The 72,089-nt window shown below is 38.5% G+C and overlaps 4 protein-coding genes, 3 non-coding genes and 2 pseudogenes across 9 annotated transcripts in view; 5 read left to right on the top strand and 4 right to left on the bottom strand.

The window, feature by feature from the left end:
* Positions 1–992, bottom strand: part of LOC110929680 (probable tetraacyldisaccharide 4'-kinase, mitochondrial) — a 3,979-nt gene extending 2,987 nt beyond the window's left edge. The window contains exons 1-2 of one of the 2 annotated variants that reach the window (XM_022172853.2): positions 628–992; positions 378–504 (exon numbers count right to left, since the gene is read on the bottom strand). In XM_022172853.2, coding sequence (XP_022028545.1) covers positions 378–504; positions 628–809 — 309 coding nt within the window. In that variant the 5' untranslated portion in view covers positions 810–992. Of the gene's footprint in view, positions 1–377; positions 534–627 lie in introns of both variants that reach the window. The other variant, XM_022172854.2, reaches the window with a different exon arrangement.
* Positions 993–26,174: 25,182 nt separating this feature from the next.
* On the bottom strand, positions 26,175–28,157 carry LOC110932048. The gene has a single exon (XM_022175409.1). It carries the CDS (start codon positions 28,155–28,157, stop codon positions 26,175–26,177), a length of 1,983 nt encoding a protein of 660 aa, XP_022031101.1.
* A 6,946-nt stretch (positions 28,158–35,103) lies between these two features.
* On the top strand, positions 35,104–35,299 carry LOC118490749. The gene has a single exon (XR_004889999.1). It is a non-coding gene; the product is annotated as a U2 spliceosomal RNA (small nuclear RNA).
* A 684-nt stretch (positions 35,300–35,983) lies between these two features.
* LOC118490777 lies at positions 35,984–36,165 on the top strand (annotated as a pseudogene).
* Positions 36,166–36,635: 470 nt separating this feature from the next.
* On the top strand, positions 36,636–37,429 carry LOC110927988 (annotated as a pseudogene).
* Positions 37,430–38,117: 688 nt separating this feature from the next.
* LOC110929681 (ribosomal protein S1, mitochondrial-like) lies at positions 38,118–39,077 on the bottom strand. The gene has a single exon (XM_022172855.2). It carries the CDS (start codon positions 38,972–38,974, stop codon positions 38,372–38,374), a length of 603 nt encoding a protein of 200 aa, XP_022028547.1. The 5' UTR covers positions 38,975–39,077; the 3' UTR covers positions 38,118–38,371.
* A 1,714-nt stretch (positions 39,078–40,791) lies between these two features.
* LOC118490774 lies at positions 40,792–40,983 on the top strand. The gene has a single exon (XR_004890012.1). It is a non-coding gene; the product is annotated as a U2 spliceosomal RNA (small nuclear RNA).
* A 1,006-nt stretch (positions 40,984–41,989) lies between these two features.
* On the top strand, positions 41,990–42,185 carry LOC118490745. Its single transcript, XR_004889995.1, has one exon. It is a non-coding gene; the product is annotated as a U2 spliceosomal RNA (small nuclear RNA).
* A 703-nt stretch (positions 42,186–42,888) lies between these two features.
* On the bottom strand, positions 42,889–47,219 carry LOC110929682 (probable beta-1,3-galactosyltransferase 2). Of its 2 annotated transcripts, none has more exons than XM_022172856.2 (10): positions 46,848–47,219; positions 45,899–45,992; positions 45,730–45,794; positions 45,442–45,653; positions 44,469–44,532; positions 44,176–44,369; positions 43,996–44,083; positions 43,533–43,658; positions 43,357–43,466; positions 42,889–43,260 (listed from the first exon to the last, which is right to left on the bottom strand). In XM_022172856.2, the coding sequence occupies exons 1-10, from the start codon at positions 46,961–46,963 to the stop codon at positions 43,112–43,114; spliced, it is 1,218 nt and encodes a 405-aa protein (XP_022028548.1). In that variant the 5' UTR covers positions 46,964–47,219; the 3' UTR covers positions 42,889–43,111. The 2 variants fall into 2 exon arrangements, with proteins under 2 accessions (XP_022028548.1, XP_022028549.1); XM_022172857.2 differs by having other exon boundaries at positions 45,730–45,791.
* Between the last annotated feature and the right edge of the window lie 24,870 nt (positions 47,220–72,089).

The following is a 72,089-nucleotide window of genomic DNA, read 5'->3' as shown; positions in this document are numbered from 1 at the left end:
TCATTTGGAAAACAAAGTGATAAAAACGAGTACAAATTTGATTAATTACTTCACTTATCATCCGTGGTCATAATTAGCTTAAACCTCATTTTAGCTTTTAGTTTTACCAGTCACAAAGACAAATTGTCATTATCTATGTGAGCCGACCCGACCTAACTTAAACCGAAATTTGCGCTTAGAGACATCTGAGCACCCAAAAAACCGCCCCTACATAAAATCCCGGGTCCGCCACCGAATACAAAGTGCTGAAATACATCAATTATGATGATGCATATTTCTGCAGCAAAATCTCATCAATTATGCACATACAATTACAAATTAATATATTCGACCACAAAACACAAAAGTCAAAGTGATGAAATGGTCAAACAACCTACCCTGGTTAGAATAAGAGGTGAAACCCCAACATCATTAACAAACCAATTTGCAACAAACTCAACCATCGGAGTCTTCCCATTACCACCCCACGTCAAATTTCCGACGCTGATCACCGGCACCGGTAACCTTCAACAGCCATGAAAACGCATCAAACCCTACACAGATGCAGATTAAATCAAGAAAACAAAAAATACCCTTTTGCGGTTACAGTTAAAGGGATATGAATTTTATGGGGGTTGGTGAATGTACCTGTGTTTACGGAGGAATTTGAAGTGGTAGAGAGTGTGACGGAAGGAGATGAGGGTTTTGTAGAGAGATGATGATAGGAAGAGGAGAGGGATGAGAGAGAGATGAAGAGGAGAGAGAGTGGAGAGTGCTTGAGATTTGGGGGCGTATGCTATTTGGTTTACGATTCTTCGTAGTTTCTCCATTGATGCTTCTGGTTCAATTTTGAATGTTGAAGAGGGAGGGTTTAAGCCTGTTGCAATGTTCTTTTTCTTCTAGGGATAAAATTGTACCATACCGAAACCAAACCGATACCTATTGCGAAATAATACTGAAATTAGAGATGAGCATTTTGGTACTGGTATAAAAAAATACCGGTATAGTACTGATCAAATTTCGATACCAATTCAGTACCCACTTTTGACGTTTTCTAGCTCGTTACTTTTGGTTTGATACCGTTTCGGTACCGTACCTGTATTTTACAGATTTCTATCTTCAAATACCTTACCGTACATGTACCAGTATCGTACCGTACTAAGCATTTTCAGTACCGGTACCACTACCCGACACCGAGTTCATCCCTATTGGTTATGGCAGTACAGTACTAGTCTGGCATCCATAGTGCAAAAGTACCGAAAACTACCTAAATCGTTTGGTATCGAAATCGAAAACCATAAAAATAATTATCGGTACCACTACCAATGTTGTTCAATCAATACAGATTCAATACTATGGTATTTGTACTTTGTAAAAAATGTTTGTCTTTAATTTTAACTATCACAAAACTTAAATTATTAACCTTATGGAGATAGACACCTTTCTATTCTATCACACCTTGCATGTATGTTGAGTTTTGTAACATCCTATTTTGGTTGTGTAAGATTATTTTAGAATGTTTTAGTTAGAACAATGGATGGAAATTTCTTTTTACTTAAAAAAAAGTAGGGGTAGTATGCTTTATGTTGTTCTTGGCTATGACGTTTGATAGATATTGTGATGTAAAGGTTTATTAAATTCTATTAAATTCAAGTTTTTGAGGCTAAACCTTGGAAGAAACTAAATTGATGGACTATTTGACATTTGTGTAGCTTTAGTCATATATTAATGGTAGAGAATTTAAAGTTGGCTTAGTCTAACAAAGGTCCAAATTTCACTCTTGTTTGATATTGGTCCCGGAGAAACTTCTAAAGATAGCTTGGTCCTAGATAGAAAAGGTGAAGATTGTGAAGTTTCTATGAAGACTAGCTCGTTTCCAACTTCAATTATTATTAGAGACTGATCATCACATTTGGTAGACAAAAAATCTCATATCTCATAGTTCTTGAATTCTAAGTGAGATTTAGTACCTATCTAATGTAAATTGGGTTTTTGAACCATATTGTGATATCTATTAGCTTAGATACATTGTACTATAGTTTGATTTTGTATATGCATGGTGGAAGTGGGCTTGCATGTCAAAGATGTTCACAAAAAATGGGTTATCTTGAATTAGACCATGTGTAGTGGTAATGTGTTATAATGCCCCCACCATGGGGCATTATCCGACACGTGGCGTCCTAGTCAGCGATGGGGCATTATAACAAAAGTGGTGTAGTGGGAATAATGCCTAAAATCACGCCCCCTTCCAATCATTAAAAAAAAAAAGCAAATTGATGGAAAGTTGTCAGACTTTGGACACATGCAAAAAAAAGGCAAATGGTGATTGGGTAGTCAATCTTTCCACACATGCAAAGGTGGGGTTCTCAATACTTGTCAGAACATGCTCATCACTGATTGGTTTGGCAAATATCAACATAGCGTTTTAATTATAACGCGAAACCCATTTTTTTTCAAAAAACACGCCTTAAAACGCCCCATGTAATGGGGATGGGGGCGTTTTGGGGCGTTATTTTTCCATTTTTTTTTAAAATCACGCCCCACTACGGGTGGTCTTAGTAAGATTTTTTTTTTTTTTTGAAACATTTATTTTATTTTATTTTGTCTTGTGGAAAATGATGATTTAGCACTTGGTTGGTTAATTGACTAAGAATTAATCTTGAAGCCCCTAAATTTTAATTAATGATATTGATAAATAACCCTTGAATGGTGTTAAAATTATTCAGAGTCAAACTTAAGATTTATTTGAGATATGTATATGGTGTGTGAATGAGGAAGCTAAGGGTGATTGGCACGTGAGTCACGCAAGCACACCACGTTGGTCATCGGGTGTATGTGAGAGGTGGCGTGAGACGATCCACGTGAAGGAACTCACGCTCGTGAGTAATGCAATGGTGAGTGGCTGTTTTAAAATGTTATTTATTATTTGTATTAAAAAAATAGATGAAAGAGCGAGATGGTGAGTAAGACCACCCGTAGTCGGGGGATTTTTGGGCGTGGATTAGGTTAAAAACGCCATAAAACGTCCTGTGCACCGCCCCCATAGGCGTTTGATTGCATTTTTTTTGCTTGGGCATGTTTATTAAAACGCCGGATGAAAAATTGATGGACTAATAAGAAATTTCCAACTCATTTATAATAATATTATATGTTTTATTTTTCTAAAAAGCTAATAATTAGGTAATCATTATTAGGGCATTATACCACTACACTAATTTTAGAAAAAACGCCTCATAATGCCCCATTGCTAAATGAACCGACACATAACAAGATAATGCCCCATTGCTAAATGAACCGACACATAACAAGATAATGCCCCATTGCTAAATGAACCGACACATAACAAGATAATGCCCCATTGCTAAATGAACCGACACATAACAAGATATACCACTACACTAATTTTAGAAAAACGCCTCATAATGCCCCATTGCTAAATGAACCGATACATAACAAGATAATGCCCAAGGGTCTTCCTTTAACACTACACATGGTCTAAGGCCGTAACATAGGGTGAATGAGTGAAAAGGATGATGATGTGATGTTGATGTGACACAGTGAGACAACACATGGCCTTCAGCTATGAGCTCTCAGTTAATTTTTTTTTACCTTTAATGTGTGATGGTTTCTAAAGTTTTTATTACTACCCATTACCTATTAAAATAATGATATTTAAATAAAATAAATTGAAAAAATGAAAGAAAAATGAAGGATTTATTGGTTGAGAGACTTAGGACCCAACAAGCTTCCTCCTCCACCTGGGTTAGCTGCTCACGTTGCAAGATTTCATGCCCGGTAATGCATTAGATGTGCTGGTCTTTAACACCGTCAGTCGGATACACACGGCCTTTGGAAGATGTTCTACAAGAAAATATCACAGAATAGTAACCAAGTTTTAAAATTGTTCTAATTAGGTCACTCGTATCATTTTTGTCCCAATTAGATAACTTAACATTCAAATCAAGTCATGTCATTTTTTCCATGTGTCAAGAAAAAAATGGAGCATAAGATCCTAGGGTTAGATTATTTTAATATATGAAATTATGTATTCATTAAAAATTAAAACACTTTATATACATTAAAAATTAAAAAAAACAAGTTACAATCCACGTCATCACTCGACGTTAGCATCTAATAAAAAAGGGAAAAAAGAAACAGAAATCCACATTACCACGGTTATCTATCAAATGGATGAAAAAAACCTTAATTTTAATGGAAAATGAATGTTGAGTGACCTGATTGGAACACTTTTGAAACTTGAGTGACCTGATTGAAACACTTTTAAATCTTGGTTACTATTCTAGAAAGTTACCCAAGTGTAATTTATATACTATTAATTAGCAACATTTTCATACCTCTTTCTTTGAGGGTTTTTAGAAAAATGGTTTTATACTTTTAATCAAAACCTTTTATCTTTTGCAAATTTAAACTCACAATTTTTCTTTTTTACTTTAACCAAAAACTTTTCATTATTCGCAATTTAACGTCATAACTTTTTTTACTTTTAACTTTAGTTCCCTATACTTTTCATATTTCACAAATTTCCGTTTAATGTTTCGTTCTAATTTTGCGAGTTAACATGACACAACATACTTGTTAACAACACAACGTTTTTATGTTTCGTTCAGAATTTTGCATGTTAACACGGCACAACGTGCAAGTGTGGTTCAATGTTTTTACGTTCGTTTAACAGGTTTGTCGTGACGTGTGGGTCCTAAATCGACTTAGTTAATATTTTCTATATTTTACGTTTCGGTCTAATTTCTTCGCATTAACACGCCGCAACTTAATTATTGATGGTTGCTGGCGGTGGTGTAGCATCGGGTACTATTTGGCACGGTTTTACGCCTCCGCCGCAAAGTGTGTGAGGGTAGGGGAGTTAATTCTAGTTGTAGTAAATAATCATCAAATTATCAAAATGGTGTGTTAGGCTGAATTATGCAAAGGTTGCAAAAATGATGAATGTTTATTCCATTGAATCATACGCTTTTGTAGAAAGTCATGATTTTTTTAGATAAGAGATTTAAGTATTGATTTCATTACTAAAAAAAATTAGGTGAGTGCGGATTGTTTTAAATTGCATGGCAAAACCATAAATTATCTCTACATGATTTTTCAAGTGAGATGAATAGTACCAGGCCAGGCTGATGAATTGTGCCAGGCAGATCACTATGGCATCTCACGCTACTATGACATCTCATGCTTCACGCTTTCTATTTCCCTGCCACCTCCCGCTTCCATTGTGTTCTGCTTATTAGTTAACGCTAAATGAATCTCTCATCCAAAATGTTATCAAATCACACCCCACACGGTATATACTCACAATCAATTGTTATTTTCTTTTATGAACAACAATTCTTAGATTATTCAATACACCACAACCTTTGAATTTAAATTCTCAACCTTATGGTTGTGCACATCATTTTACCACCAAAATGTTATGTTCCCTTGAGGACACGACCAATTGCTACTTATTAACGTATGCTTTCAAAGTTGAGAAAAGGCATGAACAAAGCACAATCCCGGTTTGCATTTGTTGTTTAGCAGTTTTTGGACTTGTCATGTCAATTATACATTAATGTTGTAACCAACAAATTCTAAAACAATGATTAATTAATTAGGTTTACAAGTTTAACAATTCTTACAAATAAAGAAATTTTGATTTATATATGATTTTGAAGGAAATTATGATATAACTAGGGCTGCAAACGAACAGAACTTTCAGCGAACAATTTATGAACCGTTCGACGGGAAGTTCGTTTGTTTAATAAATAAATGAACACGAATATAAAACTTCGTTCATTTAGTTAAATGAAAGAACATGAACAGAGCTCGTTTTCGTTCATTTATGTTCATGAACGCCAACTTGTATTCGTGTGCGTGCATGAACGTTCGTTTTGTGTTCAGTACCTAAAAATTAACAAACGAACACGAACATATAATCTTGTCTGATAGGCGTTCGTGACACATGTATATACTTAACAAACAAACATGAACAAAGCCTTGTTCGGTTCGTTCGGTTCATTTGCAGCCCTGGATATAACTTTAAGAAATAATGAATTTTAATAATCCTAACTATTAGCCATTGGCCGGCAACAGTCCCAATTTCAAAAATAACCAGTGGTGGTCTCACATTTTTCATATATTGTAAACTAATGGAGTTTTGCTAAACAAAAAAGGATAATGAGATAAAAAGAAATTAAGGTTCTGTTAGTAAAGGTCTATCAGTTTACAATATGTGAAAATGTGAGATAACCACTAGTTATTTTTGAAGTTGAAACCGTTACCAACTAATGGCTAATAGTTTGGATTATTAAAATCCATTATTCCTTAACTTTAAAATCTTTGGAAAAAAGCGAGTGGTTCACTTTCACAAATAAATTCCATCTAAAATTCAAGAAAGCCATAACTTGAATTCACACATCTTATATACAAATACAATATTAATAACAAAGAAATCGAATTAGATTACTGGTAAACTATCGATCGAAGCACCTTCAATGGGATAATTCATAGACGATTGAAATACCTAATAATCTCTCTATATATACAAGCTTTCTCCATATCTATATATGAAAGAATATTTATAACAAATACAAAGAATCCATGACTAGTTATTATCCGTTTTTACAGATGATCTGCGAACAAACGGAATCCTAAAGCTTCCTTGTTTCTTCTTCGAACCACAGGCGCCAGCCGATCTATCTTTTCTCAAAACACACACATCGCCGTCACATACAAACTTTCCGGTGGGTGATGTCTCTGAAAAGCAGTTCCAGAAATTCAACATGGAGGCCATCTGTATGTATGGCTCGATTATCTTTGTGTTTGTATATTTGAATTGATGTATTTATGAATTTATGATCGATATAGATGTGTGTGGGTATATATATAGACACGCAACACACATAAAAAACACGTAGAAAAAAATGTATCAAAGTATTAATAAACCTCAACAACTACGTGTGAAGAATTCTGGTCAATGGAGATGTGCTAGCTTGCATGCGGAAATTCCAGTAGGATAAATTTATTTATTTATTTTATATGATTAATTATTTATAATTTTCAGGTTAGTCGGTGTTTTTCAAAAGATGAATTGGATTGGTATATATGGAACTTTACACGTTTTGTAAACATGTGCAATATAATATAATATAATACCAATAATAACAATAACAAATTAACAATAGTGTGTTGTAAGTTTTAGTTGGTGTGTTTCCAAAAGATGAATTGGATTGGTATATATGGAACTTTACACGTTTTGTAACCATGTGTAATTATCAGGGGCGGATCTAGGGGTGTTTTGGGGGTTCCCAGGAACCTCCTCGGTTCGGAAAATAATGGAAAAAGTTAGTGGAAACCTTGTATGATTTGGAAAAAATTAGTGAGAATCTATCAAAAGGAACCCGGTGAAAAAAAATGCTGGATCCGCCACTGGTAATTATTGACAACTAGATTTAAGCTTCTCGTGTTGCGCGGTTGCGGTGGGGACGTGAAACTATACCAAATAGCACTAATAGTAATGTCACACCACCGTCAGCGACTACCAACACTGAGTCGATAGAGGACCCGCACGTTGCGACGAACTTATCAAACGAAAAAAATTAATGTAAAACATTGAACCACACATGCATGTTGTGTCGTGTTAACTCGCATAATTTTGAACGAAACAAAAAAAAAAGTTAAACGACACACGCACGTCGCGCCGTCTTAACTCACAAAATTTAGAACGAAACGTAAAATGAAAATTTGCGAAAGATGAAAAGTAAGTTGAAGGTAAAAATATTGTGAGGTTAAATTGAAAATAATGAACTCAAAGTGAAAAAAAAACAACAATTTATGTGGGTGAAAATTGCAAAATATAAAAAAACTTTTGGTTTAAAGTTTAAAAAATCAACTTTTTTTTGAAAATCCCCCAAAAGTAGGGGTGCAAACGAGCCGAGCCCGAGCCCGAGCTCGACCAGGCTCGAGCTCGTTTAACATATGAAAGCTCGAGCTCGGCTCGGGCTCGACTCGTTTAGTATTTATTAATTAATTTATATTAATTATAATTATTATTATACATATAATTAAGTTATTTTTTATATATATATAAATGTAATTATTATTATATAAATATATGTTTAATATATTAATAAAAAGTATATAAACAGAAAGCTCGTTTAGGCTCGCGAGCCGGCGAGTTCGATAAGCGAAGCTCGGGCTCGTTTACTAAACAATCTTGTTTTTTAGGCTCGAGCTCGTTTAAGCTTGGCTCGTTCGAGCTTTTTTTCGAGCCGAGCTCGAGTAGCTCGCGAGTAGCTCGGCTCGTTTACACCCATACCCAACACCTTATGCACAAAATGTTCCTAATTTATGGAATGTAAATAATAACAAAAGTTTTAGTTAGTTTAAATAATAATTACAAAAATATACGGGTCACCCTTTATTATTCAAATCATCGATCTATATCACATAACACGATAAAGATTTGTAGTTCAATACATTTAAAAATAATAATTTTACTATGTTACACAACTAGCTTACAACCCCGTATATTACACGGGTTAAATGACAAAAAAATGTAAATTATAAACTTGTATATAATCCTTATTAATGAAATGACTTATTTAGATAAAATAGTAAAACAAAAGAACAATTATATTTTTGCTATTCAAAATAATTTTCTAAGTTTTCACTTCTCTTTTGAGATACTACAATCTATTTTATTATATGTCTTAAAAAGAAGTAACGCTAAAAAAATAATGATCATAAAATTGTAAGTATTTTTAAAATTAATTATAAGTTATGGTAAATGAATTGTAATTAAATTATACTATGTATATTACTGATATAAAAAATTCTTTGATATAAATACTATTTTTAGATATATGGATCATGAGACAAGATACGAATATCATCATTGTATAGAAAATATTACATTTAAAAAAATCATACTAAAAATAAAGTACACGTTTAAAAAATAGGACTGAATTTTTTTAAACTATAAATTTGAGCGTCTACAATAACTTTTTTAAATAGTAGTCGACATTTAAATATTCAAATTAAAATTTTTATAATATTATATAATGTCTTTGTTTAGCATGATGATAATGTTTTTAGTTGCGTAATATGATTGAAACTAAGTTTAATATTTAAAGCTCAATGTTGTTAGGAAGTTGGACCATTTTTTAAGATGAAAACATATTGATATTAACATAAATTTAAAATTGGAAGAAAATATTGAACACGTGTATTACACAGCTTAAGTAAATATAATGTTATATACTTAATAGCAAAAAAAAAAAAAAATATGCCTTTTAAAAACCATTTAGTGTTCGCTTTAAAGATAATTTGGTACTTTATTTAGATAACCCGCTTGCAATTTTAGTCTTCTAAGTTATATACAATAAGTACTTGTACATGTGATTTGATACTTTATTAGTAATTATTGTTTATATCCAAATAATATATTTTATCTTAACAAATATATATGGTTAGGGTAAAATGAAAATTTCTACAAGTTGTGAAAACTTAGAGAACTCGGCCTTAGGGGACTAGGGGTGGAATCACTAGTGATGGATTCCATCACTCCCACTATCCAATCAAGTAATGCCATGTCATCAGTCCAATTTCCATCACTAGTGATAGAAATGTAGGAGGGGTGGAATCACTAGTGATGGAATTCTATCACTCCCTCCCAATTTTTTAATTTTTTATTTTAAATTACAAATTAACAATAAAACACTAAAATTAAAAATTTCATTAATTTTAAAACATACTACTTCAATTTCACATACTAGAAACATACAATTTGTAAAAAAAAAAAAAAAAAAAAAAAAACCTACTCCTCGAATTTAACATACTAGGAACATACAATTTAAAAAAAAAAAAAAAAAAAACCTACTCCTCGTCCGAATCCGGAAACTCCAAACCTAGAGAACCTACTAGTTCGATTAAATCGTATCTCAACCGAAAGTGAGTTTCTTCGTTACGCAATTGTAAATTGATATCTTGTGGAACTTGAACTTGTGTAGGAGGATCCGGTACCCAATCCGGGGATATTGCACGTCCGTCGTGTTTGATCAACATATTGTGCAATATGATACACGCATACACTATGCTATGTATTGCTTTCTTGGTCATCGAACGAACCGGTCGGTGTAGTATACCCCATCTACCCTTTAAAACACCAAACGCCCTCTCAACATCTTTTCTTGCCGATTCTTGCAATTTTTTGAACGCCTTTTCTTTAGCCTCGACGGGAAATGAGGGAGCTTTCACAAAAACAGACCAAGACGGGTAGATACCATCCACAAGATAAAAGCCTCGTCTGTAATGTCGACCGTTAACATAGAAAGGAGAGGAAGGTGCGGTACCATCCGTTACGCTTTGGAACAACGGCGACGTGTGCAACACATTGATGTCGTTGTTTGAACCTGGGACACCGAAATACGAATGCCAAATCCATAAATCATTCGACGCCACCGCTTCTAGTATGATGGTTGGTCTTTTGATGTCTCCCCTCACATACGCCCCTCGCAACTCTCTTGGACAATTTTTCCACTCGATATGTGTACAATCGATGCTACCGAGCATCCCGGGAAAATGCCATCTAGCCTCGTGTGCGGCATAAATACGTGAGATGTCGTGGCTCGTCGGTTTACGTAAAAACTCGTTAGAATACAACTTAATGACCGCATTGCAAAAAAATTGCAAACATTCACGTGAAGTTCTTTCAGACATAGCTAGGTATTCATCATATTGATCGGGTGGGTTACCTGTCGCTAGTTGGCGAATGGCGGACGTGCATTTTTGAATCGGCGTGAAACTTGGTTTGCCCCTCGCATCGTAACCTTCTTGAAACCATCCCTCGCTTGCCTCGATGTCTCCAACAATCTTTAAAAATAATTCTTTGGGTAAACGAAAACGATCTCTAAACGTTTCGGCATTGTATAGCGGGCTTTCCACAAAATAATCGTTCATCAAAACTTCGTTGGCACGTATACGATCACGGCCGACCATCTTCTTCTTTGGGCGGGACGACTCGGCATCAAACTCGTTATACACCGACACAAAATAGTTTAGCGTGTCGTTGTCGGAAGACGACTCGGTATCGGTATCGCTAGACATCGGAAACGTCGAATCCGTAGGGAATTCCATTTGAGAAAGATATAAAAATTGTGTGAAATGGGTTTAAATTGGTTAAAAGATAGAGTTTGGTGTGTGAAAAAATGGTTAAAATGTGGATATATATATAAATAAAATGGATTATTATTATTTTTTTTTTATTAAAGTTACCGTTTTAAAACGGTCAAATTGTGCAACGGTCGAATTTCTTTAGTTTTCAACGCGTTATGTGCACCACGCGTTGATTATATCACGCGTTATATATTGAGCGGCGGCGGTGTGCCGTGTTTGTTTAACGCGTTATGGCAAGCCATAACGCACCCGCCCCGTCTCCTCTTACAAAAAGTTTTTTGAATTTTTTACAGGGGGTGTGAATGAGCAATTAGAGACTCAAGACGTTAAACTTTTTGATTTTGGATTCAAGTGGTTAAAACCACTAAAACATAGGGATTCAAAAAGTAATTTACTATTAATTAAATTTGAAATTATACGTTTCATCTCTAACTGTATTAAATAATATTATACTTATTATATTATTTGATACATTTATATTTGTTATAGATAATTATTAATTAAATTTGAATTTATACGTTTATCTCCAACTATATTAATTAATATTATATTATATTTTGTGTATAAAAATTAATATGTATAATATTATTATTAAAAGAGAGGAGGTATCAGAGAGTGACACGTGTACAAAAAGATTTTTGTTTATTAGTATAGAAAGAAGAAAGATTTATGTACGATACATATATAAGTTCAATAACTAGGTTACACAATTATGTACGATACATATATAGTTCGATATATTTTGATTCCCCGTTTTGAAAAAGAAAATTATTGAGATTTGAACTCAGAATAACATAATCTGTGATTTGATATAACTGCTTGAATATTAAAATCTAAAGTATATTTTGGAATTAAACTATTTTTCAAACACCTTTTATGACTAATAACAACTAGTAGTATAATATATTTGAATTAGGATTTTTTTAATATATTACAGCCTTAATTTGGTAAAAGTGTGAGACCAAAAATGCTGAAATTGAATGGACCTGTTTAACAAAGACGGCCTACTTTTGTGCTCCTAAATTGACGCAATGTAAATATCAGCATGATGCACCTAGGTGACACTAGGTTATGGCAAGAAGAAAAAAAAAAACATAAATCGTTTAACTTTTAATCAATTATTTAAGTTATGGCAAGAAGAAAAAAGTGTAAATCGTTTATCTTTTAATCAATTATTTATATATTTTTTATATATTATGCTTTATAATTATACGTATGTGTAGTCCCTTTATATGAACTTTTATCTTTATCTTTGTTTATTAAATGACTGACCTACTTAGGAGCTTACACACATATATCTGTACTATATATCATAACTAGGTTAGAACTCTGTGTATTACACGGGTAGAGCACTCAATGGGCTAGGGTGGCCCCATTTCGGATTTCGCCTTACCAACCCCTAAGGAAACTCCGAATACAGGCATTGATCGTTTGTACAGACATACCTTTTGGGTGCTAAGATCCAAACTCGAGAGGGAAACAACCCAAATCGTACACTAAGGTCCCTAAGCAATCACTTAGTGGAAAATGAAATGATCGGGCGATGTTAACTAGGAGGTGGGCTTGGAAGCAGCCATCCTTTGAAGAAAGCGTAATAGCTCACTGGTCTAGCTCCATGGCACCGAAAATGTATTAGGGCTCAAGCGATTCACCGAAGCGAGAAGGCCTTTTAGATTTTATATACTAAATGATAAAACAATGTATCTTTAAAACTCCCATCTATCACACAGGTTGAATAAATGCAATTTTATATATTAAATAATAAAAAAAGTTATATATTTAAGAACCACGTGTATTGTACGGGTTGAATAAATATAATTTTATATACCAAATAATCATCACCATCATACTTAGTAAATCTCACAAATAACAAAACTAAGGTAGGGTCTCAGGAGGGTAAGATGTAGATAACCTCATATCTACTCCGTAGGAATAGAGATGCTGCTTCCATTGAGACTCCCGACTCAATAGTAGTTTTGCATCAAGATTTGGAAATAAGGTATGTAACACTCAACAATTAAGACAAAGGCTGATTAGTGCATGTACATGCACCCCCTTGTCTTTATTGTATGCAAAATAATAAAAAAGTTATATCTTTAAAAATCTTATGTACTACAGGATTGAATAAATGCAATTTTATATTATAAGTAATAAAAAGTTGAATAAATTTCATTTTAGTCCCTGTGGTTTTGGGTCATTTTCTCAATTTAGTCCAAAGGTTTCATTTTTAGCCTGTGGGTCTAAAAAGGTTTCACAATTGCCATTTTAGTCCAATGGGTTAATAATGAAACACAGGTTAACGCTGAAGTTAATCTGTGGGGTTATTCCTTCTGTGGGTTCAATCTCCTTTCTTACTCACTGAAATGACCTAGATCCTGCAAAACAGCAACACTGTTAGTCTCGTTAAGAGGGGAATATGGGGGTTTCCCTCATAACCAGGCTCCGGCATGAGAATAAGTACTGTTCTGAGGGAGAATACACAGTGTGTGTTGAGTGTGAGAGTAATGAGAGCAAGATGATTCAACCTGAATGATGAAGGGTCCTATTTATAGCCGGAGGGTGAAGGAGGGAGGAGCAGCTGTGCCAGCTGTCCGACCAAGGGGAATATCCTCTTGGTCTCCTCTGCCATAGCCGATGTAGTGGTACACGTGGCGCGCTTACGTTTATCCATGCTGGAAACATCGTACTGGTGTTGTCAGTTCTGCCCCCTGATTTATCGCAGGCCTATGTGGCGCTCTGCGACTGGTGAGACGTGTTGTCCTTTTTGTCGGATGGAGCATCTTTGTTGCCACCTTGACATTTTCCAGAAGCTTCTAGAAGCTTATGGGTTACTTTGCTGATGTAGGCGCCATGTATGATCGAAAATGAGGTGTGGTCCCTGCCATGTAGGCAGGGAATTGGGACCATACCTCTTCAAGTCCCCCCTAGTCCAGTGTGCCTTCTACTTGAGTGGATCGTCTAGGAGGGATTCTGGACTTATAAGGTTAGTGTTTTTTGTGGCGCATGAGTTTTGGTAACTTATAAAAGGTGTGCCAAATGGATGCATGGCGCATGGGTTTTGGCAACTTATAAAAGGTGTGCCAAATGGATGCATGGCGCATGGGTTTTGGCTGTAACGCTCCGCATTTTCGAACCCTTCTTGTTTTAGCAAGTCATGTTGTACTTTCCATATTTAGACACTTGTACTCTCTTTGTAATCTACTTTCGTTTCATTAGTAATTCGAGACTATTATGAAAACGAAGCTATTTTATTCATGTTTGTGTTAGACTTATGTGCAATGTTCACGTTTGAACGATATATTATCATAGACTCCCGATTCGTTATTTCGCTTAATGCTCGTTAAACAAGTTGAAACTCGTAAAATAATGAAACTCGAAAGTTTCATGAAGTTAATCGTTAAAAATCTTTTATCCTTATAAATATGGTTATTTATAAATTGTTTAGTTAATTAAATTAATTAATTTTATAATTTAAAAAAAAGGTTTATTTTTATAATAATCTAGTTAGACTCGTTAGATTTTAAAGTTAGTAAACTAACCTAGTTAGTTTGTTTCATAAAGTTAGTTTTCTTACTAAACAAAATAACCCAACATTAGTTTTAATTAAAGTCTGGGGATTTTTTGAGTAATTAACCGAAACTTTAAACTACAGGGGTTGTTTATGTATTTCCTGAAAGTTTCATGTGGGAAACTAAAAGAAATTAATTCAAAAAAAATAGATGCAGACCCCAGGACTCGAACCCGGGTCTGTACCCTCACACACAAGCGCATTAACCAGCTGAGCTGGGACTCCTCATTGAACAATATCAGCCCAGTAAAATATATATCAACTCGTTAAAATGACCTGATTCACAGCCCAGCGCGGACAGACTCGTTTTGGGCGGGTTTTTGGTGAGTTTTTGAGTTTTAAATCATGTTTTAACATTAATTACTCAACCACAACCTAACCTAAACCTTCTCCTATAAATACCACACTAATCCAAGTCCTAAACACTTTACAAACACTCTCTAATCTCTCCAAAACACTCTCAAATTCAAGCTCAAAGCTGCATTTTCGGGCAGATTGATACTCTTGCACTAAAAGTGGTATAACTTGCTCATTTCTTAACGAAATAACTTGATTCTTTTTCCTACTTGCTTGGTTAATCATGTAGTTTGATTCCTTGACTTCTCCTTGGAGAAATCAGACCTGGAATTGCTCCGAAATTGACCAAAAACTTTCTGTTTTGTTTCAAACTTATGCAAACTTCATCCAACTTGTGTGAAACACATCTCAAACCAATGTCCTAGTGCTTACAACCTTTCTTATGGTTGGTTAGGCTTAAAAACATGGTTGAGACATCTAAATCAGAGGTTAAAACCTCATAAACTTTCTGTTTTTAATTAGGGTTTTACCCACAAGTAGTGTACAAGTGTGAAACTTGTTGAATGTGAGATGGTTGGATTAGCTTGGGCTATCCTTCATAAGAATCCACTCATTACTTGATGTTTTGATATAGATTAGTTGTTGTTAATACCTTGATACTTGTACGTTCATGACCCTCCTTGTTGTTTATAACAACAAGTGTAGTGGTGAACAATAGAGGTGCCTAAATGGAAGCTTGTTCTTCCTACCTCATGTATGTATTCTATGACACAAAGAGGTACCTAAATGGAGACATTAATCTCCTACCTCATGCTTGAATCATAAGACTTGTAAACTATATAATATCTAAGTTATTCTATATGTATACATCTAAGTAACCAAGACTTGATGATGACTTAATAGTTATTTGTTAAGTGGACGTTACATCATCTATGACCATGCCCTTGTTACGACTCTAATGGATCTTAGAATCCATGAAATCATACCAACTCTTTTGAGTTTCAATAGTGTCAAGAACAAGAGTTATGTGTACAAGATGATTATTTTCACCTATGTTACTTTCTATATATTTTAAAAACTCCGAATCTATAATCTTCCGTTATACGCCAAACTCACACACCTACGTTTCCTTGTGTAGAAGGACAAGGTGCTCCGAACTAATTCATCTACAAACTTGCTCTCGGAACTTCAAGTCACCACTTGTAAACCGTGAGTATACTCGAACCCATTTTTACTTTTAACACTTTGGGTGCAACATGTATTCTATATTAAACGCACATGACACTTGAAACTTATTTGAAACTTACTCTATCCATTTAAACATGAAACATGAAACTTGTGAATCTTGAGACTATTTTGTGCTATGTGAACGTTTAATTCTTGTGTGTAGTTCCGCCTTAACAATAGTAGCGCTATAGGAGTAATGCACCTCCTCGTTAGTCTTTGGGGTATTGTTAGGAGGAGACATATCAACCTCCCGTTAAACTTTGGGTTAGGTACTTTAACGCATTGGGAAACTTGGGCTATCACTTGGACTACGTAAACTAGCACGTTGAAACTATTTTATTATGTTCATGTTGGATATGAGTTTTATTCTATTATGCTATGTAAACAAACTTGTATACTCGCTCTTTGCTTTTGCATTGAAACTCTATTTTAATACATGTTGCAGGTTGATTATTGAAGTATGGATTATTCATGAAACAAGTTTAGGGTGGACTAGATACACGCCTAGAATATTCTATCTTTTGTTTGTTATGTTACTTGTTGAAACAATGTTGTTATTTCCTTTTTGAATCATGTATGACTTTTAGTTTTGAAATGAAATTCGAATTTAAATTAATTATTGTCACATAGTGTTATGACGTTTTGAGCAATCTACACACTTCGTCTCATCCCGATGTTTCCGCCATCGGTTGGGGTGTGACATTGGCAACTTATAAAAGGTGTGCCAAATGGATGCATGGCGCATGGGTTTTGGCAACTTATAAAAGGTGAGCCAAATGGACGCATGGCGCATGGGTTGTGGCACTTTGTAAAAATTGAGCCAGATGGACGCATGGCGCATGGGTTTTGGCACTTTGTAAAAAGTGAGCCAAAGAGACGCATGGCGCATGGGTTTTGGCACTTTGTAAAAAGTGAGCCAAACGGACGCATGGCGCATAGGTTTTGACACTTGTAAAAAGTGAGCCAAATGGACGCATGGTGTGACAACCGGTAATTTACGGATCTTAATTACGTGATTAACAGATAATTAACGCGATAATAAATAGTGTTTACAGCGCGAATTAACTTAATTAGGCATTTGGAGTGCCTAGGAACGTATGTCCAACTATACAGTGCGCGAACGGTGAATTGCGGAGAAACGTGCTAAACGGTAAGAGACAACGGATTGAAACCGAACAAGAATACTGACAACGCCGACAAATAGTAAATTTTTACGATATATTTTAGCTTCGTAATCAAATTTTAGTGACTACAGTCGGAATCGGTTCGAAAAACGGAGTAAAGACGGTGACGATATAACTTTACGCGCTTTTTACGCAACCGACAACTAAACGTACAAACAACGACTACTGACCATATTGTATGTATTTTAATACATAAATTTTATCCTTTAACGTTAAACGGAGTTCGGGTTTTGACAACGGGTCTCGTAGGAATTACGGGCCACTTACACACGAGATGGGCTTGTGGGCCCTGGGCCCAAGCCCAACACCCACAAGCCTAAACCTGCGCATATATACTAGATCTCGAAAGATCTCTACAAGATCTACTACAATCTTACAAAATCTATTAAAATCTTGTCAAAAATCCTAATGAATCTCTACAAATCTCTTCACAAGATTTTGGTTCAATGGGTCAAATGCATGACCTGAATATAATATAAATACACAAAGGAACTTTGATCCTCATATCTCTATAAAGAGATCCATATGCAGACATTTATACACACACAAAAAGAAAAATGCCAATTACTCTCTCTCTCCTACCCTATCTCTCACTCTCGATCTGCATATACACACACACAGACAACACAAATCATCTACTCCTCTCTCTCAATTACAATTGCAGACACCACCACAAGAACCAAACTCCACCTCCATCTCTCCCACCTTCTCGATCCGTACCCCCCCTTCTGGTGACGACCCGACGGCGGAGAACCGTCGGCATACGGCGACGGTGGCGATGGATCTTCACGACGGCAAACAACCCCCCCTTTTTCTCTCCCCTCCGCTGGTGTGCAACCGGGGACGATAACAACCACCACCACCGTCTGGTGGTGGTGCGACGGTGAAACAAGAGAGAGAGCTGAAGAGATGAGAGAGAAACGAGACGGAGGGAGAGAAATGTCGAAGAGAGAGAGACGGTGGCGCGTGGCGGCACGTGACGGCGTGGTGTGGCGGCAATCGGAGCTGCAGGACCAACGGGTTCTGGCCGGTAAACAGGCTTTAACCACCATTTTCTTTTGACCTGTTTCGGTTCAGTTTTAGTGATTCAAAGTTTGGTTCGGTCTATGTTTAACTCGGTTTTCAGGTTCGGGATTTAACGGATCAGATCTGTGCTCGACTCAGTTCGACTCGGTGAAATTTAGCGCGACTCAGTTCGACTCGGTGAAATTTAGCGCGACTCAGTTCGACTCGGTGCATTTCGACTCGACTCGGTTCAACTCGATTTGACTCGGTCAAACCGAGTCAACTCGGGTTCCGGGTCAGATCTAGTATGGTTTGGGTTCGGGTCGGCAGTTTTGGCGGGTCCGGTTTGGTCAGATTTGCCAGCTTCAGAAGCGGTTCGGGTTGACTCGGTCAACCCAGTGAGTCGACTCGGTCAACCCGGTCAACTCAGTCAACACAGCAAGTTGACTCGGTCAGCTCAGTTTTCGACACGAGAAGATGGTAAAGATTTCACGGCGCAATACATTTCGTTATTCTTATAATTTTATATATTCCGTGAACGAGCTCAACCGATAACTTTAGCGACTATTTACACTTTAATTTGGCATATTTGATATATATTGCGTGAATTGATTGAATTTTCATAAAATAACGACAACTGTGTTGTCAGGGCGTCCAAAAAACAGAGGAAACTCTGCCCGTTTTTTTCGAGAAAACCCGTAAAATAAAACGAGTTCATTATAAAAATGTGCTTTTCTTGTAACACGACAACTATTGTTATAAAGCAACTTTTACGAGATACAAATATAAAGTTCCTTCGACAACGACTTACAACTTACGAGACACAACGATACGGAAATTATTTTGACGACAAAAATAAATATAGTTATTATTATATTTATTTCAAATAAACTCGAATCCTTTATAAATAAATATAGCATATTTATTTCAAATATCACACGACACGATTTCGCCTTATAAAATAAATATAGTTCTTATATTTATTTCATATATCATACGACAAATAAAACGAGTTCTTTTATAAAAAAATAAATATAGTTACATATTTATTTCCAAATACAACTCGAGGATTCTTTTGTAGAATGAGTATAACTCTTTTATATTCATGTCAAACGCCTTAACGGCATATGTATATATTGATAAGTTTCAAAACGCGATATATAATACAAGTCTATTATATATTACTTTCATACGAATATTCCTATATATATCAACGTACGACTTCATAAAATGAAGCTAGACGAATATAACTCAATCATTTTCATTAAGTTAACAACTTACGTCAAATCGTTCAGTTAACGATTCGGTAGAGCTCGGTAACACGTGGTTACCGTTCTTGCTTAGAAACTTATTAGATATTCCATGTTAGGGATATTGTAGAATGCACGCTAGCAAGCCACGCCTTGGAAACGACATCATCGAAGTCGTAATTAGCTAGCTTTGCACAGGAATATTCAGGCGAGTTCATAACCCCCACATTTTACTGTTTTACATTTTTTTATAAATGTTTTCGGGGTGGAAAGACATGCACGATTTTCAGAAACATACAAAGTTTTGAACAAACGCAAAACTCGTATTTCTAAATCATATCACGAATGGATTTCGAGGAACTCAAACGATCTACGAAAGGTTTATACTAAACATAACGGTTTTTACAAAACAAATGCGTATTTTCGAAATGTGAATGATTTTTCGTAACTAGGGAGTCAGTCAGGGTGGCTGGGGAGGTTCAGCCAGGGTGGCTGGGGAGGTTCAGCCAGGGTGGCTGGGGAGGCTCAGCCAGGGTGGCTGGGGAGGCTCAGCCAGGGTGGCTGGGGAGGTTCAGCCAGGGTGGCTGGGGTGGAATATATGTTACAGTAATTACGAATAATTTTTACATGGTATGGTTAGCGTAAGGAGGTTTACTACTTAGATCATGTGAGTGGGTAGGCGGAAACTTGAGGCCATTAATCCTCATTGTAGGACGGAGGGACAGGAGCGGTAGATCTACTTGGGTGTAGCGAGCCCAGCCCCAGGTCCAACATAACGGACCTCGGGGTGACTTAGTGCCCGATGCATAAATCCGCTAGGTTTGAGTCTTCCTACTTGCACTTCACACATATCAATGGCCTTGCAAACCATTGTTGATCTCTTTTTCCTTATTTGCTACATACCAGGGATTTTATCATACACGCTTACAAAGCGCTTGATTCATATAAAATAAAAACCATGTTTTATACAAATTCAAAGTATCGGTTTATACGAACATAGAGTCAAAGTCAGGGTGGGCATTGACGGTTATACATACTTTACAAATACATGGTTTTACGATCATAGATCGTTAAAAATACAAAGTCCTCATATAACTGGACAAGAAAATGATTTTTAAATTCGTTTTCTCAATACCATTTCGAAAACCGGTTATTCCAAAGATTTATTTCAAATCTTTCACAACTCAAAAGATTTACTTCAAGTCTTTTACAAACAAACTATGAACTCGCTCAACTTTATGTTGACTTTTTTCGCATGTTCTTTCTCAGGTTGCATTCTAAGACAAGGCGCGGTTGGAATAGGAGGACCATGAAGAGTCGAGTACTTAGTGGGCGTTCAGTTTCTAGAAGTCTTAGCTTTATTTGCTTCCGCTGTGCAATGAAGATACCAGTCCAGTCACGCCAATGCTCTGATAATTTCGGGGTGTGACACATGGCGCATGGGTTTTTGGCACTTTGTAAAAAGTGAGCCAAATGAACGCATGGCGCATCGCGTATGGCACTTTATAAAAAGTGAGCCAAACGGACGCATGGCACATGGGTTTTGGCACTTTGTAAAAAGTGAGCCAAATGGACGTGTGGCGCATCGCGCATGGCACTTATTGTTTCCTTCTAATGGAAGTTTTGTTGTCTTGGGGAAGATATTGATGTGACTGTCTGATGTCCCTGTCTTATCGGAGGTGAACAGGCGCCTTTTCAGTTCCTGTCAGTTACTTTCTGTCACGTCGTCAGGCCCTGTTACCCATGCTCACGAAAAAAGAGGTGACGTCTTCTCTCTCTTCTGACGTGTCCTTCCCTCATTGCTTGCTTTTCCTGGACTCCGACGGCCCACTACCCATCGCATTAAATGCGATGGGTATAAATAGGAGGCGGTTTCTTCTTCTTCTTCCTCATTTTTTCAAATTTTTCAAGTTTGATTTTCTCCATCTCTTTCATATTTCCTTCTGTCTTTGTTTGAAGACTTTCGTTTAACCTCTCAGTATCCTCATTATGTCTGGTGCAAATCCTTCTCAGAGGAAGAGGAAACAAAAAGGGAAAGCTCCTCCTGGCCCTGACCAGGCAGTTATTGGGTGGAAAGAAGAAGAGTTCCACAACCTTGTTCAAGGGATGGGTTTTCGCCCTGAGTGGGGAGCCCAATATCCGACTGCTGGTTCCACCGCCGTGGATGCTCCTCCTGGTTACTTGACTCTATACGCTGCATTCTTTCGGGAGGGTAACTTTAGGCTTCCGATTACCAAGTTTACTGCTCTGTCTTGAGGAATTATGGGCTCCATATTTCTCAAATCAACGCGATTGGGCTTCCGCGTATTACTCATTTTGAGTTCGTTTGTAGATCCTACCGTATTGAACCGACGTTCGAGATGTTCAACGTCTTTTACAGTGTCACCTATGCCAATGGCTTTTATTCTTTCAACGCCCGGACGGGTGTCTCTCCGGTTTATTCCGTTCCCTTGAAGATCTTGCACGATTGGAAGCAAAAGTTCTTCTACATTCGTCGTGGTGTTATTCCCATTGATATGCATTACCGGTCGGTGAGTGAAGGGATCCCGAAGGTGGACGTTTTGGTGGGTTTTGCTGAAGAAGGTTGGTACAAGAAACTAACAGAGAAAGCAACTGCCATTTCTCAATTGGAGGAGATGGCTTTAGTCGGTGCCGGAATGAGTTTGTTGTGGGCACCGAAGAATCCCTTGGGTGTTCCGGTTTATGGCTACCAAGGCAAATGTATGTGATTTTCTTGAAATATTTTTGAACTATCTTATTTTTGTGCGTTCTTCCTTATTCTTTTGTTCTTTGTAGTTGGATATAGTCTTATAAACGTTCTGGACCCGAAGGCTGCGGGTGCCATGGTTGAGGCAATCCAAGAAGATGGGAAACCGACTTGGTTGAACCAGATTCGAGGGCGTTTTTTGCACCCAACTGATGAGAGTTTTACTAGATATGCTAATGTTGCCTTAGGTGAAGATGAAGATGACCCTATTGATCCTATTCGAAAGGAAGTTGTTGTTCTCTCGAGTGGAAGTTCCGATAGATCTTTAGAAGGTCTAATTTCGCGTTGCGCGCGTGCAAGTACCGCGCAGGCCGCTGGAGACGAGCCTGTTCATGAGGTTGCTGGTGATGATGTGAAGATTCCTGTTGCTCCTTCTGTTCAGGTGGAGACAAGGAAGAAGACAAAAGCTGATAAGCCTGAGAAGGGGGAGAAGGGGGTTGAGAACAAAACAACTGGTACTTTTCGTGAACGCCCATCTACTCTTCCTTTTCTAGATTATGTGGTCATATCTGATACGTTGTCTGGTTTAGGAGCTGGAGAGAAACCACGCGGGTCTGATCCAGATGACCGCGCTACCTTGTCGGAGCACATGAGGAAGAAAGCCCTTGAAGATAAAAAACGTAAACCTGACGAATAGGCCGCTGCTCTTCTTGCCTCGAAAAAAGCTAAACTCCATAAGGAAGCTCCTCCTGCTCCTTCTGAGTCTGAGATTGATATGGGTATTTTTAGTGGAGGCCGCGGGAATCTCTTGGAGGAGATATTTGCTGCCTCTGCCCCTACTGGTAATGGTTTTGTAGTTGTATACTTCTTGCATGTTTCTTTGAGTTATATTTGATTGTTGTGGTTGCTCCATAACAGGAATCAAGACTGGCAAGGGGCCTCGTAGAGTGGATGTTTCACAAATCACTCCTCCGCAGTCTCCTCCGTAAAGGACGATTGGCTTGACCCCTCCTCGTGATGATGCTGGGGAGAAGAAGAAAGAAGATGAAGTGGTTGCGGAGAATGTAGGTGAAGGTGGTGGCGATGTTGCAGGTGTTGCTGGTGCCGGTGGTAGCACAGGTAGTGTTGGTGATAGAGGTAAGGGTGTGGAGACCGAGGTGGAATCCAGTGAGGCCACCCCGCACCAGACTATCTATACCAAGCGCCCTCCAGGTGGTGATGGTGCTACTGCTGGTGTTGTTCGTAGTCCGCAGTTTACGAATGTCGGTTCTAATTCGTGGGATACTCACAACCCTGCTTGTGATGACTTGCCGCACGCGCCTCGCTGGAATCTTACTCAAGGTTCCCGGATGAATGATTTGGGTAACTGTCATGACTTCTTTTCTATGTCTCTTCCTCCCGCTGAAAGGATGCTCCAGAAGCGACGCAATCGCTTTGAGTTATTAGATGATCATGTTCGCGCCGGAGTTAACTTCTTTGCCTCCGCTCAAGAAATTGTTCGGGACTGGAAATCTATGGGGGAAGAGACAGCTGTGTTTGAGGATGCGAAGAGAGCGTTGGCTGAGGAAAGAGAGAAATTTAATGCTGAAAAGAAGGGTTTGCAATGGAGGGTCTCCGATGCCGAGCAGAAGCTTGAGGAACAGAAACAAATTAACCTTCAAAAGCAGAAAGACTGGGAGACTGCTTGTGAACGCACCAATGCTGAGATGCAATCTCAGCGCGATGCGATTGTTCGATTATCTGGTGAGAAGAAGGAGCTTGCTGATGAAGCGCATCAGGCGCGTGTTGCGTTTGAGAAGCGAGAGAAAGAATATGTTGCTCGCATCGACAAGCTGGAGCTCCTTGTTAAGCAAAAAGTTTCCGAGTGTGAAGCTACTGGAAAGCTTCTTGAGGAAAAGACTTATGAATGTGCGGCTTCTGATGGCCTTGTTGAGGAGGTATCTGCTGATTGTAGATGGTTGCTTTCGCGCGCGGTGCCTTTGGTAACTTTCTTCGCTCATTTTTGTTTCTTTTTTGGTATGTTTTGACGATTCCTCTTATGTTGTTGTTTGCTTATTTGCAGCTTGCTGACCGTATTGTGAATTCCCCCTGAGCTTGCCACGTATATGTTTGAATTGGGTCAGGCGGGATACGATAGTGGTCGGAAGTACGGCTACTCTGAGGGTAAAGCTGCGGCTATTAATAAGGAGAAGGACCACCATTTTGAGCTTTACGCGGATGATTGTGATGGTAGGTATGCTGCAAAACGCAAGGAGTTTTCCTCATTGGAATTTGCCATTGTTAAAGCTGCTGAGAAGCTAGCTAGGAAAATTGATGGTGTTGCCTTGTTGAAAAAGGCCCTTGGGGATGAAGCAGGCGCGGCGGGAGGCGCGGGTACTAGCCATCCTTAAGTGAAGTATTCTAGCCTGTGTGCCGTGTATGGCCTTTAACGGCCTTGTAATTTTTTGGTAACTTGTGAACAATTTTTATTTTTGGTTTACCTGTTTTGTGGACAACTGATCTTGACCTTTAGTATGTTAATATTTGCTTCGTTTTTATGCGAATTTTGTTATCGTCATAATATGTGCATGTGAAATTACTTTGATTAGGTGTCACGAATGAATGATGGCGCTGACATGTTATGTTGTGTTAGCTACAACGTTTATGCTGTCGTGTTTGCGCGCAAGTTGGTTCGTGACTACGAAGTGATCGAGTTGCAGGTTATTGTGTGAGCTCAGCTGTGTTCAGCTTTGGGAGCATTACAATGTTTATTTACCTTGCTATCGATGTTTTCGTGTTTGTGTGGGCACGAAGTTTTGTTTTGGCGTTTTGTAGGCTTTGGTTGTGTTTCTGACCCGGTTGTGCACTTGGTTGTGACGAGCCTTGGAGGTCTACAACGTTTCCTATGGTCGAGCCATTGGTGTTTTCGTGTACGCCCAAAGTCATATATGCAGTTGTGACAAGAAATTTGCATGAAAATAGAGATAGACAAACACTTTTTGTATTACGATAAATGTGTTGGCATTCGCCCAAAGTTACATGACTGTTTTACATATAACACTTTCTTAGCTGCTGAGCGTTCCAAGTTCGTGGAACCGCTTTGTTGTCAATGGTGCGCAGCTTGTAGGCACCCTTTCCGAGCACTGCGTCTATAATGTATGGGCCTTCCCATTTGGGAGCCAGTTTTCCAGGTTTCTCGGCGTTTGAAGCCTCGTTGTCTCTTAGGATGTACTCCCCTGGGTTGAAGGTGCAGACTCGGACTTTTGAGTTATAGTATTTCTCCAGCTTCGTTTTGTATTTCGCTTCATTGATTGCCGCCATCTCTCTCCTTTCCTCTAGGAGGTCGAGGTCGATCCTCCTTTCTTCTTCGTTGTCGATTAAGTTCATGGAGAGCATTCGTGGAGACGGCAATCCGATTTCTGCTGGTATTACTTCTTCAGACCCATAAACTAGACTGAACAGTGTTTCACCGTTGCTTGTCTTTGGCATTGTTCTGTGGGCCCACAGTATGCTTGGCAGCTCATCAACCCAGCCCCTTCTTTTCTCGCCTAACCTTGCTTTGATACCATCGACAATGCTTTTATTAACTGCCTCTACTTGACCGTCCCTTGCGGGTGCGCAACCGAAGAGAAGGTGTGTTCGATGTGCAATTCTTTGAACCATCGCTCGAGGTCGTCTGCGGCGAAGTTCGTTCCATTGTCAGTGATGATTCTGAGTGGTAGGCCGAAACGGCATATGATTTGTTCCCATATGAATCTCTTGACAACGTTTGACGTGGTTGATGCAAGTGCCTTCGCCTATACCCATTTGGTGAAATAGTCGACCGCTACTATTATGAATTTGACCGCTCCTGGGGCTTCTGGGAAAGGGCCGACCATGTCTATGCCCCATTGCTGGAAGGGCCATGCGGTTGTGACTGGTACCAATTCATTTTTAGGGCGCATCGTCTTGGGCGCATGTCTTTGGCATCCACTGCATTTCCTCAACTCTTTTACCGCGTCTAAATGCATTCCGGGCCAGTAGTACCCGGCGTTCATCACTTTTGCCACCACCATTCTTGGCCCGACATGTATACCACAGATTCCTTCATGGACTTCTCTGATCAAATAGTTTGCGTCCTCAGCGTCGACGCATCTCAACAGTGGACCAAGGTATGACTTTCGGTACAAAATTCCATCGGCCATCCGATAATGCTCGGCTTTGTACTGGATCTTCCTTGCCTCGGCCTTGTTCTCTGGGAGTATCCCGGATTGAAGATACATGATTATTGGAGTCATCCAAGACATCGTTCCTGTCTGGATGACGCTTACTTCTCTAAGTGGAACAGATGGGTTGCTCAGAACTTCTATGCGCACATCTTTCGCCAAATGTTGGAAGCTTGTAGATGCGAGTTTACTCAGTGCATCTGCTGGTTTGTACTCGCTTCTGTTTATGTGGCGCACCTTGTAAGAATAGAAGGTTTGTAGCAACGTCTTCGCTTGACTTAGATAGAGCTCCATTACATCTCCCTTGGCTTCGTATTGGCCGTTGATTTGTCCAGCTACTAACATGGAATCCACGTGCGCTTCGATGTGTTTGACTCCCATTTTGACTGCTAATCTTAAGCCCGCAAGAAAAGCTTCATATTCGGCTTCATTGTTCGTACTCCTGAAGTCTAGACGTATCGCATACGTGAACTCATGCTTGTCGGGGCTTACCAGCCGAAGCCCTGATCCTGCGCCGTCTTCGTTAGACGCGCCATCTGTGTATAACAACCACGGTTCTTCTACTTGTTGCTTTTCGGCCTTTTCCATTGCTTTGCATTCTCGATCCTTATCGTCAGGTACCTCTGTCATGAAATCTGCCAACACTTGGCCTTTGATGGCTGGTCTTGGTCTAAAGACCACGTTGTGGCCGCCAAGTTCTAGTGCCCATTTGGCTAGCCTTCCTGAGATTTCTGGCCTTGCCAAGATGTTGCCGATGTTGTAGTTTGTTAACACATGTATGACATGGTTAGCGAAATACCTTCGCAGCCGTCTTGATGCATGGATCAGCGCGAGGACTAGTTTCTCCATGATGGCGTACCGAGTTTCTGGGTCGGTCAAGGTTCGTGACACATAGTAGACTGGTGTTTGGATACCTTGACGATCGACAAGTAGCACTGCTCCAACTGCTCTATCAGAAGCTGACAAATATAGTACCAAGGGTTCTCCTTTGATTGGTGCGGTTAGAGTCGGCAGTTTAATGAGGCAATCTTTCATCTTGCGGAACGCACTCTCTGCTTCCGGAGTCCACTGAAACTGGCTTTTCTTCATACAGTTGCGCAATGTTTTGATGAACGGAAAAGACTTTGCGGCGTGATTAGCTAGGAAACGATTGAGCGCTGCTAACCGTCCTGCTAATTTTTGCATCTCTTTGATGTTTGATGGGGAAGGCATTCTTTCGATTGCTTGAACTTTTTCTGGATTTACCTTGAAGCCATCTTTTGTGACAATGAAACCAAAGAATTTCCCTTCTTCCATGCCAAATGAGCATTTTGCTGGATTTAGTTTAATACTTACGCTGCGCAGCGTGTTGAAAGTCTTTTGGATGTTTACCAGCATCATGCTTTCTTCCTTGCTCATAATCACCAAATCATCCATATATACTTCGATGTACTTGCTGATGGCGTCGCTGAACGTTTCGTTCATCAATCTCTGATAGGTCGCGCCCGCATTCTTTAGGCCGAAAGGCATCTTGGTGTAACAGTACAGCCCTGTCGGCGTGCGGATTGCGGTTTTGTCCTCATCTTGAACGACCATTTGGACCTGGTGGTACCCCTTGTAGCAGTCAAGGAAGCACTTCCACCTGAATGTTGCTAGAGAGTCGATCTTTTCGTCTATGTTTGGTAAGGCGTAACAGTCACGTGGGCACGCTTTGTTTAGATCTTTGTAATCTACTCACATTCTCCAGCTACCGTTTGGTTTCTTCACCATCACTGGGCTTGCCACCCATGTTTGGTATCTGACTTCTCTAATGATGCCCGCATTCAACAGCTCCATTACTTGTTCTTTCATGGCGTCGTGTTTTATATCTCCTAAGTGGCGCTTGGCATGTACCACTGGCTTCGCTTCCTCTGAGACATTTAACCGGTGTTCTGCTATGTGCCGTGGAACACCCACCATATCGGCTGGTGTCCAGGCAAACACATCCATATTTTCGTGCAACAACTTCTTGAGCGCCGCGCGCGTTAAATCGGACATCGCAGGTCCTAAGGTAACTGTCTGTTCTGGGTATGCACTGTTAAGTACCCATTTTTCTGCTTCTGCACGTGGTGCTGGTTTACTTGCCTTTGCAGGTCTAACCTCATCCGTTGCTAAGACCTTTTTGCTTGCGTATATTAATGCTATGCCTGTTTCTGTTGGGAATCCAACGGCTGAGTGTGGCGCAGAGCATATCATACTGAAGTCTCTCTGGGATTCTCTTCCCAAGAGAATGTCATGTCTTGAATGTGCTGGCAGCACCATGAATGTGACCTCTTCTGTTCTTGAGTTTCTTCCGTCTGAGAGCAGCACCGGGAATGATATTTGGCCAAGAGGGAAAACGGCTTCGTTGCAGAAACCAGTTAGTGGATAATCAACTGGTTCCAATCGCGCTTTATCTTCTTGGTCAAACTGGTTGAAACATTGTTCGTATATGATATCTGCGGTGCTCCCTGGGTCGATAAAAATGTAATCGGTCTGGTAGTGACCGATTACCCCGGAAATGACGATGGGTCTTTTTTCTCTCGGGCCACCTCTAGCAATTGGGAAAATAACTTGCTTCTCGCACCACGAGTCATCTTGTGCGCGCTTGTTGTAATTTTTCCTTGGCCTTCGTGGGCCTCCCTGAACCATGTGGGTTTCTAACTTGCGGTGTTTTTTGTTATCCGGCCCTTCTTCTCTTCTTTGCATTTGGCGGTATTCGCGCTTTCCGCCCTTTACCAAATGTGTGAGCTTTCCATCTCTTAAAGCCCTTTCTATTTCTTGTTTTAGACTGAAACAGTCATCCGTTAGGTGGCCTGTGTCTTTGTGGAATTCACAGAAGGGATTAGGATCTTGACCCCTCTTGTTGCGCATCTGTAGGGGTGGTTTGAACTGGTGATTTTCAGTGGCCAAGACTTCAGAAGGGGTTTTTGTCAGTGGTGTCCACTGTTTCTCCCTGTTTTCTCTTTTCACTTCTTTTCGGTGGGCTATATGATTGATTGTGTGGCGCGCATCTTCCCTTGCTGGGCTTCTCTCTCTGTGACCGGACGCCTTCCATGATTGGCTTCTGCCCTTTTTCTTCCGGTCGCCGTGGGTATATCCGCGCTGACGATGGTCATCACCGGTCAGCAGTTTGTCAGTTTGCGCAATGGTTTTTGCTGCCTCAATGAAGGTTTCCCAATCTTTGGGCCCTCCGTCTCTTCCTTTCACGCGCTTGATTAGATCATCGCATTTGAATGCCCTCATGAAATGTGCGCGCATCATCTTTTCACCCACGTCTCCGATTTCTAGACATTCTTTGTTATATCTTGTGATCAAATCTTCCACGCTTTCGTGGTCTCGGCGCCATATATTCAAACAATCAGCCAGGTCTCTGGTATGTCTTCGTTGTTGAGAGAAGTGTGCGAGGAACTTCTCTCGGAAGTCGACCCATGATTTAATTTTTCCCGCTGGCAAACTGTCAAACCAGACGCGCGCTGCGCCGACAAATGTTTGTGCGAAGAGATGACACCAAGTTGGCAGGTTCCATCCACCTGTTGCTCCTGCGCCATTAAAAACTTGAAGGTGGTCATCTGGATCTGTTAGCCCGTTGTATTTGCCTACGTTGTGCGACAACTTTGTCTTGTCCATAGCAACTGTAGCAATTTCCCTGATGAACTTTGAATTTTCAGCCATGTCGTCTGGACGATAGCTCAAGGTGTAATCATGCTCTGCTTTTGGGTTGTATCCTGCGCGCTTGGCTGGTTTGTAAGACTCGCGTTCTGGGTGTAGTCTGCTGAACACTGTACTTTCTCCTTTATACGTTGGGTCTTCCTCTTCGTCTTCCCATTCGGTGTTCATATTGCGCACGCCTAAACGGCTTTGAATCGACCTTTTTTGTAAGTTAGAGTTTTGAACATAATTGCTTTCTGTTTCGCCATAAGTGTCGCGTGTGTCGTGCGCGCTTGGCTTCTTGATGTTGGGTAGAGGTCCTTTCTCCGGGCGTAAATTCCACGCGTTGATCTGCTGAGTCGTGTGCGTACTCAGAGACCGTTGCGGTAGGGTAACGAATGCCGACTGGTTAGCTTGTGCTTGGAGCAAAGCTTGTTGCGCGCTAAGTTGTGTATAAACAAGGTTTATAGATGCCATCTGCTCGGCGTACCAGGAAGCCAGAGTTTTTCCTTCGGGTAGCCCTAAAAGTGCAGAGAAATTCAGCTGTGCTTGTTCCGATGGAGCTGAGGGGCCAGCTCCATGGCTTGGTGTCTGCACTGGTGGAGGTGTTTGTTGGACTATCCCTGGTGGAGGTTGAAAAGTGGCTCCGTTTGTGGTCTGAGTGATTATCCTAGTGGGGGCTTGGAAAATGGGTCCAGTTGTGGTTTGACTAACAACTCTGGATGCACTTCCAAAGATACCAGGAAAATCGTTATTCGCTGGCCCTTCTTGGATGATTTCGTTCCTTTGGCCCCGTTGGACGTGTGCTGTGTCCGAAACGAGTTCAAAGGAAGAAACTTCTCCGTCCACTTGGTGTGAAGGGTTTTGTTCAGCCATTTTGGCGAGTGTTTTTCGAAAAGAAAAGAGATGAGATTGGTCTTGCAAAAAAGCGGATGGCGCCAATGATGAAACACAGGTTAATGCTGAAGTTAATCTGTGGGGTTATTCCTTCTGTGGGTTCAATCTCCTTTCTTACTCGCTGAAATGACCTAGATCCTGCAAAACAGCAACACCGTTAGTCTCGTTAAGAGGGGAATATGGGGGTTTCCCTCTTAACCAGGCTCCGAGGTGAGAATAAGTACTGTTCTGAGGGAGAATAAATAGTGTGTGTTGAGTGTGAGAGTAATGAGAGCAAGATGATTCAACCTGAATGATGAAGGGTCCTATTTATAGCCGGAGGGTGAAGGAGGGACGAGCAGCTGTGCCAGCTGTGGTTGCGCGCCAGCTGTCCGACCAAGGGGAATATCCTCTTGGTCTCATCTGCCATAGCCGGTGTAGTGGTACACGTGGCGCGCTTACGTTTGTCCATGCTGGAAACATCGTACTGGTGTTGTCAGTTCTGCCCCCTGATTTATCGCAGGCCTATGTGGCGCTCTGCGACTGGTGAGACGTGTTGTCCTTCTTGTCGGATGGAGCATCTTTGTTGCCACCTTAACATTTTCCAGAAGATTCTAGAAGCTTATGGGTTACTTTGCTGATGTAGGCGCCATGTATGATCGAAAAAGAGGTGTGGTCCCTGCCATGTAGGCAGGGAATTGGGACCATACCTCTTCAGTTAACTTCATCCATTTTTTTTGTTAATGAGAAGGGCAATTCGGTCATTTTATATGGCCGAAGTGCCCTTCTAGTTAGTAGAATTAGATATAGAATGACTGAATTGCCCTTATCGTTAACAGAAAAAATTGATGAAGTTAACCCAGTGGACTAAAGTGGCAACGGTGAAACCTTTTTGGACCCTTAGGTGAAAAATGAAACCTTTGGACTAAACTGACAAAATTGCCCAAACCACAGGGACTAAAATGACATTTAACTCTATTTAATCTTACAGTAGTATGATAACTTTATTGTAGTCTTTATGCACACTAAGCTTTGGATTCTGTATTTACTCGTGTTAGAGGGTAAGGGTGGTTATCACTCACCACCCATTTATCACTCATAACATCCAATCAATTTACGTCATGTCATCAACCATTATTCTGCCAGTCACAACCTTTTTTAGTGGAAATGCCCATCACTCACAACACCCAACAATAAACCCTCATACCCCCTCACATCCTTCCATATATCACGCGTTAAGTTTATCACGGAAATTATTTTATCAGGCGTTAAGTTTGTTGGTGGCGGTGGTTTGTTGGATTATATCACGCGTGCAAAACAAATATCACGGGGAAATAGTTCCCCACCCCGGGTCCCCTTAGTGATACGTACAGATGGTACATGTGAGGTGTGCCTACTGTGAAGCTTATACAATTAACAATTTTTGGTTGCAGCCAAAAAGTTTAGCTAATGATGATAGCTTTTGAGGGACATTGGATGCAAATGCACCAGACAAAAAAACTACTGTAGCAAATATGGACATCTGGATTCAATATAACAGATCACAGGTGTTTTATTGTTGGTTTGACACATTTCTTTTAACCATACATGATTTTAGCCCGTACCATGTCTTCTTTATGTATTGTGATATCTTTAATAAACCAATGAAATCATATGGATTGTATTTTAATCTGGGTCGTTGTTGTACTTTTATTTAACTGTACCTAAGTTCGGTGGACATGGCAAGTGAAGCTCAAGCTCGTGCTGGTGGAGGGCTTCTTACCATAGTGGAGAACAAAAGAGTTGTGGATATCTCTGAACAAAATGAGTGCAGATGTATCATTTGCAGTGGATTCTGTCATGCAAATCTCATAGTATCTGATCGTAATCTTTCCTTTATTCATACTAGAATCTACTGGTTTTATTTATAATTTTCATATTTAAATCGCAGAAACAGATTTCTTAAAGTTGACTCTGCAGCTCACCAGCATTGCAGATATTCCAAACTGACAAAACACCCAAGCCCAGGGGCGGATTTAGCATGGTTTCATGGGTTCCCAGGAACCCATTCGATTCGAAGAAAATGGAAAAAAATTAGTGTAAATTTTGTATGATTTGGGAAAAAATAATGAAAATTAGTGAAAAACTACTAAAAGGAACCCAGTGGAATCCGACCCTGGATCCGCCACTGCCCAAGCCACATGGGTATTGGTAGAGCCAAAGAAGGGTAATATATGTCCCTAATTCTGTTTATTTATGCTTTAAAAGTAAGTACTAATATCTTTTTATTTGCAGTTTCTTTGTTTCTGGCATGATGAATAAGGTTTGGAGATTGTAATTTCTTTTGAGTCTGCTTTGCGCTTAATTTCATCTCTAATCGATGTTTTCTATTTTAGTGTGTGACACCTATGTGGGTAAATGCCTTTTAAGGTAAACATGGATTTCCATGCCTTTATAAAGCGTGTTGATTAATTAAGTATCCATTAAAGGCTAGTTTTAATTTTAAGAGTAAATTTCAAAGTTCGTCCTTTATGTATGTCTAATATATCAAAGTATGTCCTTTGTCTTTAATAACCTCAGAAAACATCCTTAATGTTTGAAAAACCAATCAAGTTATGTCCTTTACCCTAAACCTTGTTTGTTTTCCCAGTTAAGTCAGGTCACATGTGAAGCACATGAGGGTATATTGGTCATTTTACCCTAAATACTAAAAAAATTATAAAAAATTCAGATCTTCCTCTCTCTCTCTCTCTCTCTTTGAACGCAGACCTTTATTTCATCATCATCTGCACACTCCTCAGCCAATTCATATCTAAACAAAACCACACACAAAATCAAAAACCCAAATCAAGATAAGTCTTTCTCATACACTCCATTAAATTCAAGACCCACCTCCGTCTCCCCCATTTCTGTAAATACAAAACAACTTTACTCCAACAAAACCCAACTACACACATGAACCAAAAACCCAACAATAAAGAGTATAAAAGAGGCTCAGATCTGTAAAGAATCAGAACAAAGAGGATAAATCCGCCATGGCTGCAACTCTCTCGGCTGAATCAATGGTAGATTTCTACCACAAAACAGTCGGAGAATCGCCCCGCCAAGTTACGGAGCATCTCAAACTTTGCTGATTTACTCATACAACAAGAAATTCATCATCACCGCCTCATATTAGGCTCGTTTCTATAGCTTTCTTTAAACGATGAAATCGAGACTCTGGCCAAATCACAGGAACCAAAACTGTTTTTTTGTTTTTTTTTTTTGAACGGCTTGCTAAAACAAAGCCTGTCTCGTCCTCTTATATATACACACACACACAGAGAAAAGGGTTGTCGATTTGGGGGCAAATCGAAAGTCATCGGCGGCGTAGGGCGGCGACCACCCTTCAGAAACCTTCCCTCCGCTGCCTCATTTCTTGGTTGTATTGTTTGCCCCAAACCCTCGTTCTTAGACGAAAGGCGTGTTTTGTAACTGACTTTGTAGATCAATTTACTGTTTTGCCCCAAACTTCGTGGAAGCAGGTGTAGTGGAGGCGGTTATTGACAGACTACCGGATTTTGAAAAATGCGACGCCGGATTTTGCGGTGGTCGTGGTGGTGGTGTGGTGGTGGTAGGAGAGAGAGCAGAGAGAAAGATGAGTGTGTGTTCTGTATGTATGTGTGGGTGTATATATATATATTGGTAGGTAGAATGACATTAATGCCCTCATGTGCTTCACATGTGACCTGACTTAACTGGGAAAACAAACAAGGTTTAGGGTAAAGGACATAACTTGATTGGTTTTTCAAACATTAAGGATGTTTTCTGAGGTTATTAAAGACAAAGGACATACTTTGATATATTAGACATACATAAAGGACGAACTTTGAAATTTACTCTAATTTTAATAGGTGTTAAATTCTGAGAGATGAAACCATAAGTAAATTAAGTCTTTCACAGTCCCACATTGGCTGAGTGAACTATACAAAGATGAAGAGACCGCCTATATAATCAGCGGCCCAAAACAATAAAAAGCATACCTTTCTCGGCCTTTTGGCTAAGATCAAGTGTAGTATCTGTTCTTATCAGTTTAATATCTGATACGTGGGTCATCGGCCCACTCGATATTAATCTTATTTTTTATGGGGAAATGCCCATCTCAATAGCTTGCTATTGGGGCCTTTGAGTGTCGCCTTGGTGTTGCACTACTGCCTTGGCCTGGCGCACCCCTCCAAACCATAGTTTAAGGTTTTTTTACAAGTGAGTCTATGTATTTTGAATTAACATGGGCTGGGTTTGTTTATTTTATGTTTATTATAGTTCCAGTCAAGATAAAACAGATGAAAAAAAAGTATAGTGGTCAAGGATTGGCATATTGCTTCCACAAGTTGTTTATGTTTTTTTTACCATGCTTGATATTCTCTACCACTTAAAGGAAGCGAGAAAAAAGAAATAAATAGTAATTGTTTTACAACGGAAACTCGAGTAAATGAACACCATGGATTTTTTAAATCGGAACCTACTAATATTAGAATCATGACTGGGATGTACTCACTAATAGAGGTTATTAAAGCACCAAAACTAATTCGGTCTTATTAGGAAGATATAAACTTAACAGTTTTGTATTGAGGCATTCTAATTTGTATGCATCCCACTTAAGCAGTAAGTTTCAGGGTGAAGTTATGAGTGATGCCATTATTGATAATAGAATGAATCAAGTCATGCGCTTCTAGAATGGGATTTGGAGTGTTAATAAAATGCTAATCTGCATCGCTTAATGATATATAAAGAAAGGCTAGTTCTAGTAGGTATCAAGTTCTGTGATGTGTTAATCTCATAGTCCCACATTGCCTGAGTGAAGAACACACAGATGAAGGGACTGCCTATACACACAGAGGCCCAAGAATTGAAAAATCATACCATTCTCGGCCTTTTGGCTAAGATCAAGTGTAGTATCTGTTCTTATAAGTTTAATATTTGATATATGGGCCATCGGCCAATCTTATTTTTCACAAGGAAAGATCCATCACAATAGCTTGCTATTGGGGCCTTTGAGTGTCTAGGTAAAGCAGGTTGTTCCGAATTAGTAACTTTTTTATATCACAAACTTGCCCACCGAGTCCAATAAAAGACTGCTGAACCGTGTGTCAACAGAAATTTCAAATAAGTTGTTTCATTTTGTTATTTAACTTTATTATTATTTCATGCACCAATGAGGCAATGACGAAGGCTATAGTCATTTACAACATAGATAACAATTATAGTTTCTTTGCCCATATTGAAAGTTTTGTGCCAACAGTGGTAGGTTTAGTGTTATGTAGACTTTTTCTTTAATTCCATGATAATAATCTTGACATGCATTACTAATATGTAGTTGATCACCATGATGGCATCATCATCATACTTCGTAAATTCCACCAATAGCAAAGCTAAGATAGGGTTGAAGGAGGATAAGATGTAGACAGCCTTACCTCTACCCTGTAGGAATAGACAGGCTGCTTCCAGTGGGATCCCCGGCTTGATAGTAGTTTTGCATCAAGCCTTGGATATAAGAAACCCTCAACAATCGGGAAACTTTGTCAAATGGCTCTTGAAATCCATAAAGAGAACGGTTTACATGCGTCCTTGGAAGAAGCAGCCGATCGAAAATTGATGGGTCTAATTTGTGAAACGAAAGGTGACCACGAGGCTGCACTCGAGCACTTGGTGTTAGCCAGTATGGCCATGATGGCTAATGGGCATGAAAACGAGGTTTGTTCGGTGGATGTAAGTATCGGCGACACATATTTATCGCTATCTAGATTTGATGAGGCGATTCACGCATACCAAAAGGCACTCGCGGCTCTGAAATCGTCAAAAGGTGAGAATCATCCAGCCGTTGCTTCCGTTTATGTGCGTTTGGCTGATTTGCATAACAAGATCGGCAAAATATGAGACTCGAAATCATACTGCGAAAACGCACTTCGCATTTGCGAAAAGCCCGCTCCTGGAATCCCACAAGAGGAAATCGCGTGTGGGTTTACGGATATTTCACCAATTTACGAGTCAATGAACGAGCTTGACTACGCGCTAAAGCTGTTACACAAGGCGTTAAAGATATACAACGACGTGCCAGGGGCTCTCCAACATCTAGTACATGTGAATAATATTTATGAATGACATATAACACCGGGATTATTACTAATCCACTTGTCCATAAAAAAACCCATAGAATGTAATTGGGTATATAGACCTAGTTCACCTGCTTTAACTGTAAAATATCAATGTGTATTCTAGCAAATTTTGGATCTATCTAATTGGGATTAATGGTCATACAATTAAATAGTTTGTCCTCTCCTAAAATGGAGAATCAAGATATTTAGTTATTGAAAATTTCCATTGTTAATCTTCTATCTTTTTCTTTGCATTCCATTAAAAATTTTATTAGCCAATAATTTTTAAATGGGCAAATACCAATTACCAAACACTGTGATGATACAATCAATACAGAAACCTAATAGAACAAAAACACCATTTTATGTTGAATCTCTCCCAAGTCCCGACAATGGTTAGAGGTTGACGTGTGTCATTAGGGTTCTAAATCCAGTTTGGTTCAAGTAAGTAAAGCTACACATGTGCTACCATGATCATATTCTCAGTTCCATGTGTTCTTGGTTCTAAGGTGCAGGGATCTCAGAAAAACTCATCACGCGCAAAAAGGTGTGCCACATATAGTTTGGTACAAAATTAGGGTCTGTAGAATGTTTATATGTAGAAAGAACCAAAGAGGTGAAACAAACAATTATAAAAAGTTTACTTCACAAACACACAAGGGAAATGCAACTACTGCTTGTAAATAAGCCTTCATTGATTGCGCATATGTGATGCGTGCTCCTTGGCTTTAAAGATCCATAAGGGGCTAACTTAAGAATCTATAAGGTAACCTGGACTGTTTTTACTCAAAAGGTGAACAGAGAGGCAAAGGCTTAAGTGCTCAACAAACTGTTTTTGCTCTAAAGATGCCTAGACGAAAATTCATTGATCTAGACTAACATCGCCGCCAAGAATATGATAAAACTAGTAGTATGACTATGATTACAATTATAAAATTACTTACATGTTTGTCTGCCCAGTTGAAGCTTTGTCAACAACAACGAAACCACCCTGTGTTTATTCTAAAATACAAAAACTAACTCTAATTTTCACCACCATTAGCAACTATTATTATATCAAAGAGAATCATGATCCATCTTCTTCTTAAGTTGAAACAAAAGAACAGCAGCAAAATAATAATAATAATAATGTTTGGATGAAAAAGGAAAGGACTAAAAGACAGTAAGCTTCTTCCTCTTAGGGTTAAAGGTCTCAATAGTAAACTTATCATTCATCAACTTGTGTCTAGCCAAGGAAGCCCTAAAGGGAAGAAAAGCAATATAACCTGCAATCGCAACCGAATAGCCTCCTTTCACTTTCTCCAGCGGAAACCCCTTCACCTTCTTATGTGACTGCCACTTCTTCTTCAACTCAATCAACGCCTGATTCTGCGTATACCTTCGAGACAGCACAATCGCCGGTTCTCCGGCCACCGTCTCCGTCGATCCCACCGACTCATTAAACCTCGCAATCGCTCGCTCTTTCGCATCCGGTTCACCGGCGACCAGATCCATAAACATTCGTTCCAACAGCTGCGTTTTGATTAACGTTTCGCCGGCCGTTGCTTCCATGAATCCGACTTTGTTCTCGAAATTAGTGACGTCAGGGATGTCTCTGAGTTCGTCCGGCATGGTGAGTTTAGGAGCTCCGATTCCGGCGTCTACTAAGAGCATGTCGTCTCTGAAGCGTGAGACTTGGGATTTCAAAGCTTTGCCGCTTGATAGAAGGAAGCTTGAATTGGATTTCCGGAACAATCGGCTCATGTAGACCGTCATTGTCTGTCACGGATTGGAGGATATTAGGGTTTTGATTGCTGCTTGCTAGATAGAGAGAGGAGAGATTGGGGATCATGAAATGGTGATCGAATGTGTTGGACTTGGGCCGAAAGTCAATAGGCCTACAAATAGTTTGGTATATTCGAACCGATGGAGGGCCCAACTTCCTGTTACATTTTCATTTTCATTTTCAACGTATACAAAAAAACAGAGGCGGTAATAGTCCTTTTGTCCTACCGGCTGAAAAGGGCGGTAGAGAATAGTGTCAGGTCAACGTATACAAAAAACAGAGGCGGTAATAGTCCTTTTGTCCTACCGGCTGAAAAGGGCGGTAGAGAATAGTGTCAGGCAGTACTAGCCTGGCACTCCCCTATCGGCCTAACAAATTTAGATTTTATCCTCTTTTAAAATTACGATTTTCCCATTAGTTTAAAATTATGTTTTTATCAACACTTAAAAATAGCTAAAAATTTCAGAGGCGGTAATAGTCCTTTTGTCCTATTGGCTGAAAAGGGCGGTAGAGAATAGTGTCAGGCAGTAGTAGCCTGACACTCCCCTATCGGCCTAAAAAATTTAGATTTTATCCCCTTTTAAAATTACGATTTTGCCATTAGTTCAAAATTATGTTTTTATCAACACTTAAAAATAGCTAAAAATTTCAATTTTGCCCTGGGTTCACTTTGCCATGTTTAAATTTACAGTTTTACCATTAGTTTTTTCCCTTATAATTAAGATTTTGCCATCAGTTCAAAGTTATGTTTTTAGCTCGACTTAAAAATAATTTTACGATTTTGCTCCCAGCTAAAACTTTCAATTTTGCCCCCAGTTCAAATTTACGATTTTGCCCCGTTTAAATTTACAGTTTTGTTTTATTTTTCTGCAAAAGTAGAATTTTTTTTATTTGGTTGACTCGATTTAATTTTTTTCCGTGTCAAGGAGCTGCCTAACACTCACTCATTAGTTTTGAAAAACTACAGTTTTGCCCTGAGTCGAAAAATACAGTCTTATCATCGTTTTAGTTTTTTTCCTAACAAAATTATAATAGTGTTTTTTTTAATTGATTGAGAATTATTCGGCCATCGCCCCGCAACGCGGGCGGGCATCAATGAAAACAATCACAAAACTAATAGGAAAATGAAACTAGACATTTGTTTTTAAAATAAATAAAAGAAAGGTAAGAAGTCATGTACAAGAGAGGGATTCTTCGTACCAAGTGTAGGAGACAATATGAAATTCATAAGTGTCCTTTTCAATTTAAGGAGGGAAGGGTATATGGTCATTCTCCCTTGAACCTACTTCACCCCGATTTCAAATGACTAACTTTTCCAAATATTAATTACACCGTATAATGAACATTACGTGCAATCGGTAACAAATGCTTGTGTACTTTCAAAAAAACAAGCTATAAAGTTACCTGATTTGTGTAATATTACGTGATTATGTTTCAGTACATAATTATGTACCAAATGTACAAACGGTAACAAATGCTCAATATTGTCTTGTACAAACCCTCATTTTCTTCATACTAAGCTTTGAACAACAAACATTCATCTTCTTCAAGTGTGGTGGAGGTGCAACGACATAGAGAAAGTGGAACGATGGCGGAGAAGCGTGTGAGCAAGTGATGCAATAACTTTGAAACTAGTTGCCTATTACTAATATAAATTCACTTTTCTAACCATAAAAGGAGCACCAAGATGGTTGCTCTAAGTTCATAAAACAACGATCAAGTGTAAAACAACATACACACGGGGTTTTGACTGATATCTACAGTCTACTTAATGTTGCTCCAAGTGTACCTGCATTATATGTTCTTATTAGTTTCTCGGCCTTTTTTGCTAAGATCAAGTGTAGTATCTGTTCTTATCAGTTTAATATCTGATACGAAGGCTATCGGCCCACTCGATATCAATCTAATTTTTCATGGGGAAAAGCCCACGACAATAGCTTGCTATTGGGTCTTTGAGCGTCGCCTTCGTTTTGCACTACAGCCATAGCCTCTAAACGATAGTTTAATTTTTTATTTTTACCGTTTTGTTTTGTTAATCAGTACAGCACTCTGATTCTAATAATAGATTTTAATATTTCATTTTAACATGTATAGCCCAGATAATTCATTTTATGCTAAGGTACATTTTTGTAAAGCTGACTGATATCTTCTTATGAGCTAACACTGCATGAATGAAATTGGGCTGCACCTTTTTCTAGTTATGCTTATGAGTACGTTTTATCATTTAGATCTTGATAAGTAGCATTCCAGCGCATTCAAAGATAAAATTTTAACCAACTTGCGTTTCAAAAGTTTGTAGAATTAGGTAGACAAGTATCCCAAATTCCATCAAAGATTATACAGTTCCTTTTAAATAAATGTTTGTCATTCTATTTATATGATGAATATGACTATCAGATTAGAAATTCTATCATGCAGTTGATCACCATGATAGAATTTATCTGTGCTATGGGAAGCTAGCTTATGACTGCTCAAGACAAATTGCTTCCACAAGATGTTTATACAAATTAAATACGTATGTTATGTTTTTTTTACTATGTTTATATTTTTCTAGAACTTGATGGAAACGATAAAAATAAACACACCTAAAGAAGTCATTATGAATCCCATGTAGTTTCTTACAATCCTTTTGAATTTAAGTGAGTATATAACCAAAGGATATTAGTTAGAATCATGATTGGGTACTCAGGTGGATAAGGCTCTTAGAAAATCAAAGCACGTTCAGTCGTCCTAGCAAGCAGAATATTCAGTTGACAGTTCTGTATCGAAGCACTTAAATTTTCTCAACAATAACACCAAATAAAGTTTGAAAACATATTAAGCTGCCTTTATAAAGTATCCATCAATTGTTTGTGATTTTAAAGGCTAGTTTTAATAGGTAATAAATTCTGAGAGATGAAAACCGTTTGGGAAATTAAGTCTATCACAGCCCCACATCGGCTCAGTGAAGAATATATATATGAAGAGACAGCATACATAAACAGCAGCCCAAGTTAAAGAAAAGCATACCTTTCTCGGCCTTTTGGCTAAGATCAAGTGTAGTATCTGTTCTTATCAGTTTAATATCTGATATGTGGGTCATCGGCCCACTTGATATTAATCCTATTTTTCATGGGGAAAGACCCATCACAATAGCTTGCTATTGGGGCCTTTGAGCGTCGCCTTGGTCTTGCACTATTGCCTTGGCCTGGCGCACCCCTCCAAACCATAGTTAAAATGTGATATGTAAACTAAAAAATATATATCTTGCTGTTCTTCAAATGAGATGTTATTTGATAAGAATGCAAACCAAAGGAACTTCAAGACTGAACTTGCTGTAAGCTGGTTTACTTTCAGCATGATGTCTTGTTGGCAAAAGGTAACTATTGATAAACACCAGTTAGATAAAGTCGAATACCGCCCCATGATTGTCAACAGTGACGACCTCGAGGGAATTGTATCTCATGTGCAGTTGATCTCGCTTTTTGTATACGTCGGGCTAGTTCCTTCGACATACACTTCTTCGTTATGGTTGGTTATTAACTTGTTACCTATTCACCTGATACCTGGGGTCCTTTTAATTTGACATCAACATGTTCGACCCGAAAACCAACTAAAAACCGGGTCAATGTTAGAATTTATTTTATTGTATAGCCCTACGACTATCCATAATCTATAAGTTAGTTTAATTATCAAGTAAAATAACTAACTGATAAAACCTTATATATGTATGTTAATATAATAATTATAGTATGATTCATGACACTATTTTATAGACAATATTGTCTTATAAAAACCTTCATTTTCTTCACAATAAGCTTTGAACAACAAACATTCATCTTCTTCAAGTGTGGTGGAGGTGCAACAGCGGTGGAACGATGGTGGAGAAGTGGTGTGTGTGTGAGCGAGTGAGTGATGCCATAGCTTTGAAACGAGTTGCCTATCACTAATATAAATTCCCTTTTCTACCATAAAAGGAGCACCGAGATGGTTGCTCTTATGTTCATAAAACAACGATTTGTTAACTCTATATATAGGTCGCTACAACAAGGGGTGCGGCTAAAATAGAGCCGAACCCCTGTGCCTGCGACCTCTATTTTCGTCTTCTACATTTCTCTCGATATTTATACAGACGTATGAACATAGTGTCAAAAAGATGCATTCCACACCGCAGTCTTGTCTTCGCCACACCTCTTGTGAACCTCCTTCATTCTGTCGGCAGACCTGCAAATCCCGCTGCAACTCCAATCAAATGAAGCCACACATATGTTCCCTGCTTGAGCCTTCCACTCGCAATCTACACACCAACATTCCGATTATATATTAATAACTTAGCTAACCGTCACTAATAAACAGAGACGATAACGATTACTGATTTTATACAATTTTATACCTGGTGGTGTGCCACAGCACAACCGCCGATCGTCGATGTGCTCGACGTCGAGTCCAATGAACCATGATCCCAGTGAAACGTCCTCATTGGCGTATTTGTGTAGCACGTGTCTAAAACGCTCCAAAATGAGACGGGAAACACATGAATTGATATAAAGAGTGAAAAATAGTACTTACTGGTTTATTGAGATATAAGTAGCTAGATCTTTTGAAATGGCGTATAATTGTCCTGTGGCGTGACGGAAATATTTGTTTCCTTCTTCACCGAATTTCCAGTGCTCGGGTTCATGATATCGCACTCCTCTACTTGCCAAAGGGAAAAGTTAGAAACCGGAGGTGGCAATTCAACCCGGCGTATACGGGTCAGTTTGTGTTCATATGTTATTGATCACGGGTCAAATGTGTAAGGGAAAAGGTGAGGTGTGTTGACTTGCCCTAAAATTTACTTGTTTTTGACTCGTAATAATTCCAACTGACTCGACATTTTCCACCTATAAGTCTTGCATGATGTATGCATACACAAACACCATCTTTCCATATATATATATTTATATATATAAACATCATTTCCGATTACAAAAACAACTACGAAACCATAATTCGAGCGGTAAATTAGTTTCATGGAAGGGATTTGGCTTACTTGTGGGCAAGAACAGGACCTGATTTCATGCATCCGACATACACACGAGGTTTTGACTGATATCTACTTAATGTTGCTCCAAGTGTACCTGCATTTATCAGTACAAGTTAACGACAAATGACGAATGGTTTACATATTATACGTAACGCTCTCGTAATTATACGATACAATCTAAATTACCTATATTTACATGTACATCGTCATCAACTTTGACATAGAAATCAGCATCCCACAGAGCAACTGCGGTAGTAAAATACGTTTTTGTTTTTGCTGATAATTCAAGGTAACCCTCAATATGTTCCAGCCTCAAGAAATCTCCATGCTTCTTTTCTTCGGCTTCAATCGCTCTATCAAGAATACCACCTGATGTAGCACTGCATCAAGATAATTCATGGAATATAAGTATAAAAGTTTATATATAATTATATAAAACATAAATATATTAATATGACGGTTATATCCAAGTTGCTTACCTGTGACCTATCACAAATCGCATCACAATACCCGTTTCTTCCTCAAGCTTTTTGAGTTTATCACCTAAACATGATACAAAAAGAATTTAGAGATTTCAATTGAAGGGTCAAGTTATTCTACAAAGGCTTCTAATTGTAAGAAGTGTAAGAAAGATTTATAGAGTGACAAGTGTCCAATAACCTAAAACTAAACCCACTACATTACCACCAAAAACCTAAACACCCACCCCCACCCCACCACCACCCAAAAACCTAAACCTAAAAAAAAAAACTATACCTCACCAAAAAACCTAAATAAAACCTAACCCCACCCCCCACCTCCCAAAAACCTAAAAAAACCTAACCCCCCCCCCCAAAAAAAAAAAAAAAAAACCTAAAAAAAACTAAACACCCACCCCCACCACCACCCAAAAACCTAAACCCCCAGCCCCTCGGCAAAAAAAAAAATTTTTTTTTTTTTTGGGTGGGTGATGTGGGGGGGGGGGGGGGGAATCATGCAGAAATGATCGACTCTTTGGACGCCCCGAAAATACTATGAGGTGTTCGGAAATGGTCGAAAAAATTTTTTTTTTTTTTTTTTGGTGGTGGTGGATGTTTAAGGTTTTTTTTTGTGTAGTGGGTTTTTTTAGGTTATTGGACACTTGTCACTCTATAAATCCTTCTTACACTTCTTACAATTAGGATCCTTTGTATTTGATCCTAATCCTTCAATTGAAATAATATTACAAGTTAAAGATGAGAATATTAAATCAATTTTTAAAGCATAAATCCTTCTAAATCAGTGTATTAAAAAAAGATTATTACTAAAATAATACAGCTTTTGTAATCATATATGTCATGATGATTGTTTATAAAACTTAATACTTTGTACGAAAAGTGTTTTGGGTCAACCTAAAAAACACCTTTTTATATCAGAACCCGTTTTCCCCCTATGCCCAACCCCCCGACCCGTATAGCTTACACAGGTGACAACCTTGAGGCATCCAAGTAGCACGAACAGAGTCTCGTCTTCTTCGACTGCTGAAAGCAGTATTAATGCCAATAACCATTAAATATTTTCTTTTTTTAATTGGCTCGGGTAGCCGTAAATAATCGGATATCGGGGTATCAGAAACTATAGAATCTTGCATGGCTCTAGCAGCTGCTAATTCCATCTCCAAGTTCGAAATTGTTTTGTCTAATGTTCTGTAACCAACACTACTTTAACAAGGACCCTTTTATATAACAAAGAGTATTGCAAAAGGTAAACGATGAAGCTTACTCGATAACATCACGCGTTTTTGAAACTTCCCCCGTTATGTCTTTAGAGTCCCTCCTTACATTCTTTTAATCAAAAAAAAAAAAAAAAATCCAAAAAAATTTAATTTTTTAAGTTCAAAATAAAAACAGAATAGGCTTATGCTTATATGCATAATTAGTTAATGACTCACTGATGTGTCACATCCATCTGCTAATAACTTGAGCCTTTCGGCTTCGATTCCAGTTGGTTTAGATATGCCTTTAGCTTCGGGCTCGGTCCACATTCTATATCACAACAAACACATCAGTTGCTGAAATTACAGAAATTGATCTTACTGTTCGGGGCGAAATGCTTTAAACTTATGATATATTACAAATCATTTAAAATAATCGCATTCTTTTCACTTAAAGGATGCAAGTTCTTTAAACATCATTCATTTTTGGAAGATAAAGTGGTTTATTTTCAACAAAAAGCATGAAATTCACCAAAGAAATTAACAAAAATAGCATAATTTAAAGTTTTAAACTAAAGAGTAAACTTCCGTTTTGCTCCCTGTGGTTTGGTCACTTTAACGGTTTTGCTCCAAACCTTTAAAAATAGTCATTTTACTCCCTGATGTTTCAGTTTTTTTGCCAGTTTGCTCCCCGCCTCTAACTCCATCCAAATTGTTTGTTTTTCCATTTTGCTCCCTGCGGGGAGCAAACTGGCAACAAAACTAAAACATCAGGGAGTAAAATGGCTATTTTTAAGATTTGGGGCAAAACCGTTAAAGTGACCAAACCACAGGGAGCAAAACGGAAGTTTACTCTAAACTAAATGTACCATAATTTGAACTAAAGTAACATAATTTGAACTAAAAGTAACATAATCTGAACTAAAAATAGTATAATTTGAACTAAAGTAGCATATTTGAACTGAAAGTAACATAAGTTAAACTAACCCAATTACAAATTACCATAAACATAGACATTCAATCAAACTTTAAGTCAAATTATGAAAAATAAGGTCAAAACAAGTGATTTCAAGATTCAAGAACCTAAAACAAACATTACCCACAAACACTAGACACACATGATGCATAACAACATGATCATATAACTTATAAAACATCAAAAAAGTAATCTTTTTTTATATAAAACCTGTCAGTGAAGAGCACTCCAACAAAGAAGCAACAGATACACAAAATAAAAGTCAACTTTCTTGACACCAAGTTTCTTGAATTCAATTCTGACCCTCCTCTGTTCTTCCAAGCCATTGATTCCAGCTTTTGTGTAGAACCAATTTAAGCTAATTTAAACACAACCCCATCTGGTAAATGGTAAACCCAACTCAACTGAATTAAGAAATCAAGAAATAGAGGATGATTGATTTGCAAAATTCAATCTCTTAAAGCCCTAATTGAAGACCTTCTTGAGTTTGATTGAATACAGATGGACCTTGTCTTCAGACAACTTAAGATGAGTGGGTTGTGTAGTGTCAAGTGTCGACTAAAATGGGTCGGATAGTGGTGTGGAATATATTGGAAAAAGGGGGCACCGACACAATAAAATTTGTGTTGTCGACTTTGTATATTACTAGTAGATGCCCCGCCCGCGTTGCGGGGCGAGGGCCGAATAATTTTGAACCAATTAAAAAAAGACTACTATAATTTTCCTAGTAAAAAAACCAAAAACGATGATAAGACCGTAGTAAACCAATTAAAACAAAAAACCTTTATAATTTTGGTAAAAAAAAACTAAAACGATGGGAAAAACGTAATTTTTAACTCAAGGCCAAATCGTAAATTTGATTCGGGGATAAATTGTAAACTAAATGAACCAACGGGGGAGTGCCAGGAAATTGTCGGCACGACTGTAACTTTACACTGGGGGCAAAATTGTAATGTCACCAGGAAAACAAACAAAAACGATTGGGAAAATGTAAAGTTAAGTTGAGAGTAAAATCGTAACTTGGCTGTGAGAAAAAAAACTAATGGTAAAACTATAAATTTATACGGAGCAAAATCGTAATTTTGAACCGAGGGCAAAATCAAAATTTTTAGCTGGAAGTAAAAGGGAATTTTTTTTTTAAGTGGGGGTAAGAACATAATTTTGAACTGATGGCAAAATCGTAATTTTAAGGGGAAAAAACTAATGGCAAAAGTGTAAAATTAAACGGGGTAAAATCGTAATTTTTAACTGAGTGCGAAATCGAAATTTTTAGCTAAGAGTAAAAGCGCAATTTTATTTTTAAGTGGGGGCAAAAACTTAATTTATACTGATGGTAAAGTCGTAATTTTAAGACGGGACAAAATCGTAATTTTGTTTGGCCAAAGTGCCAGGCAGATGCCTGGCACTGTTGAGCCTGCCGCCCATTTCACCCAATTGGGTGATGGACCTATTACCGGATGACGTAATCATCTTGGAATTGTATATATTGAAAACTAGTAGTTCCCCGCCCGCATTGCGGGGCGATAGCCGAATAATTCTCAATCAATTAAGAAAACATTACGATAATTTTGCCAGGAAAAAAAACTAAAACGATGATAATACCGAAATTTTCGGCTCAAGGCAAAACTATAATTTTTAGGACTAATGAGCGAGTGTTAGGCAACTCCTTGACACCGAAAAAAATTAAACGGAGTCAACCAATTAAAACAAATTTTTTTTATAGTTTTGCTAAAAAAAACTAAAACGATAGGAAAACGTAATTTTGAACTGAGGGCGAAATCATATTTTTCATTCAGGGATAAAATCGTAAATTAGATGGACCAATAAGGGAGTTGCAGGCAGCTGCCGGCATGACTATAATTTTCACTGAGGGTAAAATTGTAATTTAGCCAGGAAAACAAACAAAAGCGATGGAGAAAATGTAAATTTAGGTTGAGGGCAAAATCGTAACTTGGCTGTGAGAAGAAAAAAACCTAATGGCAAAACTGTAAATTTAAAGGGGGCAAAATCGTAAATTTGAACCGATGGCAAATTTGAAATTTTTAGCTGGGAGTAAGAGCATAAATTTATTTATGTGGGGGTAAAAACATAATTTTGAGCTGATGGCAAAATCGTAATTTTAAGGGAAAAAACTATGGGCAAAACTGTAAATTTAAACGGGGCAAAATGGTAAATTTGAACCCCGGGCAAAATTGAAATTTTTAGCTGGGAGCAAAAGCGTTAATTTATTTTTAAGTGGAGGGTAAAATCATAATTTTGAACTCATGGCAATATCGTAAATTTAAAGCGGGATAAAATCGTAAATTTGTTGGGCCAATAGGAAAGTGCCAGGCAGCTGCCTGGCACTATTCTCTTTGCCTCCCATGTGAGCCAATAGATAGCCACCACCGCCTATTTCAACCTATAGGTGGAAAATACTATTCCCGCCCGTTTAATTTGTATACGTTGAATAATGTGTTTTATAAATTATAAATTTGTATCCCATATTTTAATATTTTTCAGGCATTGTATTATATGTTTTATATCGTCTAATAAAACGTATTATACTTGATTCAACTTGTTTTCGAACAGGACTTACATGAAAACGTAGACCAACTGAGAACGTGTATAAATATAAGCAAGAAACGCATTATATTTGACCTGACTATTTTTTTGTAAAAATTTACGTTGAAACGGAAACCAACTTTAATTTATACTGACACATACATAAAAATAAGCATGTAAGAAAATAGTTTTTTTAAGTTAAAAAATAGTAAACTTAAAACTTTAGAAACTCGATGTGGGCCAAACTAACATTTTATAAAAATTTTAGAAGGTTGAAGATGTATAAATGTCAATACTGAAAGTTAAATGGATATAAAAGGTAGAAAAGGTGTTATGGTGCTTGGCAGAAGATACTGTAGCCAAACACCCTAATTTATTATTATTATATAATATATAATAATAATAAAAATAATAATAATAATAATAATCTCTAGATCAAGTGGTGGAAGGCTTCCATTTCTCTTGAGAGATGCAGGTTCGACTCCCACTTGGTGCAGAGTGAGGCACTGGTGGGCAATGATAGGAGACCCAGGGAAACCTGGGTTGGATCCTTGAGCCAAACGGGTTTTACCGGTAATTTCACTGTCGTGCCTACGGGCGGGTGGGTTACCGGGTTTTCCCCGGAATTGGTGGTGGACTCGGATTACTCTCGGAGTACTCCGTTTGTCCAGTGGGTGCCCCGAGAGTGCTCGGGATTGAGTTTGTTGGCCGTTCAAAAAAAAATAAAAATAATAATAATAATAATAATTTTTAATGTTTTTTTCATGTGATAATGGTGATAAAAATAAAATAGTATTTTAAGTTTTTTGGTTTAAAAATCTCAACTCGGTTCAAAAAATAACCCGAATTACCTGTATATCAAATCTTGTTCATACTAAACTTAGTAGTTAATAAGGGTCTTTGACCTAAGCGTGTAAAATGATGCACTTTTTAAAGATGTTAAAAGTTTGAGTTTCGTAGCAAACATTGATAGAAAATTAGTAGTAAATAGATTGTTGTTAAAAAATTGTCTTAGTATACACTCACTTACATGTAGCCCAATAATCATTTACATTTAACACAAATTTCCTTTTAAATTAGTTGAATTCCATTTTTTTTTTGTTGAAAACGAACTAAAGTTGAATTTGGTTTGGTTTGGTTTTATACATACCGAATTCAGTCTGATTCGATTTCAAACGAAAATTTTCGAATGGAGAAACCAATAAACACAATCAAAGATACAATAGTTCTTTAAAGTCACAATAATTCCATTTTTTTTTACTTCTATAACCTTTTTTTTAATCAAAATGTTAAATATAACTCTTAAAGTTGCAATAATTCCTTTTCTTTTTTTTTTTTTACTTTTATAACCCTTTTTTAACGACTACTTATGTAGCAACATTTGACATATGCTATATTTCTTGCACTAAAATATGAGATTTCATATAAAACCTTGTATGTTTAATTGCAATCACATTGTGTAATAGGTTGTTCATCGGGTTATAATTTGTTTTGGGTGTTATTTCTATAAGTTAAAAGTTATAATCACATGGAGTTTGATGTTCTCAATTCTTTTGACTAAGATGGTTTCGGGTCAATCATTTGACCCAAACCCGGCTTGATCAATTTGTGTCAATTTTCAATTTAGGTCAGAAGTTTGTATCACTTAAATAGTATTTTTAATGTATTAGGTTGTAGGGTCATGAATTTTGAGGCTTATTGTGCTAGCATAAGACCTAAACGTGGGTTGCACATGTGCTTGCATATAGATGTTCCATGCCAACACCAATCTATATATGATAAAAAAGAAGTTGAATGAACAGTGTTTTAGTGTTTTAGTATTAAATTAGAATTAAAATTAGAATTACAATTAGAATATATATGATAAAAAAGAAGTTGAATGAACAGTGTTTTAGTATTAAATTAGAATTAAAATTAGAATTAGAATTATTTAAAATTAGAATGGAATGAATAGTAACACCATTAAGAGATGAGCAAATGGTATCGGGTATAGGTACCCGTCGCAAATTTACTAAACCGGTGTATTTTCGATACCGGTTCTGCACAGGTATTCACCGGTTTTTACCCTCAAATACCGGTGTCGTACCTGTACCGACCAGTACCGAACCGCACCATACTAGGTATATTCGGTACCGGTACCCACTTTTGGGGATTTCAGTAACGGTATTTTCGGTACCGGTTGGTAACGAGTTCATCAAATCCTGTAGCAACGCAACAATGCAAGTAATTGCACCGTTTAGATTACTTTTCATACACACAGTAAGTAAACTGTATTTCGTTTGAATGAGGTTTTATATACACAGCAACTTATTTTGCTTTCTTTTTTGTAATGAATGAATTGTAGCATGTAAAATTAACTTGGATATTTAGAATATTGATGATCAAATCGTATCAAATCCTGTAAACGAACCGGTATCGTATCGGTACCAAATTTACTATACCAAATCATTTTCGGTACCAATTTGTTACCCACCTTTTGGTGTTTTCAGAATCGTTACTTTCGGTTCGACACCGGTCTAGCACCATACCTGTATTTATTGATTTTTACCTTCAAATACCATACCGTATTGTACCGAGCATTTTCGGTGCCGGTACCTAATTTCGATGATTTTCCGGATCGGTACTTTCGCTGTCGTTACCGGAGCTCATCCATATTTTAACGTGTTAGCACCGTAATAACTGAACTGAAAACAACCGAATTTCCAACGTGTAGAACGTGTGGGCCCTATTATTATATATTAGGTTATTTAAAATCGTTTTTTTTATGACGGAGTGACTATCCTTACCACGTCATTTTATTTATGTTTTGATATTCAATATCTGTTTGTCGTTGCTGACACGCCTTTTGTAGTCATTGAGTCCCGCCGCAATGCGCGGGATGAAAATAACTAGTTGTTCCAAATTTCACAAAATCAAATAATATTTTAAAGGTTAGATATATAAAATTACAAATAACTTTAATTCAACTTTTAGTTTAGCGATCATGATTTGGAGTAAACTAGGTTTAAATATTTAAAAAGTAATGGTGTGTTTTGTTTGATGATTAATGGATAGAGAATCAAGAGTTTCACTCGAGTTATGCCCGTGTGACCGTGTTGTTTGAAAGTTTTAGGTTTTATAAAAGTTATGATCTAAAGAAAAATTATAAATCCACCTTCTTTAAAGCGTTTTACCAATCATTATTATTAATTTTTTTTAAATTATAACAAAACTTAATCTTATTTTATAACATAAGCATTTTATGTCCAAACGGTTACACAATTTTTTTTTTTCAAATCACTACTCAATTAAAAGTCAAACACCACAAATTACATATAGTCATATAAACCTTTGATTGGGTAAAAATTTTAGAAAGCAGAAAAATGATAGTTCATAAAAACACTGTTTTGGAATCATATTTGCTATTGAAAGGTGATTTACAAGGGGAAGTTTGATTTTTCTTTTTTTTTTTTTTTTAACTTTGTGCAAATAGCATGATAATGACTTGACCTTATATTGATATGCATATGACCATTAGATGAACGGCATAGTGCAGTGATATCCGGGAAACCCAGGCAACATCTTATTTGTGGGTGAAATGCAGGTCCAAACTGCAAGGCATGGAGCGGGTTCGCTGGAAAAAATCAGTTTATAATCTGTGTTGGGTCTAGGTGTGGTTATTATGTTTAGAACAGTGGGTGGTTATTTTTTTGTAAAGTTGGGATCACAACAACTTGCTGGGCCTGTGTATAATATTTGGAGTTGAAATAAAACTTGCCTTTGAAAAAAAAAATGTGTAGTGATATGATGATGATTAATGATGGAGAAAACAAAATAACTTAATCTTTTCTTTGGTTTGTCTTTTGATTTAATTGACATTTCATGGGAGTACGTAAACGAAAGACTTGCTTCAAGAATTACACGCGTTGTGAGTTGTTTTAGAATTATGTTTGTAGTAGTAATGAAGGTGGGTTCAGTGTTTTAAATAACCGGTTCAAACTGGCCGACTGTACCGATTGAACCGTCTAGTACTCCAGTAGAACCGGTTAAACCGTCCGGTACAGCCGGTTGAACCGCCCGATACACCTGGTTAGATCGTTTTTGAGCCAAATCCGGGACGGTATTAAAACCAGCTTTTAAAACATTGGGTGGGTTACTAGAATTATGTTTCTTGACTATAAGACTTCCTGGTCATGTAGAGGCATGTTTGCTTTGTTTTGCTTAACCTTTTATTAAAGGCGGGTGATTTTTATTGAAGCTGACCATACTAGCAAGTTGCTAGAAGGCAATAAACTGAAGAGCGAATCCAGGTGAAGAGTGGTTGGGAAAAGAATTGAGGTTCCTTGTGACCCAGGTTCGATTCCCACTCTCCTCATTATTTTCTCGGCATCCAGGTGAAGAGTGAATACGAGTGGCGTCGGTTTGACTTGGATGGGAGGCGAGGGTTTATCGATTATTCTATTTCAGGCCTTTGGGCGGGTGGATGTCGGGTTTCCGCGCATATGGGGAGAGCCAAGAGGCTGGCGATGGTCGAGTAGTCGACCTTAGCCACAACGCCCGATGTCACGGTGGTTGACACGTCGTTCCTTGCCGTTAAAAAAAGGCAATAAACTGAATCATACACTGTTTAGAGGGCTAATAAAATTCATATTAGTACAAGTTGTTTTTGGTTTTATTATCAAAAGTTATTTCGCGAGTTTAATCTGAAACTGGCCTGAACATTTAGACTAAAACCTAAATAAGCAAATTTTGTGTTAGGTCCGTGTCGTACAGAAATTCAAATGCTACTGCCAATTCATGGTTTAAAGTTTGCTCATTGAATCTTGAATATGTATATTTAAATATGTCCTAAATTTTGAACTCAAATTTAATGCTAAAAAGATAATACTCTCATTAACATTAAAAGCAAATAATAACTAATTTTTTTCTTAATTCCTTAATTATCAATTAAATGTTTCAACACGAATTCGAATTCAAATTCTATAGTTAATCATTTTCTTATCACAAAATTTGATTTAAAATACGTAAGCGTATCATTAGATTACAAACTAATATAATAGTTATATCTTTTTTAACTTATCAAATAATTTTATTTTTTTAATCAAATTGTATTAAGTAGGAAATCATTTTCGAGTTTAATTTAAATATAATATAATTTCAATAACTAATAATACGTTTAAACCAATTTTGATTTAATAAGCATAATCATCTCATTAACATTAAAATTAATCAAATTGTATATAGTAGGAAATCATTTTCAAGTTTAATTTAAATTAAATTCGGTAACTAATAATAAGTTTAACCGATAATAACTTTAAACCAATTTTGATTTAATAAGCATAATCATCTCATTAACATTAAAAGCAAATTCAGATAGAAAGATTCCTTTCGCGTTTCAGTGGAGGTAGTTTCCAATAGCTTTATGTTTTGCTATGACGATCAACAAAAGCCAGGGCCAGTCGCTTTCAAAAGTTGGTTTGTACTTGAGACAACCAGTCTTCACACATGGTCAATTGTACGGAGCTTTATCAATGGTTAAAACACGAGATGGAGTTAAGCTACTAATACTTGACAACAATGACAAACCTACAAATAAAACAACTAATGTTGTATATAAAGAGATCTTCAATGAGTTGTGAAATTTTATGGTATTCATGTATTTCAATTATTTGATGTACTCTCCATCATTTACGTTAATATTTGAATGTATGTATAACTAAATTATTTACGTCAACAATGTTTAAGTTTAAATTATTTTGTGTAGCTACCCATGTATTATACGGGTACTTATACTAGCATTTTACTATACTTGAATCGTGATTATAATGAAACATAATTATTTCTATGTTTTATATTGACTGATTAAGAATGGAATAACAATATCATTTTCACTTTCTATATCTAGTTATAATACTATATTATTACTTTTTTTTATAAGAGTAAAATGCCCGGATAGTCCCTGTGGTTTCGCCTTTTTTCACCTATAGTCCCCAACTTTCTAAAACTACCTGAATAGTCCCCAAGTTTTCATTTTTTGTTCCCGGATAGTCCCTGGGTCTAACTTCAGTTACTTTTCTCTGTTAAAATGATGTGAAATGACAAAAATACCCTTTCCTTAAAAGGCCAAACCACAGGGACTATCCGGGCATTTTTCTCTTTTTATTTATAAAACTCCACCACCACACTTCATCTTCAACCTCCACCCACCATCACCCTCCTCCACCCTCCACCATCACCCTCTCTCTCTCCCTCTCCAATTCCGGCGAAAGTCCGGTTTTCCAGCCGTTTTTCACCGTGTCGTGAAATCTGAACCGAATAACTTACAGCAGCCACCTCCATCTTCATTTAATCCCTCCACCTTCAAAATCTGAACCGTGTCGCGAAATCTGAACCGAAACAGATCTAACCTGTAGTTGAACCAAGTCACTTGAACTCGAAACTAAACCCGAACCAAACTCAAACTGATAACACCACCCACCACTGTCTTTGTCGCTGTCTTCGGCCGACATCTCCGTCGGCCACCACCACCGTTGCGGCTCCACCTCCAATACATCCAAAACCATCAAAAATTGATTAAAAGATGTGTAAATCCTTCAACACCACCGCATCATCAATTCATCATCCTAATCATCATCGTCTTCAACCGCATCAGCATCATCATAAACGACAGCCGGCAACATCACCATTATCGGTCAGAAAATTAAAGAAAAGAAAAAAGAGAGAAGAAAGGGGACACCAGTTCTTACCGAGATACAAAACTTGTCGGAAGATTGCCTTCACCGTCGCTCACGGCCACTGTCGTCGTTCTCGCCGTCGCCGGCCGTCGGACACCTCGTCGGTTCCCTCCTTTCTCTGATTCCCCTCTCTAATTCTTTGTTCTCATCGTCTAGCAGCACCGTACGCCACCACCATCAGGTGGTGGCCGTATAATTTCGTGAAACAGGAGAGTGGTGTGTGGTGTGAGGGTCTCGTCGGAAGAGGAGGGTGGAGGTGGGGGAGGTGATTGGTCGGAGAACGAGGAGACGGCGCTAAAACCGGCCGGAGATCACCTCCGGTGATCGGAGTTCTGTGAGAGAGGGAGCAGGGGGATCTATAGTGTGCGGATTTTGTGATTAGGGTTTCAAATGAAGAGGGTTTTGTTTTGTGATTAGGGTTTCAAATGCCCGGATAGTCCCTGTGGTTTGGCCTTAAAAAAAAGGGTAAGTTGGTCATTTCACACACTCTTAACACCCACTTAACAGAGAAAAGTAACTGAAGTTAGACCCAGGGACTATCCGGGAACAAAAAATGAAAACTTGGGGACTATTCAGGTAGTTTTAGAAAGTTGAGGACTATAGGTGAAAAAAGGCGAAACCACAGGGACTATCCGGGCATTTTTCTCTTTTTATAATATTTGGTCAATTTTATGGATGCCCAACGTCAACAAAGTTTGATTATATCATCTAATTTCAATCAAGTTTCATTGTGGTCGACCAAGTTTTACTATTTTCAACTAATATTTTTCAACTAATATTTATATGTTAAAGGTTAACTTTAGTAACATCAACCGCTTTGGTTGTGTGGTTATGACCCTCATGACCACCACAATCCTTCACATAGGCGTCATATCATCCATCATTTAAAATCACTATCCTAATGGTGCGGTCATAACTCAAATCACCAGGGGGGATTTAGAGGTCTGTTAGGGGTAGCCCGTGCTACCCCTCAAATCCGTCTCTGAAATGCATTTTTTTTTTAATTTTATGCTAAGGATACCCCTAAACAAATACGGGGATACCCCTGAGTGCTCAACAGTGAAGCTTTCTTGAATGTCTAAAGTTAAAAAAAGAATGAAAATTCATTTGCTGGAGCTTTTCCGGTCGGCTATTGCCGGAGAAACCTTGCAGTAAACGGTGAGAAGTACTGAATTGATAGATATAATATTATAACAAACCCTTTTACACGTTTTTTCAAAAAGTAAACCTAATGTATTATATTATTATAGAGTTAACTGCCATTTCAGTCCCTGTGGTTTGGTCATTTTGGCCATTTCAGTCCAAATTTCAAAAATACGCCATTTTCCTCCCTGACATACTGGAAAGGTGCCATTTCAGTCCAAATTCTCATAACCCAGTTAAAGTCAGTTAGGTGAGTATATTTAATGAAGGGTATTTTAGTCCTTTTATAATTTTTTTCTTTTCCCTTTATGTTTTTATTAACCAAAACGACCCTCCCCTGTATAAAACCCCCAACCTGCAACTGTAACCCTAAATCCCAACTTCACCCCCAAAATTGAAGCAAGACCATCCCCTCAACGATGGTCGTATGTGCTAATTGTGGGTCTCCAACAATTGTGAAGACATCGTGGACCCCTGCAAACCCTGGAAGGAAGTTTTTCTGCTGCATTACTCGACATAGGGGTTGCGGGTTTGTGGATTGGGCAGAGGGTCCATCGTGTGAAAGGGCTGTTGAAGTATTTCGTCATTTTGCGGGTTTGGCTTATCAAGTTAGGGACCATGAAGAACAAGCTTTGAGGATGACATCTGAAATTAGGCAACTTCAAGAACAAGCTTTAGGAATGGCAGTGAAGTACACGAGATTGAAGATGATGTTAATGTTTAGCTGGGTTTTTTTCATCTCATATGTTGCTTTTCACTGAAATGTTTAATGTTAAAGCATTGGTATAAATGTTTAATGTTAAAGCAGTGGTAATAGCAGTTGGCGAATATTGTCCGATACATTGTAATATGGTTTTGTTATGGTTATGCATTTGCCGAATATTGTTGCGTCCGATTTAATGTAATATGCTTTTTGTTATGGTTAATGCACTTGCCGAATATTGTCCGAGGCAATGTAATCAACTGGTGTTACCTTATGGTTATGAATATTGTCCGAGGCAATATTGTTGCGTCCGATTCAATGTAATATGCTTTATGTACCAAAAGACATCACCATTATGGTAAAACCTTGGACATAAAACATAACCATAACACCTGGACAATTACATCAGACCTGGACATAACCATTACCCAAGACCTGGACATAATAAATAAACATAGCACCATAACAGATTTCATAATTGACCATAACTCATAACAGAAGACATAACCAGCATATTACATAGTTTACTAGAATTCATAACAGAAAGACATAACCTGGACATAAAACATAACCCCATAAGACATGTTCAAAACACAGATTAGGTAGTGTACTAACAGACATAAGCAAAAGACATGACATGTTCCTGGACAAAATACATAACCAAAACATTCAAAAGACATTTTCAACCAACATAACCAGGACATGTTTCTACCAAACTACTGAACACCAGCAATGCCTATTCAACATAAGTCCCCTTGCAACTCCTCCTGTTATGGCCCCTCCTTTTACACTTGCTGCATTCCACAGTTTCACCCTTTCTTGACATCTTGCCACTGGATTCCATCTGTTGAGTCAACTCAGTGATTTCCACAGCAGATTTCTTCCTTTTCTTTTTTGGCCTGCCTATTTGCTTGTGGTGCTTTGGTGGAAGCAGCTTAGTAGGGCATGTGGAAGGTGTCCATAAGTCTTAACCATCTACTGGATCAATTACATGGGAATACACATCCTTCCAAGTCTGCATCCAGTATGATTTATCAACCCACTTCTCCAATACACCATCATCCTTGCCATGTAGGGCCAAGTTCCATATACAAGCAACTGCATGCTTGCAAGGGATGCCAGTCAAGTCCCATCTTCTGCAGGTGCAACTTTTCTCCACCAAGTTCACTACTTTGTTGTCTCTTGGCCCATTAACTTGATACTTGGAGATAGAGTTAACGATAACAGTGTACTCAGCAGCTTCTTGTTTGATCTTGTCTAGGGCTTCTATAACACCTCGGAAATTTACGTCCAATGATGCATTGACACGTGTCATAGACTTTGAATATGTGAAAACATACTTTAGAGGGACTAAAGTTGACAAAAAGTGAAAACTATGGAATATAAGGGTCCGAAGTGTCAACAATGGATAAATGGACTCTATAATAACCCTACATGGTGTTTATAACTCTAAACGGATAGATCATGGATCATACGAAGCGGAATATGCACGAAAGTGAGGAATTACAAACTATAGGGACTAAAAGTGTCAACATGTTGAATTTATACCTCTGAGTGATCTTTTGGCAGCCCCGAAGCTTTGTAATGATAAAATACACTCACTAGAATATGTGGTAAAAATTTCATGAAGTTTCGTTATCGTATGAGAAAGTTATGGCCAAAACCGTACTTGAAGGGTTAAAAGTGTCAACGTCGAATTTCATGACTTTTCGGGTGAGCGCAAAGTTAACCGAGGACTTTACCATGTTGGTAAATGTCCCAAGATTCTTAAAAATCAGATTTGAGGGTCTAAGGGTCGAGATAAAGGGCCAAAACCTCGTAACCAAAGAGCAGGGACCAAACTGCAAAGTTTAAACAAAATTTTGGGCCTGCAGACCCCAGGCGGCCCGCCTGGGCAGCCTTAAGCGGGCCGCGACCCGTGCCCAGTTGCAGAAACTCGCGAGCAGCAGCTTTGGGATCCATTTTGCGAGTTGAGGACAGCTTGCATCACCTCCCAAATGCACCAATCAACTTACATGCAATATGGGACACCTGTAGCACTCTTACAACATCAGAAACACCTTATAATCAGATTAAAGCTTCATAATTTGGGACTTGTGATAGTAACCAAGAACACTTACAACTTTCAAGAATTCACAAGAGCTATTCTGGCGCTTTCTGGACGACAAGGCACCTTCATAGTGATATCTAAGCTTCATTAGGACTCTTGTAAGCATTCATAACCTTCTCTATTTCGTTCTAGCTTAGATTATTGGCCGAAAGTCAATCGGTCGTAACTTTAGTTTGACTTTTCGATTAAACGAAAATGGCTCAGTCATTTCTCAAATTGAAAGTACCTACAAGTTGGTATTTATGTGGGAAACAAACCCTCAAAAGGGTATTTTCTGATTCCCACTCTAAGCATGATTATTGTCGAGTCAAAGTTGTTCTTAAAAAGTCAACAGAACTTGTTTTTTGTAAAATCTAGCATAAATAGTAATGTAGATGACATGCAATCAGTTTGATCATCAAAATAACTTTGTAATGAATGTAAGAATATGTTTTATCATGATCAACTCGACAATCTTTAGTATAATCCCGGATTGGAACCGAAAGTCTTACAAAATGACTTTTTCTTTGACTCTCGATTCGGATCCGTGCATGCATGTTTGAGATCTGCATTAGAGTTTATTTTGGACCATTTTTATTTAAGTTTAACTCTCTGGATTTTTTACAACTTGAGTCCATGCTTAACCGATTCATATGCATGTTTCCGATTTATGCTTAAAGTTGACTATTTTGCCCTTTTTGCTATAAAACGTGATTTTTGGAAAAGTGAAAGAGTAGAAACCTTTATTACTGATTTATAAACTTGCACCGAAAATTTGATATCAGTTGGAGGTCCAGATTTAGAGTTATGCTCGATATCGTAAAACTAAAGCTTTATGTTAAATGAACGGCGTAATTAGCGTATAACCTATTTAAGCCCACTTTTTGATATAAAACTTTTTACCCACTGATGTTATATAATATTTTGGGATTTTTGAAGATTTTTATTTAATTTTTGGCTGATCGTATCATAGGTCTCTAAGCTTGATTCGGTTAATACCGGTTTTGACCTTTTAAGCCATAAAATGAGTTTTATAAATCCTTTTAACCCCAAACCTTTTTCTACTGATTTTATTTGTTAAATAAATTACTTTGAGCATTCTGGAAATATAAAAATCTCAGCTTTCTTTTAAAAACCCGGAAACGGCTCTAAAATCGCCTTTCTAAGCGTTTTTAACGCATAGTATGTACTATAACCATATTAGGCATATAAGGACTATACCTACTGATATATTTAGCATATTTTTATATAATAACAGTAAGTATAAGTTTTTGAACTCAGATTTCCAGTTTTGACATTTTTAGCCCTTGTGAAATTACCAAAATACCCCTAAGGTGCATAGTTTGGTTTTAAATGATAAGTTTTGTATATGGGTCATACTCTACTGTTATAATATATCAAATTAAGTATATTTACTGTATAAACCAGACCTGTAACTCAGATTTCCAATTTAACTCTTTTATAATCTTTTAAATGACCAAAATGCCCTTATAAGGCATAAATTGAGTTAAATTCATTCGGGGCATAATAGAACATAACTTGCTGATATGATAACATATTTAAAGCATATTATCTCAGGGAACTTGCATGTGACCCTTTTGGTTACCCGTAAACGCTCTTTTAGCGTTCGGTTCGGTTTATGTAACTAGTTTGCATAAATTGACCGAAACGGGTCAAACGTTATTATTTTTGTCTCAAAATCCAGAATGTATTTAGCATACCCAAATTATACAAGTATTCAAACTTGTCGGGTCTAAATCACATTCTATCCGGTCTTCGCTTAATCGTGCGCTTGAACCGTATCGTCCTTAAAACTAACCTGTCTAAGCTTAGGCTTAAATAAAGGCCCGTTAGAAATCTAATAGGTTATTATAAACCTTTGTTCCAGAATAGGAGACCCAGTAAAAGCTACCTTCACTTGCTAATTGTGATCAATACTTACCAAGGTAAATACTTTTAACTTATTTTCCCTATACGGGCTTGGGGTAAGGTATATAAAATACCGCTTGGTCCGGCATCGAATTCTTTAATCGTATAGTGGTTAAATTCATTGATATGACCTTGTTTTGAATGTGTTTTATTACTTGAAGCCTTTGGGGGGTTAATGACCATGTCCCGGATATCCTTGGCATCATCTTACGAGATGGCCACGACCTGAGCACGGGGTGTAGGCGTACACCCGTCAGTGTATAACTCTATATTGTGGTGTGTCTATTAATCTTTAACCCGGTCTACGGATCGGGCTACTGAACGCGGAGTAACATGTTAATCCATTACAAGATTATATTGCATAATTATCCCAAGTTATAAAAATATTTTATGCCATGTGCATTTAAATCAACTTTCAATCATTTTCAAAATGAGTCAGTTAATTTGTATTTACCAGTGTAAACTGACGTATTTTCCCAAAAGGTTAAGTGCAGGTACTACACGTACTAGGCTGGCTGTCTTCTAGAGCGTCCACAATAAGTCTCGCAAGCTCGGACGACAATAAAACTGTTGAACAATATCATATTTTATTTTGATCCGCCTGTGGATCCGTTTCAACTAGCAGTGATATTTAATATTACATTTTATTAAAGTTGAAATGAATCTATCTTTGCTTCCGCTGTGCATTATTATATTGTGTTGTTTGTCTATGATGATGCCAACTACGTCACTATACTCCCCACCGGGCCCACCGGTGACACGTGGAAATTAGGGGTGTGACAGCTTCAGTTGCATAGGGGGTTAGAGGACCTTTGGTCTTTGCAATCAGCTTGTGTGCAACAAGATTCCTCTTCATTAGGTATTCCCTGATGCACTCTAGACTGGTAATGATTGGTTTATCCCTAGCATGTATCAACTGCCTATTGAAGACTTCACAAATGTTGTTTAGAAGAATGTCACACTTTGGCCTACCTGTTTAATGGAAACCTGTCAGTTATTATGCAACCACAAACAATTATGTAAATGTCTTAACGTATATGACATTCTTAAGCCTTACCACTAAACTGACACCGGCTCCAATGTTTCACTGGGATCTGTCTCAACCAGTCATGCAGCTTCTTATCTACCATCTTGATATCTTGCATTGCATGATCAAACCAAGGAACTGTTGTTGCAGAAGCAGCATTCCAGAATAGACCCTTTATCTTATCATCCCTCCAGTTAGCATTAGCCTTCATATTTTCATGTATATGCCGAATACAGTATCTATGCTCTGCCATAGGAAAGACCTTGCTAACAGCAGGTAGTATTCCCTGTACAGAATGGACTGTTATACATAACAAACTTGAACAACAAAGGAATACATTTAAACAAATTATACATAACACACTTGAACAACTAAGGCATACAATTAAACAAGTTATACATAACACAATGGCACCTTTTGTCTGTCGCTTATGAAGGTGAAGTTGGCAGTTCTTGGCAGCTCCAGATCTACAGCAAGTTGTTCTAAAAACCAGGTCCAGGTCTTTGTAGTTTCAGACTCAACCACAGCAAAAGCAACAGGATAAATCCCGTTGTTTCCATCAACACCCACTGCTGTTAAAATTTGGCCAGGGTAGGGCCCCTTCATAAAGCATCCGTCCAACCCTAGAATGTCTCTACCAATTATCTTAAAACCCTTCTTAAATGCATGTCACACCCTGATTTCCACGTGTCTCACCGGTGGGCCCGGTGGGGGATTACCGTGACGTAGTTGGCAACAATACAGTCAAACCACACAATTATATGAATGCACAGCGGAAGCATAAAGATAAATATATTTCAACTTTAACTGTAATATCAAAGTATCACCATTGTTGAAATAAAAATCCACAGGGGATCAATAATAATAACAAAAGTATTGTTCAACAGACTTCAGGCATCTTAAGCTTGCGAGACTTCTAATGATGCTAAGGGGAAATCCCAGCCAATTACGCATAGTACCTGCATTTAGTCTTTTTGGGGAAAATACGTCAGTTTACACTGGTAAATACATTCAACTGACACTTTTGTAAAATGTTTAATAAAATTGGTTTAAATGCTCAAGGCACAAACTCTTTATAACTTGGGATAATTTATAATTAAATCTTGTAAAGAATTACATGTTTACTATGCGATCGGTCGCCCGGGTCGTGCCGGGTTAAAGTTTAATAGACACACCACATAGTATAAAACCGTGGTGGGTAAACCAACGGCTATACCTTTATAGTCATGGACATAATGCCGAGTGTACGCTTACACTCGGATGTCAGGGTCGTGGCCATTTCGTAGAATGCTGCCGAGGATATCCGGGACATGGTCATTAAGCCCCCAAAGGCGTTAAGCCAAACAAAACAAATTTTTAAACGGGTCACATTGATAATACCCAACTACTAATGAGTTGGGGTCAATTGCCCGACCAAGCGGTATTTTAAATACCGTAACCCAAGCCCGTATAACGGAAAATAAGTTAAAAGTATTTACCTTTGCAAGTATAATCCCTTAATTGAAATAAATTGCAGATAGCTTTTACTGGTCCCCTAATCTGGAACGAAGGTTTAATATAACCTATTAGAATCCTAACGGGTCTTTAATTTAGCCGTAGCTTAGACCGGTCAGTTTCAACGGATAGATACGGTTTAATCGCGTGAAAGGCGAGAAAACGGGAATGGAATGTGATTTTATGGGTATAATAATCATACTCTGGATTTTTGGGTCAAAACAATATGGTTTGACCCGTTTCGGCTAATTTATGTAAACTAGTTACATAAGCCGAACCGTGCGCGCAAAAGGCGCAACGGGTAACCGTAAGAGTCCTACACTGTTTTCCTAAGTCAATATGCCTTAAAGAGGTTGTGGTATTAGTAGGATACCTTCCATAATGCCCGTAACGAGTTTAAGTTCATATTATGCCCCGTAGGGGTATTTCGGTCTTTTTAAAGATTATAAAAGAGGTTTATGAGTTCTACAGGAAATCTGAGTTTCCGGAATAGTTTATAAGGTCTAAAATACTTTATTTATCAATTAAAATCAGTAGCAACTGGAATCGGGTCAAAAGACCTTGTAGAACTCAAGTTATGGCCGAAAAGGGTATATTCGGTATTTACCGAACCGTTGCCATAACTGCAGGTTATGAGCAGGTTAAAAATAATTAAAAATCTTTAAAAATCCCAAAATATTATTTTACATCAGTGAGTAAAAGGTTTGGTGTCGAAATCCGGGTTTAGATAGGCGTTATGTTAATTGCGCTATTTAATTACTAAAGTTTCGCAATTTGCGCTATTTAGCATAACTCCTATTCTGGACCTCGGATTGACATGAAATTTTAGGGACATGCTTAGAAATCAGTAACCAAGGTTATGATCCTTTCACATGTCCGAAATTCTCGTTTTAAATTTAAAAAGGGCGTTACGGTCAAATTTTAAGCATTTAACGGAAATGTGTAAAAGACTCGGACAAACAACGAACCGGTCACAGAGGGTTAAACCATCATGTAACCTGGTCCTAAGAGAGTCCTAAGGCATATCTAAAACAAATTTTAATGGGTCAGAACTGAAGTCAATGCAAAAGTCAAACTTTTGCGACTTTCGGCTCCGAACCGGGTCTAAACAGAAAATGGTCGGATCAAACAAGCTTAGACTAGTTAATATACTTATTATCATGTTTTATGAGTGTTCAAACAGGTTACATATCATCTACATTACAGATTATGCAAGAAATCGCAAAATGACATTTCTGTTGATTTTTTCTAAGCACGATTGACTCGATATTTGAACTAGTTAGAGTGGGAATCAGAGGGTGCCCTTTTAGGGGTTTAATGCCCACATGATTACCATCATATAACTATCTTTAATTCGACAAATCACTGGACCATTCGTGATTTATCGCAAAGTCAATCGTTAATTACGACGGATTGACTTTTAAGCTAAACTAAGCAATAACTAAGCCACAAAAGGGTTGGCATACTTACAGAAGCTTGGTGCACGACTTAGAATGTTAGAAGAGTGCTTGAGAGCTCCAGATATGGTTTAGAATGCAGGTTTGAGGTGTGTTTCACTTATGCACAATGTATGGCCTTTTATAGTGACATTTCATGCATAAGATCATTACACATCAACCTACAAGGCATCATGGATATTCAGCAGGTGGCCCTGGGTGCTAGGGGTCATGTAGAGGGTGCCCATGCTTCATTTATTGCTCAAATGATCGTTCACAACTTCAAATAGCAAGTCTGTCCAAGAATTCTGCATCTGGGACTTGTACGCGGCCCGCATTAGATTCAGGCTACATGCACGCGGGCCGCCTGAATCTTCATGTCAGGAAACGTATCCACAGGTGGCTCGCGGCCCGCTTCAACTTGCTTGTTTCACTCAGGCGGGCCGCCTGAGGCCTGTTTTCAAAGATTTTCAAATCTTTTGTAATCATTAACCTGACCTTTCGGTTTCGAAGGGGTAACTTTGCGATTTGGCCCTCGATTATTTACGATTAAGGGCCTCGTGCCTTTTACCCGCACTGTTAAGTCCCCGGTTAGTTTAATTACTATCCGAAAAGCCTTAACTTTCATTGTTGACGCTTCTAACCCCTCGCATACGAATTTGATCATAACTTTCTCGTTTTAAAACGGAACTTCGCGAAATTTATATAGTATATTCTAGTGGGCGTATTTTACTGTTACAAAGCCTCGGGTTCGTCAAAGGGTCACTCAGAGGTATCAATTAAACATGTTGACACAATTAACCCCTGCAGCTTGTAATCCCTCACTTTCTTCCGCGTTTCGCTCCATATGATTCATGATTTATTCGTTTGAAGGTACGAGCATCATTTAGGGTTACTATACAGCCCAATGGCCACCAGCCCGCATTCTAACCCGGAGGTGGCGGGTTCGAGTCTTGCTCGTTCCCAATGCCCCTACGGTAGCGGATTTACCCCCAGACTCAGGCTTGCTGGGTGGCGGTCTGCGAGGTGGGATCACCTCGGCGGTTGGGAGGACCGTGGAATATCCCCCCCACCCTACAGTATATTTACCCTTTGTTGACATTTATAACCCTCGAATTTACATACGTTCAAGGTTGGTCAACTTTAGTTCTTTATTTAATATTTAATGCCATGTGTAAACTCATGACACGTGTTAACACATTATTGGACACAAAATTTTGAGGTGTTACATCCTCACCCCCTTAAAATAAATCTCGACCCGAGATTTACTCAAACAAATAAGGGTATTTTTCTTTCATCGTGGATTCAACTTCCCACGTGAATTCGGGACCTCTACGGGCATCCCACTTGACCTTTACTATAGGTACATGCTTACTTCGAAGCTTCTTTACCTGTCGATCTTCAATCGACAAAGGTTTCTCCACAAATTTCAAGCTCTCATCTATATGCACATCTGTGTGTGGTATCACCAATGATTCATCAGCGAAGCACTTCTTTAGATTGCAGATGTGGAACACATTGTGAATTCCATTGAGCTCCTCTGGTAAGTTTAATTTATAGGCAACTGACCCGAAACGTTCGATAACCTCGAAAGGTCCTATGTATCTCGGGCTTAGTTTGCCTTTCTTACCGAAACGCATCACCCCCTTCCAGGGTGATACTTTAAGTAACACTTTTTCACCTACTTCGAAGTGAAAATCCTTACGCTTTGGATCCGCGTAACTCTTCTGCCTATCTCGGGCAGCTTTGAGACGGCCTCGAATCTGGACAATCTTGTCCGTCGTCTCGAAGACTATCTCTGGTCCTGATAATTGGACATCTCCAACTTCCGCCCAACAAACAGGCGATCTACACTTTCTACCGTATAATGCCTCGAAAGGCGCGGCCTTAATGCTGGTATGGTAGCTATTGTTGTAGGAGAATTCGATTAGTGGTAGGTTCTTATCCCAACTACCACCCAAATCGATTGCAAATGCACGTAGCATGTCTTCCAACGTTTGAATAGTACGCTCACTCTGGCCGTCTGTCTGAGGATGGTAAGCCGTACGAAAATTCAAACATGTGCCCAAAGATTGCTGGAAGCTTTTCCAGAAATGAGACGTGTACCTAGTATCTCTATCGGAGATAATAGACACAGGTATTCCATGTAAGGCTACAATCTTATCAACGTATAACTGGGCTAACATGTCGGAGCTATAAGTCTCCTTGATGGGTAAGAAATGAGCTGACTTAGTCAGTCTGTCGACTATAACCCATATTGTGTCATTTCCTTTCCTCGTCTTGGGTAACTTGGTAATAAAATCCATAGTTACACATTCCCACTTCCATTCAGGAAGTTCAGGCTGTTGTAGCAAGCCAGACGGCTTTTGATGCTCAGCTTTGACTTGCGCACAAGTCAAGCATTTGGCTACATAAGCGGCTACAGACTTTTTCAAGCCTATCCACCAATAATTTACCTTTAGATCCTGATACATTTTATCTGCTCCAGGATGGACAGAATATTTGGAACTATGGGCTTCCTGGAGAATGACATCTCTAAGTCCTCCGTAAATTGGAACCCATATTCGTCCATTTAATCGTAAAATTCCGTCTTGCTAAGAGTTAACTGCTCCTCAGTTACTCCTAACTTTTCCTTAGGATAGTTAGCTTCCAACACAGCTTCTCGTTGTGCAGCTAACAACCTTTCAATCAAATTATTCTTCACCTCAATGCTTTTGGCATTGATTCGGATGGGTTTCACCCTCTCCTTTCGGCTTAAGGCATCAGCGACTACATTCACCTTGCCGGGATGATATCTGATTTCACAATCATAATCATTTAAACTTTCCATCCATCGGCGTTGTCTCATGTTTCACTCCTTCTGATTAAACAGGTATTGAAGGCTCTTATGATCCGAATAGATCACAAACTTGATACCATACAGGTAATGCCTCCACAGTTTTAGTGCGAACACAACGGCACCCAACTCCAAGTCATGGGTGGTGTAATTCTTTTCGTGCACCTTTAACTGTCTCGAAGCATAGGCAATAACCTTGCCTTTCTGCATGAGCACACATCCCATGCCCGTGTGTGACGCGTCGCAGTAAACTACGAACTCTTCGGTACCTTCAGGTAATGTCAACACAGGAGCGTTGCTCAGCTTTTGCTTTAGAATATCAAAGGACTCTTGCTGCTTAGGGCCCCAAACAAATTTTATCTTCTTCTTGGTCAGGGAAGTTAAGGGCGCAGCAATCCTTGAAAAATTTTCAATGAAACGCCTGTAATATCCTGCTAACCCCAGGAAACTACGAACTTCTGTAGGCGTCTTTGGCTCTTGCCAATTCATTACGGCTTCTACTTTAGCGGGATCCACCTGGATACCACGCTCGCTGACAACGTGTCCTAGAAATTGGACTTCTCGTAGCCAGAATTCGCACTTGGAGAATTTGGCATAGAGTTTCTCATGATGTAGAAGTTTGAGAATACAACGAAGGTGTTTCTCATGGTCAGCTTGGTTCTTCAAGTAGATAAGAATGTCGTCGATGAAAACAATGACGAATTTGTCTAAGTACGTCTTGCAAACGCGATTCATGAGATCCATGAACGCAGCCGGTGCATTAGTGAGCCCAAAAGGCATCACTAGGAACTCGTAGTGACTGTAACGAGTTCTAAATGCGGTTTTATGTACGTCTTCATCTCTGACTTTCAGTTGATGGTAGCCTGACCTCAAATCAATCTTCGAGAAATAACTTGCCCCTTGTAACTGATCGAACAAATCGTCGATCCTCGGCAAGGGATATCTATTCTTTATCGTGACCTTATTAAGCTCGCGATAATCGATGCACAGACGCATCGATCCGTCCTTCTTCTTTACAAACAGGACAGGTGCTCCCCAGGGAGACGAACTAGGTTTGATGAAACCTTTAGCTAGCAGTTCATCCAGCTGGGTCCTCAACTCCTTCATTTCGGTCGGTGCTAACCTGTAAGGCGCTCTAGCAATAGGTGCTGCTCCAGGGATGATATCGATCCTGAATTCCACTTGTCTATCTGGTGGCAGACCAGGTAGATCCTCAGGGAAAACTTCTGGATATTTCGAAATGACGGGAATGTCTTCTATCTTCGGTTTAGGCTCTTCAATAATCACCTGTGCCATGTAGATGACACAACCCTTCTTTAGACATTTTGAAGCTTTGAGCATTGTCACTTGCTCAGGCAATCCGTACTGGGTATCTCCCCGAATGGTAAGCGATTCACCAGACGGAGTCTTTATCACCACTTGCTTTCTGTTGCAGACGATTTGGGCCTGGTTGTGAGATAACCAGTCCATACCCAATACCAGGTCATAACCGGCCAATTTAAAGGGAAGTAGAGATAGAGGAAAAGAGTGGTTCTTAATGGATATCACACATCCATCTAACACGGTGTAGACGGTTTCTATGGTGCCATCTGCTAGCTCTACCTCATAATTCACATTTAAGGTTTTGACAGGCATATTTAGCAATTTGCAAAATTTATGATCTACGAAAGACTTATCAGCGCCCGAATCAAAAAGTACTCTTGCAAAGATATCATTTACGAGAAAAGTACCTGTGATCACGTTATCATCCAGCACTGCTTCTTTCGCCTCCATCCTGAAGACTCTTGCATTGCTCTTTTTGGTTTCTTCAGGCTTCTTGGCGTATTTAGGGCAGTTGCTTTTAATGTGCCCCTTCTCGTTGCAGTTATAGCAAGTTGCATCTTTTATCTTTTTGCAATCCAGAGTCTTGTGGTCCTTGGACTTGCATAACCCGCAAGCAGGTGACTTCGATTGAGTCTGCGAGGTTGATTCGAGCCTACACTTTCCAAAGTGATGTCTCTTGCAATTCTTGCACTTGGGCTTCTCACCAGACTGTTGCCCATCCTTCCTTGACTCCGACCCCCTCTTGTTATCACCGTTTCCACGGTGCTTCTTGCCCGACCTCCGTGAAGTATCATCTTCACGCTTTCTCTTGTCAGCTTCTTTGTTCCTTAGCGATCTTTGTCGGACCGCATCCAGAGTAAGGGACAAAGATATATCAGCTACAGATCGAAAGGTCGCTGGCCGAGAGGCCTTCACGCTTGCCTTTATTTCGGGGGCCAACCCACCGATAAAACGAGCTATCCTCTTTGGCTCCGGGGTTACCAGATATGGAACCAACCGGGACATCGTGTTGAAGCTCGTTAGGTAAGCTTGACAGTCAAGGTTTGTCATCACCAATGACAGGAAGTCAGTCTCTATCTTTTCAACCTCATGTTGAGGGCAGTAATTTTCCTTGATGAGAGAAATGAATTCCTCCCATGTCATGTTGTATAGAACAGCCTTTCCCGAGGCCTGAACCAACGCCCTCCACCAAGCCAGGGCCTCGCCCTTGAATGATTGTGACACATACTTTACCACATCTCTTTCTGCACAGCCGCTGATGTCCACCACGGTGTCCATCTCGTCTAGCCACGTCATGCAGTCAACTGCGCCTTTCTCCCCAGTAATGTCTCGGGGTTTACAAGATACAAAATACTTGTAGGTACAGCCCCTGGCGCGAGACGCATCAGTATACACTCTCTCTTGACAGACACTGTTTTCATTGGACGAGTGATTATCATCGTCCTTTTTAGGCTTGGACAGCGGTTTGCTGTGAGATTTTGTGTGGGTTTTCGGCTTTGAGTGTGGTTTGGATATGGTTCGGCTCCGAGATTCAGTATATTCCTCATATTGTCGATCCAGAGCTGCCTTAACAGCATTGTCGACAAGAGCTTTCAGTTCTGCGCCCGTCAAATGAACCTGGGTGTTATCATATTCGTCTCCTTTCGAGTGGCTATTTTCCCCACTAGGATCAGCCATGGTAACTTGAATCTGTTACAGAAGATAACGAAAATTTTATTCAGGAGTTTATTATGGAATTGTCTTTTATGGCAATTCATTAACCATGGCAAACAGAGACCATATTTGGTTAATTTGTTACTCACTTTTTATTTAGGATTTGAATATAACTTATCCTAATTACAAACAATATTGCTAGTGGCATAAAATCCTAGTCACGAGGACGTTTATATAATATTAGCCGGGATTTCAGAGAATCTAGGCATGAAGGTTTGAACCGTAGTTCTTTTACCCTTTCTGACAGGGAGTCATAGACTACCACTGCCTTTCTGTCTTATATGACAATAATTATGGCCCGTAGGCACGACATCACTAATGGATGTTTAATAAGTTTGGCCCGTAGGCATTACATCGCTAATGGATGTTTAACAGATGATCATCTTTATGGATGATTTAACCCATGATTTATAAATCATTAATTTGGGCTTTGGAATCCTTAGAAGGATTCTTATATCAGAATGACGCGTGCGATTTTAACGAATCACATCTGCCATGAATG

This window comes from Helianthus annuus, chromosome 3, assembly GCF_002127325.2.
Source record: "Helianthus annuus cultivar XRQ/B chromosome 3, HanXRQr2.0-SUNRISE, whole genome shotgun sequence".
Lineage (NCBI taxonomy): Eukaryota > Viridiplantae > Streptophyta > Magnoliopsida > Asterales > Asteraceae > Helianthus > Helianthus annuus.
This window is presented reverse-complemented; position numbering and strand designations above follow the sequence as displayed.

What these genes read in the sequence shown, in the direction of transcription:
- LOC110932048 (XM_022175409.1), bottom strand. Translation starts at nt 28,157, where the DNA reads ATGGTCGTTCAAGATGAGGACAAAACCGCAATCCGCACGCCGACAGGG.
- LOC110929681 (XM_022172855.2), bottom strand. Translation starts at nt 38,974, where the DNA reads ATGACGGTCTACATGAGCCGATTGTTCCGGAAATCCAATTCAAGCTTC.
- LOC110929682 (XM_022172856.2), bottom strand. Translation starts at nt 46,963, where the DNA reads ATGGCTTGGAAGAACAGAGGAGGGTCAGAATTGAATTCAAGAAACTTG. An exon ending in AAAACGCGTGATGTTATCGA is followed by an intron (nt 45,654 to 45,729) that starts GTAAGCTTCATC and finishes TGTTGGTTACAG; the next exon opens with AACATTAGACAAAACAATTT. An exon ending in GGTCCTGTTCTTGCCCACAA is followed by an intron (nt 43,659 to 43,995) that starts GTAAGCCAAATC and finishes TTTGGCAAGTAG; the next exon opens with AGGAGTGCGATATCATGAAC.